The 72089-nt window shown below is 45.4% G+C and overlaps 1 protein-coding gene across 1 annotated transcript; it reads right to left on the minus strand.

The window, feature by feature from the left end:
• Window positions 1-25846: 25846 nt before the first annotated feature.
• On the minus strand, window positions 25847-33045 carry LOC115189699 (red-sensitive opsin-like). The gene is made up of 6 exons (XM_029748240.1): window positions 32853-33045; window positions 31591-31887; window positions 27152-27320; window positions 26879-27044; window positions 26535-26774; window positions 25847-26393 (listed from the first exon to the last, which is right to left on the minus strand). Exons 1-6 carry the CDS (start codon window positions 32941-32943, stop codon window positions 26295-26297), a joined length of 1062 nt encoding a protein of 353 aa, XP_029604100.1. The 5' UTR covers window positions 32944-33045; the 3' UTR covers window positions 25847-26294.
• Between the last annotated feature and the right edge of the window lie 39044 nt (window positions 33046-72089).

Raw genomic sequence — 72089 nt, forward strand, 5'->3', positions numbered from 1 at the left:
TTATATAGATCAACAAAGAATTAGAAAACAAACCCAATTTTGATAAACTCCCATATCTACTGGGTGAAATACCACAGTGTTCCGTCACAGCAGCAAGATGTGTGACCTGTTGCCACAAGAAAAGGTCAACCAGTGAAGAACAAACACCAACCAGTGAAGAACAAACACCATTGTAAATACAACCCATATTTATCCTTATTTATTTTCCCTTTTGTATTTTAACCATTTGCACATCGTTACAACACTGTATATATACATAATATGACATTTGTAATGTCTTTATTCTTTTGGAACATCTGTATGTGTAATGTTCACTGTTCATTTTTATTGTATATTACACTTTTGAATATGATCAACTTTACTTGATTTGGCAATGTTAACATATGTTTCCCATGCCAATAAAGCCCCTTGAATTTAATTGAATTGAGAGAGAGGGGAGAAGAGTGAGGAGAGAGAGGACAGAGAGGAGAGAGAGGACAGAGAGGGGAGAAGAGTGAAGAGAGAGAGGACAGAGAGGAGAGAGAGGACAGAGAGGGGAGAAGAGTGAAGAGAGAGAGGACAGAGAGGAGAGAGAGGACAGAGAGGGGAGAAGAGTGAAGAGAGAGAGGACAGAGAGGAGAGAGAGGACAGAGAGGGGAGAAGAGTGAAGAGAGAGAGGACAGAGAGGGGAGAAGAGTGAGGAGAGAGAGGACAGAGAGGAGAGAGAGAGATTTATCATCCTGCGTTAGGGTACTCACACACGCTCCCTCCTGCTCTCTGTGCTCTCTCTGCTCTGACATGCACTAGGAGCTCGGAGGGGACTGGAAACCTGACAGCATCTCTTGTTTCATTTGCCAGTAGATTAGTCCTGTCTTTACTCACGATGCCTAGCCGTGACCGGCCGCCGCCTAGCAAATTAATAATTAGCCCACGAGAGCGACCACATGCATATCTCCTCTCCTCTCTCTTCTTCTATCTCTCTCTCTCCCTCTCGTTCTCCCTGTCTGTCCCTCTCTCTCTCCCTCTCGTTCTCCCTGTCTGTCTCTCTCTCTCTCCCTCTCTTTCTCCCTGTCTGTCCCTCTCTCTCTCTCCCTGTCTGTCCCTCTCTCTCATCTCTCTCTTTCTCCTCTCTCTCTCTCTCTCCCTCTCTTTCTCCCTGTCTGTCCCTCTCTCTCATCTCTCTCTTTCTCTCTCCCTCTCTTTCTCTCTGTCTGTCCCTCTCTCTCATCTCTCTCTTTCTCCTCTCTCTCTCACTCACTCACTGTCTCTCTCTCATCTCTCTCTGTCGCTCACTCTCTTTCCTCTCTCTTCTCTCCTCTCTCTCTCCTCTCTCGTGCTCACTCTCTCTCTCCTCTCTCTATTTTTCTCCCTATCCTTCTCCTCCCCCCTCTCTCCCTCTCCCTTCTTTTCATTTTGGTATTCTGTAACTCAGAGGTCCTTTCTATTCCCCCCCAGTCAATTTAGCATTTCAGGAAGTTAATAAATTACCTCCATTCATCTCCATGCACAAAGACATTTCGAAAGATGTGTTACAACAGATCATTTTCATGTGACTACTCGCTGGTCTCTTCCTCACGTCCCACAGACCACTGAGTTAGTTTCTTGACGGTACTGTAATTAACCTGTCAGTCACACCTTTTGGGAACACATCTGAGATGACATCAAAGATAATTACATCATGAAGCACCTCTTCAAAGATAGACACCTGCATCACAATGTATGGTAGTCTTTAAAAGTACCTGTTGCAATGATACTTGTTGCTTAACACTTCAATCATCATTATAGAAACATGGTGCAGGATATTTCTTCTCTAGGGATCTTATATAAGTTGAGTCTTTTTCCAACCAACGTCATTTTCAGTTAAAATGGCAGTATTTCTCTATCACTAGAATTCTTTTTTAGTCCCCAATCATCATAACCATTTTATCTCCATACTAAATGACTGATGCATCTGTCTGTTAGAATCACAACAGAATCCTAATGAACAGAGATGGAATCTTTAATATGTGTAATTACTGAAAGCTCATCTCGAAGACACGCAACGAGGAGCACATTACAGTGTTAATACAACGCTTTGAGAAGTTAGATGATTTTATGTCGGTTGTGTGTCCTTGTGCAACACTCTGAGAGGAGGACAGAAGTGACGGAAGGACAGAATGCAAGTCATCAAACTCAGTAGGGTCGTTCCTCCAAATTAACACCTGTAGCGTAACTCTGTTGTCACGGCTGTTGAAAGGAGCGGACCAAAGTGCAGCGTGGTTGTAGTTCCACATTTTATTAAATCTATGAAACTTTGCAATACACAAATAACTGAAAATGACAAAACAACAAACCGTGACGCAGAAGAAAAAAACCTACTTAAATATGATCTCCAATTAGAGACAACGAGGACCAGCTGCCTCCAATTGGAGATCATCCCAAACAAGCCAACATAGAAATACAAAAACTAGAACCTAAGAACATAGAAATAAAAAATGACAATCGTAAGTGCCCATCATGTGCCAAATAAAGTAACAGGGTTGACTGTAACAGGGTTGACTGTAACAGGGTTGACCGTAACAGGGTTGACTGTAACAGGGTTGACCGTAACAGGGTTGACCTTAACAGGGTTAACCGTAACAGGGTTGACCGTAACAGGGTTGACCGTAACAGGGTTGACCTCAACAGGGTTGACCTCAACAGGGTTGACCGTAACAGGGTTGACCGTAACAGGGTTGACCTCAACAGGGTTGACCTTAACAGGGTTGACCTTAACAGGGTTGACCGTAACAGGGTTGACCGTAACAGAGTTGACCTTAACAAGGTTGACCTTAACAGGGTTGACCTTAACAGGGTTGACCGTAACAGGGTTGACCGTAACAGAGTTGACCTTAACAAGGTTGACCTTAACAAGGTTGACCGTAACAGGGTTGACCGTAACAGGGTTGACCTTAACAGGGTTAACCTTAACAAGGTTGACCTTAACAAGGTTGACCGTAACAGGGTTGACCGTAACAGGGTTGACCGTAACAGGGTTGACCTTAACAGGGTTGACCTTAACAGGGTTAACCTTAACAAGGTTGACCTTAACAAGGTTGACCGTAACAGGGTTGACCGTAACAGGGTTGACCGTAACAGGGTTGACCGTAACAGGGTTGACCGTAACAGGGTTGACCTTTACAGGGTTGACCGTAACAAGGTTGACCTTAACAAGGTTGACCTTAACAAGGTTGACCGTAACAGGGTTGACCGTAACAGGGTTGACCTCAACAGGGTTGACCGTAACAGGGTTGACCGTAACAGGGTTGACCATTTCCTCTTAAATCAGCCATGAATCCCCTTGTGATGGGGGTATTGAACGCTACAGGGAGGGGCAATTGAATACAAGCTTCACACAAAACATTAATTGTTGAAACATTTCTAGCCTTAGAAGGCTGTCTATCTACACCTCAGAGGGTTGATGTGTTATCCTTGACCCATTCAGTTTTTCACCACAAAACACCGGAAAATGGCCAAAGCACCGGAAAATGGCCAAAGCACCGGAAAATGGCCAAAGCACCGGAAAATGGCCAAAACACCGGAAAATGGCCAAAACACTGGAAAACACCGGAAAATGGCCAAAACACCGGAAAGCACCAGAAAATGTCCAAAACACCGGAAAGCACCAGAAAATGTCCAAAACACCGGAAAACACTGGACCTTAAAATGACCAGAGATCAGTTCACATAACAGAGTTGACCTTAAAATGAGAGAGAGAGACATTTCATGTGATTAGATTAATCACTAATCAGATTCATTTCATTTTCAATGTGGTCTACTTCATTTAATATAACAGGCTTTTCAATTTCAATGTTTATGCATTATTTCTATTTAAAATATCAAAGTACAAAGGCCCTCTTTTGGTGGAAGGATCGTTATTACAATGCTACGTTTCATGAATATACAGTATAATGTTCATTTCCAATGCTAAGACCAGTGAAACTGTACGATCCACAAGGCCGTAGGTGGATCACAGCCTTTTAAAAGACAGGGAACTGGGGGCGGCAGGTAGTCCAGTGGTTAGACCGTTGGGCCAGTAACCGAAAGGTTGCTAGATCAAATCCCTGAGCTGAGAATGTCATTCTGACCCTGAACAAGGCAGTTAACCCACTGTTCCCTGGTAAGCCGTCAATGTAAGTAAGACTTTGTTCTTAATTGACCTGTCTAGTTAAGTATTATTATAATTTTTTAAAAGTAAGACTCTTTAATTCTGAAGTTTAGAAAGGTTGGTTCACTCTGCGAAGGTTAACTCTAGCTGCTTCTGCTAATGTCTGGTAAATGACTCACGCAATATTGAGATTCCCCCAAAACGCTTATATATACACTTGTGAGAAGAGAGAAAAGCAGAGGGAGATAATTTAAACTAACAGTGAATAATTACCAACTGTAAATGAATGCAGAAACAGTGGGTGGTCAAAAAAATGGTTCCTTCTCTTCCGACGCCCACGGTTTGAGAGAGAGAGAGAGAGAGAGAGAGAGAGAGAGAGAGAGAGAGAGAGAGAGAGAGAGAGAGAGAGAGAGAGAGAGAGAGAGAGAGAGAGAGAGAGAGAGAGAGAGAGAGAGAGAGAGAGAGAGAGAGAGAGAGAGAGAGAGAGAGAGAGAGAGAGAGAGAGAGAGAGAGAGAGAGAGAGAGAGAGAGAGAGAGAGAGAGAGAGAGAGAGAGAGAGAGAGACTTTTATATTGCTAGCTGTATTAACTTTGTAGGTACTGCTGGTTATGTGAACAGTCAACCATAATTCATTGGGGAAACCAGTTCTGGGCTGTTCCCCGCTGCTCCTCTCCAATATGGCTTTAGGCTCTCTTTCTTTCCTCACAGAAGCAATACCATTAAAATACACTGATAAAAAAACATCCTCTCTCAGTTTGCTGAGAGGGTGGTCAGTCATTTGCCATGGCTACAGCAGAAACTGGCACTATTGACAAGCTGACATTGTAGTACTGCATAGAAATAGGAAGTCATTTATTCTTCCGGCAACCAATCAGATTTGTTCAGATGTGTTCCTTTTCCTTGTCATTCCTGTGTTGCTATGCCTTCACCTCCCTACCTGTCTAATCCTAGCTATGAAGCCGCAGTGCCTGTAACCTGCGATCGGATTGAATCCCGGCCTCAACGTCAAACTGTGTAAAAGATGTTTTCATCCTGCTACTCTGGCAGGCTGACTACCTGACACTCTGGCAGGCTGACTACCTGATACTCTGGCAGGCTGACTACCTGATACTCTGGCAGGCTGACTACCTGATACTCTGGCAGGCTGACTACCTGATACTCTGGCAGGCTGACTACCTGATACACTGACAGGCTGACTACCTGATACTCCAGGCTGACTACCTGATACACTGACAGGCTGACTACCTGATACTCTGGCAGGCTGACTACCTGATACTCTGGCAGGCTGACTACCTGATACTCTGGCAGGCTGACTACCTGATACTCTGGCAGGCTGACTACCTGATACTCTGGCAGGCTGACTACCTGATACACTGACAGGCTGACTACCTGATACTCCAGGCTGACTACCTGATACACTGACAGGCTGACTACCTGATACTCTGGCAGGCTGACTACCTGATACTCTGGCAGGCTGACTACCTGATACTCTGGCAGGCTGACTACCTGATACTCTGGCAGGCTGACTACCTGACTACCACAGCAGGTGTGTTGATGTGCTGCACAGCTTGTTGAGGGCATACTGGAGGCTGGCAAACTCATTAGAAGACGTCCTAGTGTGACGGCAGGTGTGTGTGTGTGTGGGACTGCAGGTGTGTGTGTTTGTGTGTTTGAGTGTGTGTGACTGCAGGTGTGTGCGGCATGTGAGGTGTGTGTGTGTAACTGCAGGTGTGTGAGGTGTGGGAGGTGTGTGAGGTGTGTGTGTGTAACTGCAGGTGTGTGTGTTTGTGTGTTTGAGTGTGTGTGTGTAACTGCAGGTGTGTGAGGTGTGTGTGTGTGTAACTGCAGGTGTGTGAGGTGTGTGTGGTGTGAGTGCCTCCCTGTGTCCCAGCCACCTTCAGACAGGAAGCTCCTCCACTCCGGGGATCAATTAAGGGCAGCCTGAGGAGAGAGAAACAGAGCACCTCCCCTCCTCTCTCTCTTCCTCCCTCTCTCCCCCACACTCCTCTTCCTCCCCCTCTCCTCCACACTCCTCCTCTGTTCCTCCCCCTCTCCTCCACACCACTCCTCCTCTTCCTCCCCCTCTCCTCCACACTCCTCCTCTCTTCCTCCCCCTCTCCTCCACACCCCTCCTCTCTTCCTCCCCCTCTCCTCCACACTCCTCCTCTCTTCCTCCCCCTCTCTTCCACATTCCTCCTCCTCTTCCTCCCCCTCTCCTCCACATTCCTCCTCCTCTTCCTCCCCCTCTCCTCCACATTCCTCCTCTCTTCCTCCCCCTCCCCCTCTCCTCCACACCCCTCCTCCTCTTCCTCCCCCTCTCCTCCACACTCCTCCTCTCTTCCTCCCCCTCTCCTCTACATTCCTCCTCCTCTTCCTCCCCCTCTCCTCCACATTCCTCCTCTCTTCCTCCCCCTCCCCCTCTCCTCCACACCCCTCCTCCTCTTCCTCCCTCTCTACCCCACATAAGGCACATAAGAACATACTGTAGGTTAATGGCAGTCGGTCCAACACAGAGCAGCACGTATCACACTATGAACACGGAGGGGAAGTGGCAGTAAAATACATGTCAGTCTCTACTGGTTCAAAGTTGAGGAGAGATTGACTGTATCTCTATTGGTCTTTGTGCAAGGTGTTGATGTGTTGAAGGTACCAAACTGTCTCTTCAAGCAGTTGACACATAGTTCAGACACTCATCAATACAACACAAGACACGCAACCAGAGGTCTCTTCACAGCCCCCAAGGTCAAAAACAGAGTCTGGGAAACAGACGGTATTAAATAGAGCCATGACAACATGGAACTCTATGGTAACCCAGGTAACTCTATCTAGCAATTAAACCAGATTCAAAAACAGATAAAAGAACATCTTCTGACACAACAGGGACAATGAAGAGACACAGACATTTTGATGTATTTTGTATTGTAATTTCCACTGTAATATATATTGTATAATGTGTTGGATGGCATTGCATGAATCCTTGGCTTTTGCGAGCCGGAACAGATCATGGTGCAGCAGCCATTTCCTGCCCCATGTGAGGCAGGCAGAGGCAGGAGATGATGTCGTATTATGTAGTTTCATATACATTATATATAGATGATGTAGTATTATGTAGTGTCATGTATATTATATATAGATTATGTAGTATTATGTAGTGTCATGTATATTATATATAGATAATGTAGTATTATGTAGTGTCATGTATATTATATATAGATGATGTAGTATTATGTAGTGGTATGTATATTATATATAGATTATGTAGTATTATGTAGTGGTATGTATATTATATATAGATTATGTAGTATTATGTAGTGTCATGTATATTATATATAGATAATGTAGTATTATGTAGTGGTATGTATATTATATATAGATTATGTAGTATTATGTAGTGGTATGTATATTATATATAGATTATGTAGTATTATGTAGTGGTATGTATATTATATATAGATTATGTAGTATTATGTAGTGTCATGTATATTATATATAGATAATGTAGTATTATGTAGTGTCATGTATAATATATATAGATAATGTAGTATTATGTAGTGGTATGTATATTATATATAGATTATGTAGTATTATGTAGTGGTATGTATATTATATATAGATTATGTAGTATTATGTAGTGTCATGTATATTATATATAGATTATGTAGTATTATGTAGTGTCATGTATATTATATATAGATAATGTAGTATTATGTAGTGTCATGCATATTATATATAGATTATGTAGTATTATGTAGTGTCATGTATATTATATATAGATTATGTAGTATTATGTAGTGTCATGTATATTATATATAGATTATGTAGTTGTCACGCTCTGACCTAGAGAGCTGTTTTTTCTCTGTTTAGTGAGGTCAGGGTGTGATAGAGGGTGGGCATTCTATGTTTGTATTTTTATGTTTTGGCCGGGTATGGTTTCCAATCGGAGGCAGCTGTCTATCGTTGTCTCTGATTGGAAGCCATACTTAGGCAGCCTTTTTTCCTTTAGTGTTCGTGGGCAGTTCTCCGTTTAGTTGTATGTTACCTGACGGTACTGTTTGCTGTCGTTTTGTTTCTTTTGGATAAGTGTTCGTATTTCAATAAAATATATTATGAGCACGCCACACGCTGCGCCTTGGTCTCCTCTATACGACGCCCGTGACAGTAGTATTATGTAGTCTCATGTATATTATATATAGATTAGGTAGTATTATGTAGTCTCATGTATATTATATATAGATTATGCAGTATTATGTAGTGTCATGTATATTATATATAGATTATGCAGTATTATGTAGTGTCATGTATATTATATATAGATTATGTAGTATGATGTAGTGTCATGTATATTATATATAGATTATGTAGTAATATGTAGTGTCATATATATTATATATAGATTATGTAGCATTATGTAGTGTCATGTATATTATATATAGATTAGGTAGTATTATGTAGTGTCATGTATATTATATATATATATTATGTAGTATTATGTAGTGTCATGTATATTATATATAGATTAGGTAGTATTATGTAGTGTCATGTATATTATATATAGATTATGCAGTATTATGTAGTGGTATGTATATTATATATAGATTATGTAGTATTATGTAGTGTCATGTATATTATATATAGATTATGCAGTATTATGTAGTGTCATGTATATTATATATAGATAATGTAGTATTATGTAGTGTCATGTATATTATATATAGATTATGTAGTGTCATGTATATTATATATAGATTATGTAGTGTCATGTAGTGTCATGTATATTATATATAGATTATGCAGTATTATGTAGTGTCATGTATATTATATATAGATTATGTAGTATTATGTAGTGTCATGTATATTATATATAGATTACGTAGTATTATGTAGTGTCATGTATATTATATATAGATAATGTAGTATTATGTAGTGTCATGTATATTATATATAGATAATGTAGTATTATGTAGTGTCATGTATATTATATCATCCTCCTCTCTTCCTCATCTCTTCCTCTACCCCCCTCCTCTCTCCTCCTCTCTTCCTCTACCCCCTCCTCTCTCCTCATCTCTTCCTCTACCCCCCTCCTCTCTCCTCCTCTCTTCCTCTACCCCCTCCTCTCTCCTCATCTCTTCCTCTACCCCCCTCCTCTCTCCTCATCTCTTCCTCTACCCCCTCCTCTCTCCTCCTCTCTCCTCCTCTCTTCCTCTACCCAGTCTTCCTCTACCCCCTTCATCTCTTCCTCTACCCCCCTCCTCTCTTCCTCTACCCCCCTCCTCTCTCCTCATCTCTTCCTCTACCCCCCTCCTCTCTCTTCCTCTACCCCCCTCCTCTCTCCTCCTCTCTTCCTCTACCCCCCTCCTCTCTCCTCATCTCTTCCTCTACCCCCCTCCTCTCTTCCTCTCTTCTCCCCTCCTTCCACCACTCCTCTTACAGAGTAGATTTTCCCTTTTTTCACACAAGCTTGTTTGCACTCCACAGGCCACAAACATTTCTCTCTAGATACTGTACAATACTTTATCTGTCTCTCTCTAGATGCTGTACAATACTTTATCTGTCTCTCTCTAGATACTGTACAATACTTTATCTGTCTCTCTCTAGATGCTGTACAATACTTTATCTGTCTCTCTCTAGATACTGTACAATACTTTATCTGTCTCTCTCTAGATACTGTACAATACTTTATCTGTCTCTCTCTAGATACTGTACAATACTTTATCTGTCTCTCTCTAGATACTGTACAATACTTTATCTGTCTCTCTCTAGATGCTGTACCATACTTATCTGTCTCTCTCTAGATGCTGTACAATACTTTATCTGTCTCTCTCTAGATACTGTACAATACTTTATCTGTCTCTCTCTAGATACTGTACAATACTTTATCTGTCTCTCTCTAGATACTGTACAATACTTTATCTGTCTCTCTCTCTAGATACTGTACAATACTTTATCTGTCTCTCTCTAGATACTGTACAATACTTTATCTGTCTCTCTCTAGATACTGTACAATACTTTATCTGTCTCTCTCTAGATACTGTACAATACTTTATCTGTCTCTCTCTAGATACTGTACAATACTTTATCTGTCTCTCTCTAGATACTGTACAATACTTTATCTGTCTCTCTCTAGATACTGTACAATACTTTATCTGTCTCTCTTAGATACTGTACAATACTTATCTGTCTCTCTCTAGATGCTGTACAATACTTTATCTGTCTCTCTCTCTAGATACTGTACAATACTTTATCTGTCTCTCTCTAGATACTGTACAATACTTTATCTGTCTCTCTCTAGATACTGTACCATACCTTATCTGTCTCTCTCTAGATGCTGTACCATGCCTTATCTGTCTCTCTCTCTAGATGCTGTACCATACCTTATCTGTCTCTCTCTCTAGATGCTGCACCATACCTTACCTGTCTCTCTCTCTAGATGCTGTACCATACCTTACCTGTCTCTCTCTCTAGATGCTGTACCATACCTTATCTGTCTCTCTCTCTAGATACTGTACCATACCTTATCTGTCTCTCTCTCTCTAGATACTGTACCATACCTTATCTGTCTCTCTCTCTCTAGATACTGTACCATACCTTACCTGTCTCTCTCTCTAGATGCTGTACCATACCTTATCTGTCTCTCTCTCTAGATGCTGTACCATACCTTATCTGTCTCTCTCTAGATACTGTACCATACCTTATCTGTCTCTCTCTAGATACTGTACCATACCTTATCTCTCTTTCTCTAGATACTGTACCATACCTTATCTGTAACCATTAACCAGGAACAGTAACAGTAACCAGGAACAACGACCCATAGCCTGTAACAGTAACCAGTAACAGTAACCAGGAACAACTACCCATTGCCTGTAATAGTAACCAGTAACAGTAACCAGTAACAGTAACCAGTAACAACGACCCATAGCCTGTAACAGTAACCAGTAACAACTACCCATTGCCTGTAACAGTAACCAGTAACAGTAACCAGTAACAGTAACAGTAAAAAGTAACAACTACCCATAGCCTGTAACAGAAACTAGTAACCAGTAACCAGTAACCAGTAACAACTACCCATAGCCTGTAACAGGAACTAGTAACCAGTAACAACTACCCATAGCCTGTAACAGAAACTAGTAACTAGTAACCAGTAACAACTACCCATAGCCTGTAACAGGAACAAGTAACCAGTAACAACTACCCATAGCCTGTAACAGAAACTATTAACCAGTAACAACTACCCATAGCCTGTAACAGGAACTAGTAACCAGTAACCAGGAACAACTACCCATAGCCTGTACCAGGAACTAGTAACCAGTAACCAGGAACAACTACCCATAGCCTGTAACAGTAACTAGTAACCAGGAACAACTACCCATAGCCTGTAACAGGAACTAGTAACCAGTAACCAGGAACAACTACCCATAGCCTGTAACAGGAACAAGTAACCAGTAACAACTACCCATAGCCTGTAACAGAAACTATTAACCAGTAACAACTACCCATAGCCTGTAACAGGAACTAGTAACCAGTAACCAGGAACAACTACCCATAGCCTGTACCAGGAACTAGTAACCAGTAACCAGTAACAATTACCCATAGCCTGTAACAGTAACTAGTAACCAGTAACAACTACCCATAGCCTGTAACAGTAACTAGTAACCAGTAACAACTACCCATAGCCTGTAACAGTAACTAGTAACCAGTAACAACTACCCATAGCCTGTAACAGGAACTAGTAACCATTAACAACTACCCATAGCCTGTAACAGGAACTAGTAACCAGTAACAACTACCCATAGCCTGTAACAGGAACTAGTAACCAGTAACAACTACCCATAGCCTGTAACAGGAACTAGTAACCAGTAACAACTACCCATAGCCTCTAACAGGAACTAGTAACCAGTAACAACTACCCATAACCTGTAACAGGAACTAGTAACCAGTAACAACTACCCATAGCCTGTAACAGGAACTAGTAACCAGTAACAACTACCCATAGCCTGTAACAGGAACTAGTAACCAGTAACAACTACCCATAGCCTGTAACAGGAACTAGTAACCAGTAACCAGGAACAACTACCCATAGCCTGTAACAGAAACTAGTAACTAGTAACCAGTAACAACTACCCATAGCCTGTAACAGGAACTAGTAACCAGGAACAACTACCCATAGCCTTTAACAGGAACTAGTAACCAGTAACAACTACCCATAGCCTGTAACAGAAACTAGTAACTAGTAACCAGTAACAACTACCCATAGCCTGTAACAGGAACTATTAACTAGTAACCAGGAACAACTACCCATAGCCTGTAACAGAAACTAGTAACCAGTAACCAGGAACAACTACCCATAGCCTGTAACAGAAACTAGTAACCAGTAACAGTAACCAGTAACAACTACCCATAGCCTGTAACAGAAACTAGTAACCAGTAACAGTAACCAGTAACAACTACCCATAGCCTGTAACAGGAACTAGTAACCAGTAACCAGGAACAACTACCCATAGCCTGTAACAGAAATTAGTAACCAGTAACCAGTAACAACTACCCATAGCCTGTAACAGGAACTAGTAACCAGTAACAACTACCCATAGCCTGTAACAGAAACTAGTAACCAGTAACAACTACCCATAGCCTGTAACAGGAACTAGTAACCAGGAACAACTACCCATAGCCTGTAACAGAAACTAGTAACCAGTAACCAGTAACAACTACCCATAGCCTGTAACAGGAACTAGTAACCAGTAACAACTACCCATAGCCTGTAACAGAAACTAGTAACCAGTAACCAGTAACAACTACCCATAGCCTGTAACAGAAACTAGTAACCAGTAACAACTACCCATAGCCTGTAACAGAAACTAGTAACCAGTAACCAGTAACAACTACCCATAGCCTGTAACAGGAACTAGTAACTAGTAACAACTACCCATAGCCTGTAACAGGAACTAGTAACTAGTAACCAGTAACAACTACCCATAGCCTGTAACAGAACTAGTAACTAGTAACAACTACCCATAGCCTTTAACAGAAACTAGTAACTAGTAACAACTACCCATAGCCTGTAACAGAAACTAGTAACTAGTAACAACTACCCAAAGCCTGTAACAGGAACTAGTAACCAGGAACAACTACCCATAGCCTGTAACAGGAGCTAGTAACTAGTAACAACTACCCATAGCCTGTATCAGGAACTAGTAACCAGTAACAACTACCCATAGCCTGTAACAGGAACTAGTAACCAGTAACCAGGAACAACTACCCATAGCCTGTACCAGGAACTAGTAACCAGTAACAACTACCCATAGCCTGTAACAGGAACTAGTAACTAGTAACCAGTAACAACTACCCATAGCCTGTAACAGGAACTAGTAACTAGTAAAAAGGAACAATAACCAGTGACAGTAACCAGGATCAGTAATGGTTAACCAGTAACAGTAACCAGTAACAGTAATGATTAACCAGTAACAGTAACTAGTAACAGGGCCCTTGGAGAGAGATGCTACAGGGGTTAGTGATGCACAGACCATATCCCCTCTGCTCCACACTGCACACTGGAAGGACACATGTACACACACACACACACACACACACACACACACACATACACCACATACCACATACCACACACACACACCACATACCACATACCACATAGCACATACCACATACCACATACCACACACATACCACATACCACATACCACACACACACACATTCCACACACACACACACACACATACCACACACACACTGGTGCTGCAGTGTCATGGTAACTGTATCGCTACAGAGTATGTGTGTTTTAATTAGTCCCAACAAGGGGTGCTACAATGTGTTGCTATGCAGTGGAGAACTGTTCTGCTGTCAAAGCAGACTGTATTTTAAGCCTTGTTTTGAGGAGACAATAGATGCATGTGAGACGCTGTTCATTTGAACAAGTGGACAAAGTCATGGAAAAGGCATCAAACTATTGTACACTACGGCCTTAGACGGTCTGCTAACTGCTTATTAAAGTAAACAATTATTACATGAGATGGAAACAATATTACAGGATACTTCAGCTGAACAACTAAACAAAGATATTCCTTTACCCTAAAGGGATATGAAGAAGATAAACAGCAGGAAGAGAGAGAATAATTATACATCTTAGCACAAAGCTTCCAACTGGTTCATTCATCCCCCTCCTCTCCCCTGTAACTGTTCCCCAGGTCGTTGCTGTAAATGAGAATGTGTTCTCAGTAAACTTACCTGGTAAAATAAGGGTTAAATAAAAAAAATAAAAAAAACATGAGGCAAATAGACATTTAGGATGTTTTTCGAACTAGTTTCAGAACAGGCTGTTCAGTACAAAACATCTTCTCACTCTGTGGGTCTTCCTGCCTCACTGTCCTCTCTCCCTGTCTCTCTCCTATTTCCCTCTTTCCCTCATTATCCTCTCTCCCTGTCTCTCTTTCTCTCTCTCTCTCTGTCACTCTTTCCCTCTCTCTCCTCTATCTCTCCTCTCTCTCGCTCTCTCTCTTTCCCTCTCTCTCTCTCTCCTCTCTCTCGCTTTCCCTCTCTCTCCTCTCTCTCGCTTTCCCTCTCTCTCCTCTCTCTCTCGCTCGCTCTTGCTCTCTCTATCTTTCCCTCTCTCTCCTCTCTCTTTCCCTCTCTCTCCCTCACTCTCTCTCTCGCTCTTGTTCTCTCTCTTTCTTTGTCCGTCTCAACGTGAGTTCTGGACAAGTGAAACGTGACCAGTGTGGTATCTAATCAAACCGTCCAATAGGATTGTGTGTACGGAAAATGGCACCCTATTCCCTATTTAGTACACTATGTATGGGTCCTCATAAAAAGATGTGCACTAAATAGGGAATAGGGTGCCATTTGGGACACAGGCCCTGTCTCTGTCTGCCCACCCAGGTAGTTCTGTAGCCTGGCCTAATGGTGGTACATGGAGCTCAGTGCACCTGAAGGCCTCATCAGACACCCAGAGCCCCACAGCCCCAGAGCCCCACAGCCCCAGAGCCCCAGAGCCCCACAGCCCCAGAGCCCCAGAGCCCCACAGCCAAGATATGTGGAACTAGGCACTCCACTGGATCTCACCTGGACCCTAGGGGAACAGAATGGATCTCACCTGGACCCTAGAGGAACAGAATGGATCTCACCTGGACCCTAGGGGAACAGAACGGACCTCACCTGGACCCTAGAGGAACAGAATGGATCTCACCTGGACCCTAGAGGAACAGAACGGATCTCACCTGGACCCTAGAGGAACAGAACGGATCTCACCTGGACCCTAGGGGAACAGAACGGATCTCACCTGGACCCTAGGGGAACAGAACGGACCTCACCTGGACCCTAGAGGAACAGAACAGATCTCACCTGGACCCTAGAGGAACAGAACAGATCTCACCTGGACCCTAGGGGAACAGAACGGATCTCACCTGGACCCTAGGGGAACAGAACGGACCTCACCTGGACCCTAGAGGAACAGAATGGATCTCACCTGGACCCTAGGGGAACAGAACGGACCTCACCTGGACCCTAGGGGAACAGAACGGACCTCACCTGGACCCTAGGGGAACAGAACGGATCTCACCTGGAGCCTAGAGGAACAGAACGGACCTCACCTGGACGTGGGAAGAAGAGAGAAGAGGAATGAAAAGAGGCATGGAGAGGGAGAAGAGGAGGAATAGAATGAGGTACAGATAGGGAGGAAAGGAGGAATAGAATGAGGTACAGATAGGGAGTAGGAGAGAGGGAGGAGAGGAGGAATAGAATGAGGTACAGATAGGGAGTAGGAGAGAGGGAGGAAAGGAGGAATAGAATGAGGTACAGATAGGGAGTAGGAGAGAGGGAGGAGAGGAGGAATAGAATGAGGTACAGATAGGGAGTAGGAGAGAGGGAGGAGAGGAGGAATAGAATGAGGTACAGATAGGGAGTAGGAGAGAGGGAGGAGAGGAGGAATAGAATGAGGTACAGATAGGGAGGAGGAGAGAGGGAGGAGAGGAGGAATTGAATGAGGCACAGATAGGGAGTAGGAGAGAGGGAGGAGAGGACGAATTGAATGAGGCACAGAGAGAGAGAATATGAGAATGAGACAAGTGGAATGGAGAGAGGTAGAGAGAGTGAGAGAGGAGGAGAATGGAGGTAGAGAGCTGAAAGAGAAAGAGAGTGGACAGGTGACTAACACCGCATCAATCCGGAGACATGTCTCATATCTCTGAGCCGAACCACAGCAGGCAGGCAATCATCCACACATAGAGGTAGGAAGACATTAGTGTGGACCACTGCTGAATGGAGAGATGAGGTGGATGAGTGTGGGCTGTTTCACTGAGAGATGTGTAGTCCTGACAGATGACGTTCACAAGATCAGGAGGAGATGAAAGTGCAGGCGGTATGTGTTGGCCCTCGGCCAGAGTCTGTCAGGTTGAGAGAGTATCTGGTGTTGCAATTTTGAACAGACACAACTCTCTCCTCTCTCTGTGTCTGTATGTATTCTGTTGAACATACAGTAGTCAACTCTCTCCTCTCTCTGTGTCTGTATTCTATTGAACAGACAGTAGTCAACTCTCTCCTCTCTCTGTGTCTGTATTCTATTGAACAGACACAACTCTCTCCTCTCTCTGTGTCTGTATTCTGTTGAACAGACAGAAGTCAACTCTCTCCTCTCTCTGTGTCTGTATTCTGTTGAACAGACACAACTCTCTCCTCTCTCTGTGTCTGTATTATATTGAACAGACAGAAGTCAACTCTCTCCTCTCTCTGTGTCTGTATTCTATTGAACAGACACAACTCTCTCCTCTCTCTGTGTCTGTATTCTATTGAACATACAGTAGTCAACTCTCTCCTCTCTCTGTGTCTGTATTATATTGAACAGACAGTAGTCAACTCTCTCCTCTGTGTCTGTATTATATTGAACAGACAGTAGTCAACTCTTTCCTCTCTCTGTGTCTGTATTCTGTTGAACAGACACAACTCTCTCCTCTCTCTGTGTCTGTATTCTATTGAACAGACAGTAGTCAACTCTCTCCTCTCTCTGTGTCTGTATTATATTGAACAGACAGTAGTCAACTCTCTCCTCTCTCTGTGTCTGTATTCTATTGAACAGACAGTAGTCAACTCTTTCCTCTCTCTGTGTCTGTATTCTATTGAACAGACAGTAGTCAACTCTCCTCGTCTGTCTTTGTGTAACACCAACATTAGCTTCTATGAGAGAGTGAGTGTGTGTGGTGTTGCTGTCTCCCTCACTGGACAACCTTGGTAAGCAGAACCCTTCCTCTCCTCTCTTCTCTGTATCCCTCTCTTTTCTCCATCCCTTTTCCCTCCACTCATTTCCTCTCCCTCATACATCCTCAATTCAGAGAATAGAGCCCATCCTAGCCAGGGGGACCTCCAGGAGTTCTGCTCTGTAGAGACACTAAAATGATATTTCCCCTCTTCGCTTCCTGGATGTGGGGTTCTGAGACCTCTGTTTCCAGGGTGCATTTACAGGAGCAGAGAGAGAGAGAGAGAGAGAGAGAGAGAGAGAGAGAGAATTAGTTTAAACATCAATATAAATCAAAAAGATTTGGTCATTTTTTTCCCACAAACAGTGAAGTTGTGTTGGTCGATTTAGGATTTCAATCAAGTTTGAACATGAAAGTCTTGACTGACTCCTGATGATTCCTGTCCAATCTGTCTGTTTTTGGAGCTTTCAGACATACAGTTTCTGTTGCTGCGGCTCGCAATCAAAGACTTCCTCTCTGCCCCTCTGTTTTTCCCCTCGTCTCTTTTCTAGCTGGTAGAACAACATTGTACTTCTCATTAATGTTGGACTGAGGAGGGAGGTAGAGAGAGAGGCTTTGACAGAAACACGTATCTGTCCTGTGTTTTCTTCTCAACTCCTACAGCAAACTGAGGGTGTCTTCCCTGTTGAGTCTGTTGTACATAGAACTGATCTAATGAGCTGTTATGTGTTAGATACACCTGTCTGCTATTGTTTCTCTCTGCCATTCAGGACAATAATAAACCCTCTACTGCTCCTTCTACATGAAGGTTTCAATTGTATCTGTACAAAGTCCAAGATATTCGGACAGGTCTTCAGTTCACGGTGAAACAAACTGCTGTGTTTCCTGTGTTGTCGTACTAGCTGTGTTCTGGCTGTGATGTGAACCTATTGCTGTCAGCCTCAGGAAGAAGCTATATTAAAGTACATTACTGTATATCCTCAGGAATCCTACTGGCTCCAGCGCTGCAGACAGATGAGAGATCCAGCCAAGCCAGGTTCTGCTCTCTCCAGCCTGCAGTCTGTAGATCACAGCCAGACATCTCCAAAAGCATTACATCTCCTCCCTCTCCTCCTGTCCACACCTCAACCCCTCCAGAACCTGTCTCACCTCCCCTCCACAAATCCAGCCTCAGGTACTGACCCAGGTGCTGCTCTCTCCAGCCCACATCACAGCCAGACTCCTCCAAAAGCAGTACCACTCCTCCAGCACTTCCAAAATAATTACACATCCATCTCTCCTCCCTCTCTCCTCTCCTCATCTCTCCTCCCTCTCAACTCACCTCACCTCTCCTCCCTCTCACCTCACTTCACCTCTCCTCCCTCTCACCTCACCTCACCTCTCCTCCCTCTCACCTCACCTCTCCTCCCTCTCACCTCTCCTCACCTCACCTCTCCTCCCTCTCACCTCACCTCACCTCTACTCCCTCTCACCTCACCTCACCTCACCTCACCTCACCTCTACTCCCTCTCTCCTCTCCTCATCTCTCCTCCCTCTCATCTCACCTCACCTCTCCTCACCTATCCTCACCTCTCCTCCCTCTCACCTCTCCTCACCTCTCCTCCCTCTCAACTCACCTCACCTCTCCTCCCTCTCACTTCACCTCACCTCTCCTCCCTCTCACCTCTCCTCACCTCACCTCTCCTCCCTCTCACCTCACCTCACCTCTACTCCCTCTCTCCTCTCCTCATCTCTCCTCCCTCTCACCTCTCCTCTCCTCATCTCTCCTCCCTCTCACCCTCTCCTCTCCCCCCTCTCACCTCACCTCACCTCTCCTCCCTCTCAACTCACCTCATCTCTCCTCCCTCTCACCTCTCCTCACCTCACCTCTCCTCCCTCTCAACTCACCTCACCTCTCCTCCCTCTCACCTCACCTCACCTCTCCTCTCCTCCCTCTCACCTCTCCTCACCTCACCTCTCCTCCCTCTCAACTCATCTCACCTCTCCTCCCTCTCACTTCACCTCTCCTCACCTCACCTCTCCTCCCTCTCACCTCACCTCACCTCTACTCCCTCTCTCCTCTCCTCATCTCTCCTCCCTCTCATCTCACCTCACCTCTCCTCACCTATCCTCACCTCTCCTCATCTCTCCTCCCTCTCACCTCACCTCACCTCTCCTCCCTCTCACTTCACCTCATCTCTCCTCCCTCTCACCTCTCCTCTCCTCCCTCTCACCTCACCTCACCTCTCCTCCCTCTCAACTCACCTCATCTCTCCTCCCTCTCACCTCACCTCTCCTCCCTCTCACCTCTCCTCACCTCACCTCTCCTCCCTCTCAACTCACCTCACCTCTCCTCCCTCTCACCTCACCTCACCTCTCCTCCCTCTCACCTCACCTCTCCTCCCTCTCAACTCACTTCACCTCTCCTCCCTCTCACCTCACCTCACCTCTCCTCCCTCTCACCTCTCCTCCCCCTCACCTCACCCCTCCTCCCTCTCAACTCACCTCATCTCTCCTCCCTCTCACCTCTCCTCACCTCACCTCTCCTCCCTCTCACCTCACCTCTCCTCCCTCTCACTTCACCTCATCTCTCCTCCCTCTCACCTCTCCTCTCCTCATCTCTCCTCCCTCTCAACTCACCTCACCTCTCCTCCCTCTCACCTCACCTCTCCTCTCCTCCCTCTCACCTCACCTCACCTCTCCTCCCTCTCACTTCACCTCATCTCTCCTCCCTCTCACCTCACCTCTCCTCCCTCTCACCTCTCCTCACCTCACCTCTCCTCCCTCTCAACTCACCTCACCTCTCCTCCCTCTCACTTCACCTCAACTCTACTCCCTCTCACCTCACCTCTCCTCCCTCTCACCTCACCTCTCCTCCCTCTCACCTCTCCTCACCTCACCTCTCCTCCCTCTCACCTCACCTCACCTCTCCTCCCTCTCACCTCACCTCACCTCAACTCTACTCCCTCTCTCCTCTCCTCATCTCTCCTCCCTCTCATCTCTCCTCACCTCTCCTCACCTATCCTCACCTCTCCTCCCTCTCACCTCTCCTCACCTCTCCTCCCTCTCACTTCACCTCACCTCACCTCAACTCTACTCCCTCTCTCCTTCCTCTCACCTCACCTCTCCTCACCTCACCTCTCCTCCCTCTCACCTCACCTCAACTCTACTCCCTCTCACCTCTCCTCCCTCTCTCCTCTCTCCTCTCCTCTCCTCTCCTCTCCTCTCCTCTCCTCTCCTCTCACCTCACCTCTACTCCCTCTCACCTCACCTCTCCTCACCTCTACTCCCTCTCACCTCTCCACACCTCTCTTCCTTCTCACCTCAACTCACCTCACCTCACCTCTCCTCCCTCCTCTCCTCTCCTCTCCTCTCCTCTCCTCTCCTCTCCTCTCCTCTCACCTCACCTCAACTCTCCTCCCTCTCACCTCACCTCAACTCAACTCTACTCCCTCTCCTCTCCTCTCCTCTCCTCTCCTCTCCTCTCCTCTCCTCTCCTCTCTCGCCTCGACTCCAGCACCTCACAAATAAATTACACCTGCCTCTCAATGTGTATTCAGACTGCAGTGTGTTGTGACTCCTCTCAGTGTGTATTCAGACTGCAGTGTGTTGTGACTCCTCTCAGTGTGTATTCAGACTGCAGTGTGTTGTGACTCCTCTCAGTGTGTATTCAGACTGCAGTGTGTTGTGACTCCTCTCAGTGTGTATTCAGACTGCAGTGTTTGTTGTTACTCCTCTCAGTGTGTATTCAGACTGCAGTGTTTATTGTGACTCCTGTCAGTGTGTATTCAGACTGCAGTGTGTTGTGACTCCTCTCAGTGTGTATTCAGACTGCAGTGTTTATTGTGACTCCTCTCAGTGTGTATTCAGACTGCAGTGTTTATTGTGACTCCTCTCAGTGTGTATTCAGACTGCAGTGTGTTTTGACTCCTCTCCGTGTGTATTCAGACTGCAGTGTGTTGTGACTCCTCTCAGTGTGTATTCAGACTGCAGTGTGTTGTGACTCCTCTCAGTGTGTATTCAGACTGCAGTGTGTTGTGACTCCTCTCAGTGTGTATTCAGACTGCAGTGTTTGTTGTGACTCCTCTGTGTGTATTCAGACTGCAGTGTTTATTGTGACTCCTCTGTGTGTATTCAGACTGCAGTGTTTATTGTGACTCCTCTCAGTGTGTATTGATACTGCAGTGTTTGTTGTGACTGGACAGACTGTTTACTGTTTACTGTGTTTGTTATCACCTTGAATGATTAAATCAATGTTTTGATTCCTTTCCGCTCTGCACCATGACATTGTATTGCTGTGTTTTGTTAGGATTATTGGCGTCATTGGTGTCATTCAGTGAGTTTGTTATTGGTGTGAGAGCTGTGTTCATGAAGCTCGTCTGTTCAGCTTTTGTTCTCCTTCCTAAATGAGAAGGCCCATGTCTCTCCTTGACTCTTTACAAGTCATTTTGCATTTCGTTTTAATTACCAAGCTTTAGTGTCTTGTAAGGACCATTAACATTTAAACTTCCCATAATTGAAATCTCAAATGGCCACTTAACCAAGATTGAACTAATTAAAGCTTCTGCCAAAAGAAGCTTTCAGTCTCCCTGTTGTGTCTTGAAATACATGTTCTCTTCCCAACCGAAAACCTTGTTTATGTTCTGGAATCATGGAAAACATGTCTTCGCTCCATCCTTTTCATAATAACATATGTTGTTGCTTCTCTGAAATGAACACATTAACATTAAAACCCCACGTCCAAGGTTATTGGTCCCGTGTGGCTAATTGGTAGAGCATGACGCTGGCGACGTCAGGGTTGTGGGTTCGATCCGAGAGGAAGAAGTGGAACGAGAGGGTTTTAGCATGTTGTGGCACGAATCCCATTCAAGCCATGGGACCGATGTTAGCATTTTTTCGCGCATCATGTCCAAATCATTCAGTAGTATCTCAAATGGATTGTGAAGCTCAACAAAGTCAATTATAGATGATCTGAACATGATGTGCGAAAAAAAAAAAAAATGCTGATTTCAGTCCCATCACTTGAATGGGATTCGTGCCACAAATGCTAAAACGTTAGCATGTGGAAACAGTGCCAGGGAAACTAAAGCAAAGTGTGGATTTCTGTCATACCTTGTCCATAGACTACTTACAGGGTAAGGAAACCAATATGTACTTTTGTAATTTGGGAAGAACTATGCCTTTAACGCAATGTTAGAAATCACTCTCTTGATAGAAAGAAAGAAATGAAGTGAAGAAATTAAGTTATGGTGAGAATCAAGTGCCGGCAAGAATGTAACACAAAACACTGAGTTAATGCATGACACATAGACAACCCCTGCACCAGAGTCTCTGGAGAGATGTTTGAGTCACACTGCCTTAATGACCAACACGCCATTACATCCTCTATGCCCTGTCCCTATTGGCTAAGGATGCTACATGCATTAACATAACAAGGCACTTAAACAGAGTCAATAGAAATTAGACTGAACTAGATGGTCATTTTTCCATGAAGAATAATTGTGTGATTTCCATCAGCTGTTTAATTGACTTCATTCTATGTTCAAGCTTTAACCTGCTGTAAATACAAACCAATAATGAGGAAAGTGGATCACTTTGGTTCTTTAGGCTGATTGGGTAGATCATCTCTATCACGTCTGCTTTAAAAGAGAGATAATATGGGATGTTTTATGTGTTTGGTCTGTAAACAATCATTGATAACAGGTAGCTGAGAATAAACTGAGAATAAACAATGAATAAATGGGATAAACAGGGAATAAACAGGGAATAAACAGTGGATAAACAGGGAATAAACAGGGAATAAACAGGGAATAAACAGGGAATAAACAGGGAATAAACAGGGAATAAACAGGGAATAAACAGGGAATAAACAGGGAATAAACAGGGAATAAACAGTGGATAAACAGGGAATAAACTAGAGGTCGACCGATTATGATTTTTTTTTCACCGCCGATACCAATACCGATTATTGGAGGACCAAAAAAAAAAATTATCAGCCAATTTTTAAATTTTTTTACATTTATTTGTAATAATGACAATTACAACACTACTGAATGAACACTTATTTTAACTTAATATAATACATCAATAAAATCAATTTAGCCTCAAATAAATAATGAAACATTTTCAATTTGGTTTAAATAATGCAAAAACAAAGTGTTGGAGAAGAAAGTAAAAGTGCAATATGTGCCATGTAAAAAAGCTAACGTTTAAGTTCCTTGCTCAGAACATGAGAACATATGAAAGCTGGTGGTTCCTTTTAACATGAGTCTTCAATATTCCCAGGTAAGATGTTTTAGGTTGTAGTTATTATAGGACTATTTCTCTCTATACGATTTCTATTTCATATACCTTTGACTATTGGATGTTCTTATAGGCACTTTAGTATTGCCAGTGTAACAGTATAGCTTCCGTCCCTCTCCTCGCTCCTACCTGGGCTTAAACCAGGAACATCGACAACAGCCACCCTCAAAGCAGCGTTACCCATGTAGAGGAAGGGAAAAAACTACTCCAAGTCTCAGAGCGAGTGACGTTTGAAACGCTATTAGCGCGCACCCGCTAACCAGCTAGCCATTTCACATCGGTTACACCAGCCTAATCTTGGGAGTTGACAGGCTTGAAGTCATAAACAGCGCAATGCATTGGGAAGGGCTGCTGGCAAAACACACAAAAGTGCTGTATGAATGAATGCTTACGAGCCTGCTGCTGCCTACCATCGCTCAGTCACACTGCTGTATCAAATCATAGACTTAATTACAACATAATAACACACAGAAACACGAGTCTTAGGTCATTAATATGGTCGAATCCGGAAACAACCTTCAATGTTATGTCATAATTATGTAAAATTCTGGCAAATTAGTTCGCAACGAGCCAGGCGGCCCACACTGTTGCATATACCCTAACTGCGTGCAATGAATGCAAAATGACACGATTTCACCTGGTTAATATTGCCTGCTAACCTGGATTTCTTTTAGCTAAATATGCAGGTTTAAAAATATATACTTCTGTGTACTGATATTAAGAAAGGCATTGATGTTTATGGTTAGGTACAGTCGTGCAATGATTGTGCTTTTTTCGCAAATGCGCTTTTGTTAAATCATCCCCGTTTGGCGAAGTCGGCTGTCTTTGTTAGGAAGAAATAGTCTTCACAGTTCGCAACGAGCCAGGCGGCCCAAACTGCTGCATATACCCTGACTCTGTTTGCAAGAGAAGTGAAACATTTTCCCTAGTTAAAATAAATTCATGTTAGCAGGCAATATTAACTAAATATGCAGGTTTAAAAATATATACTTGTGTATTGATTTTAAGAAAGGCATTGATGTTTATGGTTGGAGCAACGTGTACCTAAGCGATTATATGCAACACAGTAAAGGCTAAATAAACTAGTAATATCATCAACCATGTGTAGTTAACCAGTGATTATGATTGATTGATTGTTTTTTGTAAGATAAGTTTAATGCTAGCTAGCAACTTACCTTGGCTTCTTACTGCATTTGCGTAACCTCGTGGAGTGCAATGTAAAGCAGGCGGTTAGAGCGTTGGACTAGTTAACCGTAAGGTTGCAAGATTGAATCCCTGAGCTGACAAGGTAAAAATCTGTTTTTCTGCCCCTGAACAAGGCAGTTAACCCACCGTTCCTAGGCCGTTATTGAAAATAAGAATGTGTTCTTAACTGACTTGCCTAGTTAAATAAAGGAATAAAAAAAAAAAAATAATAATAATTCGGCCAAATCGGCATCCAAAAATACAGATTTCTGATTGTTATGAAAACGTGAAATCGGCCCTTATTAATCGGCCATTCCGATTAATCGGTCGACCTCTAGAATAAACAGGGAAGAAACAGGGAACAATCAGGGAACAAACGGGATAAACAGTGGGTAAACAGGGTGTAAACATGGGGTAAGCAGGGAATAAACATGGGGTAAACAGGGGATGAACAAGGGATAAACAGGGTGTAAACATGGGGTAAGCAGGGAATAAACATGGGGTAAACAGGGGATGAACAAGGGATAAACAGGGAATAAACAGGGAATAAACAGGGAATAAACAGGGAATAAACAGGGGATAAACAGGGAATAAACAGGGAACAATCAGGGAACAAACGGGATAAACAGGGGATGAACAGGGGATGAACAGGATAAACAGGGGATAAACAGGGGATAAACAGGGGATAAACAGGGGATAAACAGGGGATGAACAGAGGATGAACAGGGGATAAACAGGGGATGAACAGGGGATGAACAGGGGATGAACAGGGGATGAACAGGGGATGAACAGGGGATGAACAGGGGATGAACAGGATAAACATAGAAAGTGAGACCAGAGGGTTTTCTCATTTCATGCATGCATTTATTTTTTTTACATTTTTTATTTGCAAGGACTACAAAAACATTGTTAAATACATTTTATACACAATTATCTATTTAAAATATTTTTGGTTTTGCTTTTTTTTTTTGCAAGAGGGCTACAAAATGTTTAGCTCATAAGTTACCTATAAAGTAAGTTATTCACATAGTTTTGTGACGATCAGATTTCCATTGGCAGTTCATGTCAGTTCTCCTTAGCTGTGATTCTGTCTAGTTTATCAGATTTCCATTGGCAGTTCACGTCAGTTCTCCTTAGCTGGGATACTGTCTAGTTTAGCCACTACAGAGTGAAGGGAATGCAGTCCAAGATGGCTACTTTTTTGAGGTGGTCACTTGAACAGGCATTGATAGGACTATACCTATTCCCACAATGTGCCACTGCAACAGCTACAGTATGCACATCAATTGGTTATTTTGAAGACCGTGGATTATAAAAACTCCTCGTGGTGATTCATAGCAATTTCAGTTTGGTGGGTAATGTTTTTAAACACATTACAACTGTATGAATATCCTGAAAAGTTGTTGGAAATGATTTGTTTAAGAAACCAAAGAGTATTTACTGTACATTTGAAAAAGTCCCATGTGGAATATCTCAGAACGTTCAGAATTTGTTTCCAAGAGGTACAACGTTGTCTGGGGGTTTATGCAGGTGCCACGGTGGAAACCTCTGTTTTTGATGTAGACACTTCCGAGCCATCGTCTACTTCCTTGCCAAAGAGCTGCATGATGCACGTACGGAACTGGGGAGAGAGAAGAAGAAGAATGGAACATGAAGAGAGAAGCTTCCAAAATAAAAGTCTACATTTAATTAAGACACGAGGCCTTTAATAACTACTTTAGTAGTAAATGGATCAAAGTTCACAGCTATCAAACAAACACACCTGTTTATTCATGAAGACATAGATCACTGGATTCCAGATGGTGGCGCTTTTGGCAAAGTAGGCAGGCAGAGCAGCAGCCAGAGGGTGGAAAGCATACCCAGGGTTAGCCGCAGCAAAGCAGGCAAAAGCTGTGTAAGGTCCCCAGCATACACAGTAAGCAAAAATCATGACAACAACCATCCTGGATACTTCCTTCTCAGCCTTCTGTGTTGACTCAGAGTCTTTCTGCTGCGCGGCAACCTGTGGTCATTCAGAAGGAGTATCAGATGGTTAGATTTAACCCTCTAATATGCATTTTGAAACGGTACACTTCACCATTGACTGTACTGAACAACATCACTTACAGCACGGATGGCCAGCCACACGAACAGGTAACAGAAGACGATCACTCCCAGGGGCATGAAGCAACATGTAATCATCAGAACAATCATGTATGACAGGACTCCAGGATCCTCGTTACCTCCGAACACATCAGGTCCACAGGAAGTTTTCAATCCGTGAGGCCAGTACCTGATGGAGGGAGAGAGATACAGAGATGGGTTGAATAATGAAACCTTTTTTTGAACAATGTGACTTTTTTTCAATTGTCAGTGAAAGAAAAAGAGAAGATATCCCACCTGCTCCAGCCGAAGATAGGAGGGGCACACCAGAAAGCAGACCAGACCCAGGAGAAGACAATTCCTCCCATGGCCCATTTAGCATCAAACTTGACATTTCCAAAGGGCTTACACACCACTACCCATCTCTCCCAGGAGATAACAGCCAGAGACCACAGACCAGCAATACCTGCATTAGATATACACATTAGACAAAAAAGATTCATTCTGATTACTGTCACTATGCTATGGTGTTTTAGCAACAGCCAATTCGTCTTTATCAGCACTGTGTAGCAATGTAGAATTTCCTTCTTAACCCTTGTGTGGTGTTCGGGTCTGTGGGACCCATTTTCAATGTTAACTAAAGAAAAATTATAACTTTTCTTTTTTCAACCTGAGACTCATTGGCCTTGGCTCATTTTCTGTGAAGAACATGTAAAAGAACATGTTTTCATTGAGTGCACACTGTGAACCCCCTACACATTTATATGACATATGTGGTGTTCGGGTCCACTGGACCTGAGGGTAATAAAAGTGTGGAAAAGTGTGTATGTAGGTGAAAACAAGTAAAAATGAAACAAAAAGGTTTGCTGTGTGCCTTCACTCTGTCTTCGTCTTCCCTGTTTCAACATAGCATCAATAACCTGTCTATCTCCCTGCCTGTCTACCTGTCTCCCTGTCTCCCTGCCTGTCTAACTGTCTCCCTGCCTGTCTAACTGTCTCCCTGCCTGTCTACCTGTCTCCCTGCCTGTCTAACTGTCTCCCTGCCTGTCTACCTGTCTCCTGCTTTTCTCGCCCTCTTTACACAATGTCTTGTGGGAACCTGCACAATGTTATTATAATGCATAATTTCAATACATTATTTCAAGACATTGTTAAAAATGCAGTATTTTCCCACACTCTACCCCAGCCAGGTGCAAATTGTTGGAGGGACACAACAAATAAATAGCTTTGCATATGTAGCTCCTTACCACAATCAATCGGTATGCCAAAAATAACCTCTGCTCAGAGGGCCTTACAAATACTTTTTGCAGAGAGAGAAGGTAGTGTGGAAGGAGTGTCAGAATATGAGGATAATGTTTCTGTCAATTTGGAGTCTGACGGTGAGTTGGAAGATGAGGATGAGATTGACCCTCAGCCAGCCCCAGGACCAGCCTGTCAGCAGCCAGCCCCAGGACCAGCCTGTCAGCAACCAGCCCCAGGACCAGCCTGTCAGCAGCCAGCCCCAGGACCAGCCTGTCAGCAGCCAGCCCCAGGACCAGCCCGTCAGCAACCAGCCCCAGGACCAGCCCGTCAGCAGCCAGCCCCAGGACCAGCCTGTCAGCAGCCAGCCCCAGGACCAGCCTGTCAGCAGCCAGCCCCAGGACCAGCCTGTCAGCAGCCAGCCCCAGGACCAGCCTGTCAGCAGCCAGCCCCAGGACCAGCCTGTCAGCAACCAGCTCATCAGCAGCCTGCAGGAGGAGAAATATGGATGTACATTTTTTTTAAATTGAATGGTCTTTTGCCGAATGAATGAGCCACCCGCATGGCTGCCAATGTGATAAAGATGCAACCAGGGCCGACGCGGTTGGCGGTTACTCATGTGCAGGACATAAAGTCTTCTTTTGAACTGTTTATCCCAGACACCATCCAGAAAATCATTCTGGACTGCACTAATTTGGAGGGAAGGTGTGTTTTTGGGGAGAGATTGATGGAGATGGACCAAACTCATTTACATGCATCCTTTGGGGTTATTATCCTTGCTGGTGTTTTCAGATCCAATGGGGGAATCCACAGAATCCCTGTGGGATGCAGAAACTGTCAGAACTTTTCAGAGAAAAACAATTTCGCTGGAAAACTTCCAACATTTATTTCCAGGATTTTCCCCTTCGATAACTGAGACACCAGACCAGCTCGGTGGCAGAGAGACAAGCTAGCTGCAATCAGGTCAGTGTGGGGACAAGTGGGTGGACCTCCTTCCCCTGTTTTACATCCCTGGGCTCAACGTTACTGTTGATGAGTAGCTTAGGCCATTTAGGGGCCGCTGTCCCTTCAGGCAGCACATACCGTCTCAACCCGCAAAATATGGAATCAAGATCTGGGCTGCCTGCTGCTTCATCATATGTGTATACGGGGAAGCCAGATGGAGGAGCCCCTGAGAAGAACCAAGGGATGCGTTTTGTCCTGGACGTGACATAGAGACTCCGTGGCCAGAACATCACATGCAATATTTGTTTTCTTCACACAAGCTGGGACAGGAGCTCCTCAAGAGGAAGCTGATGATGGTCGGAACAGTAGGACAAAACTAGCCAGAGCTCCCAGCTCAGCTGTTGAATGCACGGAACAGGCCTATCAATTCCTCCACGTTTGTGTTCACAGCCGACACGTCCTTAGTGTCCTACGTGCCAAAGAAAGGCAAAAATGTGGTACTTATGAGTACGCTGCATAGGAATGGGACAATCTGTGGCCAGGAACATCAAAAAACAGAAATCACAATGGATTACAACGCCACAAAAGGAGGGGTGGACAATTTAGACAAGCTGGTGACTGTCTACAGCTGCAGAAGAAGGACCCTACGCTGGACACTTGTGATATTCTTCAACATCTTGGACATCTCGGCGTACAACGAGTTTGTCATCTGGATGGCGTTGAACCCAGATTGGAACAGAGGGAAGCTCCAGAGGAGACGGCTCTTTCTCGAGGAGCTGGGCAAGGCGTGGGTAAGACCTCACATCCAAAGGAGGCAACATATCCCAAGGACCCCAGCTTCTGCAGCCGTCGTGAGGAGGATTCATGAGGAGGATGCTCGTTCCCCATCCGCCCGACCCACAGAACCAACAACTCTGATACCGGAAGTAAGTGTGAGTGATGTTGTTGTATGTGTGTGTGTCTGACTCTCCTACCTTGGCCTGCTGTAACTATATATGTGAGTGATGTTGTTGTATGTGTGTGTGTCTGACTCTCCTACCTTGGCCTGCTGTAACTATATATGTGAGTGATGTTGTTGTGTGTGTGTGTGTCTGACTCTCCTACCTTGGCCTGCTGTAACTATATATGTGAGTGATGTTGTTGCATGTGTGTGTGTCTGACTCTCCTACCTTGGCCTGCTGTAACTATATATGTGAGTGATGTTGTTGTGTGTGTGTGTGTCTGACTCTCCTACCTTGGCCTGCTGTAACTATATATGTGAGTGATGTTGTTGTATGTGTGTGTGTCTGACTCTCCTACCTTGGCCTGCTGTAACTATATATGTGAGTGATGTTGTTGTATGTGTGTGTGTCTGACTCTCCTACCTTGACCTGCTGTAACTATATATGTGAGTGATGTTGTTGTATGTGTGTGTGTCTGACTCTCCTACCTTGACCTGCTGTAACTATATATGTGAGTGATGTTGTTAGTAAAATGCCTGAACTAAGTGTTGTCATCATTCTAGATTGTAGCCGGTAGCAACAAGAAGAAGCTCTGTGATGTGTGTGGACCCAAGGACAGGAAGACACAGTACACATGCAAGAAATGCAAGACATACATTTGCAACACACACACAGTAAAACTCTGTCCCTCATGTGGTGTGTAGACCGGCATTCATTTGTTCTTCAATGGGGCTCATTTATCATTTCCATAAAATACTGTATGTAAAATGTGTCCTTCCAATTTGTTCAGTTCAAAGCAATAAACATCACTGGTGATGAAAACCTTGTTTCATATATATTTGTTCAAGATAAACATGATTTATTCCACCCATGTCTTGATTATAATAGATTTTTGTTCGCAAAAATCACATTTTATTAAAAAAATCAAATAGTGCTTTTATTGATAAATGTGATGTAGCAGAGGTTAATGGAAAATATTAACCATGTATGCTGTCTATATTGCTTGTAATTGATATAAGTCAACATCTAAGTATTAAGTATTTTTAGGTAAATTGTTATGGCTGTATTGTTTTAAAAACCCAATAATGTTGTGGGTCCATCAGAATAACAAAAACATATATATTTTACCAGGTCAGTTGACTGAGAACGTTCTCATTTACAGCAACAATCTGGGTAATAGTTACAGGGGAGAGGAGGGGGGATGAATGAGCCAATTGGAAGCTGGAGATTATTAGGGGGTATGAAGGACAGATTGGGACACCAGGGTTAACACCACTACTCTTACAATGAGCACCATGGGATCTTTAGTGACCACAGAGAGTCAGGAAACCTGTTTAACGTCCCATCTGAAAGACAGCACCCTACACAGGGCAATGTCCCCAATCACTGCCCTGGGGTATTGGGATATTTTTTCTAGACCAGAGGAAAGGGTCTTTCCAACTGGCCCTCCAACACCACTTCCAGCAGCATCTGGTCTCCCATCCAGGACCAACCCTGGTGAGCTTCAGAAGCAAGCCAGCAGTGGGATGTAGGGTGGTATTCTGCTGGCTTGAACACCACACAAGGGTTAAATATGAAACAAAATCTAGTTCATATAAAAATGCATCTTACCACATGTGGCGACAGTGAATCCCTCAAAGACACACATTGGGTGTCCAAGAATAAAGTAGCCAAACATCTGGTTGCAAACGCTGATGGTGCTAGCCAAAAGAGTCTCCGCAATGTCAGCAAAAGCCAGGTTGACCAGGATCCAGTTGAGAGGATGTTGGAGCTTCTTGAATTTGGCAGTGGCCACCAGTACCAGGCCGTTAGTGAAGGTTGAGGCCACGACCACAAAGAGCATCCAAAGTGTTGAGATATTGTACACCCATCTTGGAGCAATGTGGTAGTTGGGGCCCTCAAAAGGATCTGCAAAAGAAAAAGAGAAAAAATATATATATATATGTACATATATTTGAATATAAATTGAAAATAAATTCCCTGACTTATTGATGTAGTCAAATGAGAACAGTAAGTAAATATGTTGAACAGAATGTGTGCATCAAAAGTTATGAACAAGGAAAACAATGTCATGATACTCTTGATAAAAATAATGAAATGTACTGTTTGTATTATTGTGTGTACTGCTATTGCCAGTTGTGAATGGTATGGCTGCTGTTAAATATCTTATTAAGGAAAAGACCTTTAGCAACATCCCTTGCCATTATACTCTGTAAATCTACAACAACTACAATATCTTGGAGAATCCACAGAATTAGGCTCTTTCACTCCTTCTACCAGATGATATCACGCCCAGCCACTACACTGACAGGATGTACTGTACCTTTGGTATGATATCACGCCCAGCCACTACACTGACAGGATGTACTGTACCTTTGGTATGATATCACGCCCAGCCACTACACTGACAGGATGTACTGTACCTTTGGTATGATATCACGCCCAGCCACTACACTGACAGGATGTACTGTACCTTTGGTATGATATCACGCCCAGCCACTACACTGACAGGATGTACTGTACCTTTGGTATGATATCACGCCCAGCCACTACACTGACAGGATGTACTGTACCTTTGGTGTGATATCACGCCCAGCCACTACACTGACAGGATGTACTGTACCTTTGGTGTGATATCACGCCCAGCCACTACACTGACAGGATGTACTGTACCTTTGGTATGATATCACGCCCAGCCACTACACTGACAGGATGTACTGTACCTTTGGTATGATATCACGCCCAGCCACTACACTGACAGGATGTACTGTACCTTTGGTATGATATCACGCCCAGCCACTACACTGACAGGATGTACTGTACCTTTGGTATGATATCACGCCCAGCCACTACACTGACAGGATGTACTGTACCTTTGGTATGATTGCTGTTGGTGTAGGAGAAGCTTGATTCTCTGGTTGTATCTTCTTGCCGCCTTGCAGCAAACACTCCTAGTTCTGCCATCCTGGACTGGTTAATAAGAGTTAGAGAAGTTGACTGCTGAAGTCCGTGCTGCTCCACTGTCCTAGTTTATATAGCATCCTTTGGGTGTTTTTAAAGGATTACGGCCTTGGAGGAATTAGGGCAGGGTGTGTGATGGTATGGACTGGACTGTCTTTTCTTAATTACCGTTAATTACCACAAACGACTAATTAAGGAGGATTTCAGAGGCCATAATCTTGTTTGAAAGGGCATTGGTGGCAGAGGTTAAAAGTAATATACAATGGAATGCTGCTGTATCTGAGGCCCAGACTTGTCAGTTGAATGGCATTGGGACAAGGTCAGTGAGTGTTAAATATCTAACCTTCAAAAAACACAATCACCATCACGCAATCACTCTTCAGATTGACAATACAAAATCAAATCAAATACCTCATATCCATACAATTACAACATTATGAATAACCGTATGGTCATTTTCCATGAAGAATTATTTGTTGGACTTGCTATAACTCTTTACAGGTATTTTTTGTATTGTTTTTGGGGGGGCAGTGATTGGTAGTACTTATTGCTGTTCTGATTTCAGATTTGAATATCAGAGAAGTAGACCAAGGTCACATACTCTTTAAGTCGTTGTCTACGACGCATCGTTGGGAAAAGTGGTCAAGGTAGCTGATTAGTCTCAAAAGTCCCAATGTTGAATGTGCTCCCCCCTATCGTTATCATTTGAAAGTTCTGAAAAGTTCCACGGCAGTTAATTCAGCAGTGAGTGGGAAGTTAGCGAAATGACTTGATGTGGTTACTAAAACAGCTGTATCGTTTAGATCTGTACAAGCTATTTCTGTTTCCGGTTCCAGATTTGAAAAGCCGAGACGCAGGTCAAGTCGTCACACCGTCTGTTTATGTCCAACTTGTTGGTCATGTGGTCAAACGTGTCAGCGGTTGTGATGTCACAATAGGGAGCTTTAGAACGTTAAGGAGATCCCATTAAAGTGGATGGAGAACGGAACCTGACGAAGACATCAACAAGTTCAATGTAAAAAACTCAACCCAGACCAGATGCCTTGTTTTAAAGTTTGAACGGCGTTTCTAGCTTTAACAGGAGCAGTGTGCAGAATAATAATAATAATAATAATAATAAGTATGACCAAGATTTAGTCTGGACTTTAGCTTCGCAAGTCCCATCAAATGACTAATGACAATGTCAGGCCGGTACTATGTACCATGTAGAATGGCATCCTTATACAATGTCAGAACGGTACTATGTACCATGTAGAATGGCATCCTTATACAATGTCAGAACGGTACTATGTACCATGTAGAATGGTATCCTTATACAATGTCAGAACGGTACTATGTACCATGTACAATGGTATCCTTATACAATGTCAGAACGGTACTATGTACCATGTAGAATGGTATCCTTATACAATGTCAGAACGGTACTATGTACCATGTAGAATGGTATCCTTATACAATGTCAGAACGGTACTATGTACCATGTAGAATGGTATCCTTATACAATGTCAGAACGGTACTATGTACCATGTAGAATGGTATCCTTATACAATGTCAGAACGGTACTATGTACCATGTAGAATGGTATCCTTATACAATGTCAGAACGGTACTATGTACCATGTAGAATGGTATCCTTATACAATGTCAGAACGGTACTATGTACCATGTAGAATGGTATCCTTATACAATGTCAGAACGGTACTATGTACCATGTAGAATGGTATCCTTATACAATGTCAGAACGGTACTATGTACCATGTAGAATGGTATCCTTATACAATGTCAGAACGGTACTATGTACCATGTAGAATGGTATCCTTATACAATGTCAGAACGGTACTATGTACCATGTAGAATGGTATACTTATACAATGTCAGAACGGTACTATGTACCATGTAGAATGGTATCCTTATACAATGTCAGAACGGTACTATGTACCATGTAGAATGGTATCCTTATACAATGTCAGAACGGTACTATGTACCATTCCAAGTGGTAAAGAAGCTTATTTGGACAAGTGGGGTTTCCGCAGGACTTAACCTTGGCACGTCTAATTGGCGTTGACAGAAGTGCAGTTAGAAAGCGGTTAATCTCTCCTAAATGAAGGGTCATTTTGGGGAAGCAGGATTCATCCAGAAACGTGAAGGGAGTCAGGTATAAAGCGTGCGCTAATAGAGCTGCTGAATGAGACGTTTAGCTTGCAGCCCTGAGAAGACCTACAGGAATAGGAGAGTTTAGCTCCAGCAGTCATGATGACGCACAGCAACAGTATGATAAGGTGGTACCTCTCTCTGACGTTGATTTCATTTCATTCTGTTTTCACCATTCTAGACTGGTGACAGATGCTCCTCCTTTTGTGCTAAATATTTTCAGCTATACCACAACTGGAACATTCAATTGAATGGTATAATTTGTGACATGGTACACTCTTAGAAAAAAGGAAGAAGGTAGAACCCTTTTGGTTCCAGGTAGAACCCTTTTGGTTCCAAATAGAACACTTTAAGGGCTTGTATAGGGCTGTGATGGAGTCAACCCCACCATGGGGCTGGTAGAGGACTGTGATGGAGTCAACCCCACCATGGGGCTGGTAGAGGGCTGTGATGGAGTCAACCCCACCATGGGGCTGGTATAGGACTGTGATGGAGTCAACCCCACCATGGGGCTGGTAGAGGGCTGTGATGGAGTCAACCCCACCATGGGGCTGGTAGAGGACTGTGATGGAGTCAACCCCACCATGGGGCTGGTAGAGCGCTGTGATGGAGTCAACCCCACCATGGGGCTGGTAGAGGGCTGTGATGGAGTCAACCCCACCATGGGGCTGGTAGAGGACTGTGATGGAGTCAACCCCACCATGGGGCTGGTATAGGACTGTGATGGAGTCAACCCCACCATGGGGCTGGTAGAGGGCTGTGATGGAGTCAACCCCACCATGGGGCTGGTATAGGACTGTGATGGAGTCAACCCCACCATGGGGCTGGTAGAGGGCTGTGATGGAGTCAACCCCACCATGGGGCTGGTATAGGACTGTGATGGAGTCAACCCCACCATGGGGCTGGTAGAGGGCTGTGATGGAGTCAACCCCACCATGGGGCTGGTAGAGGGCTGTGATGGAGTCAACCCCACCATGGGGCTGGTAGAGCGCTGTGATGGAGTCAACCCCACCATGGGGCTGGTAGAGGACTGTGATGGAGTCAACCCCACCATGGGGCTGGTGGAGGGCTGTGATGGAGTCAACCCCACCATGGGGCTGGTAGAGGGCTGTGATGGAGTCAACCCCACCATGGGGCTGGTAGAGGGCTGTGATGGAGTCAACCCCACCATGGGGCTGGTAGAGGGCTGTGATGGAGTCAACCCCACAATGGGGCTGGTAGAGGGCTGTGATGGAGTCAACCCCACCATGGGGCTGGTAGAGGACTGTGATGGAGTCAACCCCACCATGGGGCTGGTATAGGACTGTGATGGAGTCAACCCCACCATGGGGCTGGTAGAGGACTGTGATGGAGTCAACCCCACCATGGGGCTGGTAGAGGACTGTGATGGAGTCAACCCCACCATGGGGCTGGTAGACAACTGTGATGGAGTCAACCCCACCATGGGGCTGGTAGAGGGCTGTGATGGAGTCAACCCCACCATGGGGCTGGTAGAGGGCTGTGATGGAGTCAACTCCACCATGGGGCTGGTAGAGGACTGTGATGGAGTCAACCCCACCATGGGGCTGGTAGAGGACTGTGATGGAGTCAACCCCACCATGGGGCTGGTAGAGGACTGTGATGGAGTCAACCCCACCATGGGGCTGGTAGAGGGCTGTGATGGAGTCAACCCCACCATGGGGCTGGTATAGTACTGTGATGGAGTCAACCCCACCATGGGGCTGGTAGAGGGCTGTGATGGAGTCAACCCCACCATGGGGCTGGTATAGGACTGTGATGGAGTCAACCCCACCATGGGGCTGGTATAGGACTGTGATGGAGTCAACCCCACCATGGGGCTGGTAGAGGGCTGTGATGGAGTCAACCCCACCATGGGGCTGGTAGAGGGCTGTGATGGAGTCAACCCCACCATGGGGCTGGTAGAGGGCTGTGATGGAGTCAACCCCACCATGGGGCTGGTAGAGTGTTGTGATGGAGTCAACCCCACCATGGGGCTGGTAGAGGGCTGTGATGGAGTCAACCCCACCATGGGGCTGGTAGAGGACTGTGATGGAGTCAACCCCACCATGGGGCTGGTAGAGGGCTGTGATGGAGTCAACCCCACCATGGGGCTGGTAGAGGACTGTGATGGAGTCAACCCCACCATGGGGCTGGTAGAGGACTGTGATGGAGTCAACCCCACCATGGGGCTGGTAGAGGGCTGTGATGGAGTCAACCCCACCATGGGGCTGGTAGAGGACTGTGATGGAGTCAACCCCACCATGGGGCTGGTAGAGGGCTGTGATGGAGTCAACCCCACCATGGGGCTGGTAGAGGACTGTGAAGGAGTCAACCCCACCATGGGGCTGGTAGAGGACTGTGATGGAGTCAACCCCACCATGGGGCTGGTAGAGGGCTGTGATGGAGTCAACCCCACCATGGGGCTGGTAGAGGACTGTGATGGAGTCAACCCCACCATGGGGCTGGTAGAGGACTGTGATGGAGCTGGTATAAGGCTGTGATGGGGCTGGTATAAGGCTGTAATGGGGCTGGTATAGTGCTGTGATGGGGCTGGTATAAGGCTGTAATGGGGCTGGTATAGGGCTGTGATGGGGCTGGTATAAGGCTGTGATGGGGCTGGTATAGGACTGTGATTGGGCTGGTATAAGGCTGTGATGGGGCTGGTATAAGACTGTGATGGGGCTGGTATAAGGCTGTGATGGGGCTGGTATAAGGCTGTGATGGTGCTGGTATAAGGCTGTGATGGGGCTGGTATAAGGCTGTGATGGGGCTGGTATAAGGCTGTGATGGGGCTGGTATAAGGCTGTGATGGGGCTGGTATAGGGCTGTGATGGGGCTGGTATAGGGCTGTGATGGGGCTGGTATAGGACTGTGATGGGGCTGGTATAAGGCTGTGATGGGGCTGGTATAAGGCTGTGATGGGGCTGGTATAGGGCTGTGATTGGGCTGGTATAAGGCTGTGATGGGGCTGGTATAAGGCTGTGATGGGGCTGGTATAGGACTGTGATGGGGCTGGTATAAGGCTGTGATGGGGCTGGTATAAGGCTGTGATGGGGCTGGTATAGGACTGTGATGGGGCTGGTATAGGGCTGTGATGGGGCTGGTATAGGGCTGTGATGGGGCTGGTATAAGGCTGTGATGGGGCTGGTATAGGGCTGTGATGGGGCTGGTATAAGGCTGTGATGGGGCTGGTATAGGGCTGTGATGGGGCTGGTATAAGGCTGTGATGGGGCTGGTATAGGGCTGTGATGGGGCTGGTATAAGGCTGTGATGGGGCTGGTATAGGGCTGTGATGGGGCTGGTATAAGGCTGTGATGGGGCTGGTATAGGGCTGTGATGGGGCTGGTATAAGGCTGTGATAGGGCTGGTATAGGGCTGTGATGGGGCTGGTATAAGGCTGTGATGGGGCTGGTATAGGGCTGTGATGGGGCTGGTATAAGGATGTGATGGGGCTGGTATAGGGCTGTGATGGGGCTGGTATAAGGCTGTGATGGGGCTGGTATAGGACTGTGATGGGGCTGGTATAAGTCTGTGATGGGGCTGGTATAAGGCTGTGATGGGGCTGGTATAGGGCTATGATGGGGCTGATATAGGGCTGTGATGGGGCTGGTATAAGGCTGTGATGGGGCTGGTATAAGACTGTGATGGGGCTGGTATAAGGCTGTGATGGGGCTGGTATAAGGCTGTGATGGGGCTGGTATAGGGCTGTGATGGGGCTGGTATAAGGCTGTGATGGGGCTGGTATAAGGCTGTGATGGGGCTGGTATAGGGCTGTGATGGGGCTGGTATAGGGCTGTGATGGGGCTGGTATAAGGCTGTGATGGGGCTGGTATAAGGCTGTGATGGGGCTGGTATAAGGCTGTGATGGGGCTGGTATAAGGCTGTGATGGGGCTGGTATAAGGCTGTGATGGGGCTGGTATAGGGCTGTGATGGGGCTGGTATAGGGCTGTGATGGGGCTGGTATAAGGCTGTGATGGGGCTGGTATAAGGCTGTGATGGGGCTGGTATAGGGCTGTGATGGGGCTGGTATAAGGCTGTGATGGGGCTGGTATAGGACTGTGATGGGGCTGGTATAAGTCTGTGATGGGGCTGGTATAAGGCTGTGATGGGGCTGGTATAGGGCTATGATGGGGCTGATATAGGGCTGTGATGGGGCTGGTATAAGGCTGTGATGGGGCTGGTATAGGGCTGTGATGGGGCTGGTATAGGGCTGTGATGGGGCTGGTATAAGACTGTGATGGGGCTGGTATAAGGCTGTGATGGGGCTGGTATAAGGCTGTGATGGGGCTGGTATAGGGCTGTGATGGGGCTGGTATAAGGCTGTGATGGGGCTGGTATAAGGCTGTGATGGGGCTGGTATAGGGCTGTGATGGGGCTGGTATAGGGCTGTGATGGGGCTGGTATAAGGCTGTGATGGGGCTGGTATAAGGCTGTGATGGGGCTGGTATAAGGCTGTGATGGGGCTGGTATAAGGCTGTGATGGGGCTGGTATAAGGCTGTGATGGGGCTGGTATAGGGCTGTGATGGGGCTGGTATAAGGCTGTGATGGGGCTGGTATAAGGCTGTGATGGGGCTGGTATAGGGCTGTGATGGGGCTGGTATAGGGCTGTGATGGGGCTGGTATAGGGCTGTGATGGAGCTGGTATAAGGCTGTGATGGGGCTGGTATAGGGCTGTGATGGAGCTGGTATAAGACTGTGATGGGGCTGGTATAAGGCTGTGATGGGGCTGGTATAGGGCTGTGATGGGGCTGGTATAGGGCTGTGATGGGGCTGGTATAAGGCTGTGATGTGGCTGGTATAAGGCTGTGATGGGGCTGGTATAAGGCTGTGATGTGGCTGGTATAGGGCTGTGATGGGGCTGGTATAGGGCTGTGATGGGGCTGGTATAAGGCTGTGATGGGGCTGGTATAGGGCTGTGATGGGGCTGGTATAAGGCTGTGATTTGGCTGGTATAAGGCTGTGATGGGGCTGGTATAGGGCTGTGATGGGGCTGGTATAGGGCTGTGATGGGGCTGGTATAGGGCTGTGATGGGGCTGGTATAAGGCTGTGATGGGGCTGGTTGTCACAAATAGTCAGAGTGTTTGATGGCTCATAACTCCATGTTGGATTGAGATACGAGAATAAAAAGGGTTCCTGTTTCAACCCAAGGCCTTGGTGTTTGTCCTGATGTTGAACAGATCTATAAGATACACTGGTGCTGGGAAACACATGATAGTAAACAGTGACAACCAGCCCCGGGCTCCTCTACAGTCTCCTCATTGAGATCCTCCGTAAGATGCTGCAGCCGCTAGTCAGGAACTATTCATGGTTGGTAATAGAACTGGGATTTGACCTGGGCTTTCTTCAACAAATCAGAGCTGTTAATAATACTCCTGTGGAAAGTGGGATGTTGGTTTTGAGGATGATGTTTATGAAGGATAATGTACAGGGAGATACTGTGAATGAATGGACTTTTGTACACACACGCACGCACGCACGCACACACACACACACACACACACACACAATTAGACGTTGAGCCAGAACCAGAAGGGTGCCAGTTGGTGACACATGACTTCTGAAACTATGGATCCTTTTCTCTAGACTCTACACACAAAACACACAAAACACACAACATGCAAAACCAAAACACATCTCTTGCAAAACCAAAACACACAACATGCAAAACCAAAACACATCTCTTGCAAAACCAAAACACACAACATGCAAAACCAAAACACACAACATGCAAAACCAAAACACACAACATGCAAAACCAAAACACACAACATGCAAAACCAAAACACACAACATGCAAAACCAAAACACACAACATGCAAAACCAAAACACATCTCTTGCAAAACCAAAACACTTCATTCAAAAGTATTTTAACTGTTCTCAAAACTCTACACACAAACCATCAAATGATTATCTCTTATACACGCCAAACTACACACGGATGTGACAAATGGAAAACACTACTATCTCGTGTCTTGTATGTTCAGTGTTCAGTGGAGTCCACGGCAGTTTGTCATAGCACTCACACCTACATGTATGTGCACAAATATATACAGTATGTATACATATTCAGTATATATTTACACTTTAAACAGAAATGCAAGGGTGACCTGACCTGTTCACCGGACGTGCTTGTTGCACCCTCGACAATTACTATGATTATTATTATTTGACCATGCTGGTCATTTACGAACATTTTAACATCTTGACCATGTTCTGTTATAATATCCACCCGGCACAGCCAGAAGAGGACTGGCCACCCCTCATAGCCTGGTTCCTCTCTAGGTTTCTTCCTAGGTTTTTGGCCTTTCTCAGGAGTTTTTCCTAGGGAGTTTTTCCCAGCCACCGTGCTTCTTTCACATGCATTGCTTGCTGTTTGGGGTTTTAGGCTGGGTTTCTGTACAGCACTTTGAGATTTCAGCTGATGTACGAAGGGCTATATAAATAAATTTGATTTGATTTGATTTGATTTGAAGGGTATTTTTTCTCAAAATATTGTATTCTCATCCAGATTTCAGGATGAACAGTAACAGACAAAACAAAAACTCTCCAAAATCGGCCTCCATTGTTGTCCAAACCAAGAAAGACAACATGAAGCCTGTTTATAGACTCAAGCTCTGATTTCTAACTGAAGAAATGATCTAGAAGTGTTTTTCCACGTGAGCACTGGGTGTACAGCAGGTAATCGGTAAATGAGTGTGGCGTTTTGAACGGCAGTGTTTTCCAAAACGAAACACAAGACCTGTCACTTTTGAATGATGTGTCTAATGTAGAGAAGTGTGTTTAAGTGTTTTGCAAAAAGTGTGTTTTACAATTTGCAAACTGAGTGTAAAGCAGATCATGTGCTTGCAGTTTTGCAGACTTGGTCTGAAGATTAGGTACATGAGTTAATTAATGGTTTCACTGGACGTGCTTGAAGTCCCACTTTTTAATGTGTGTAAAGAGATTGTAAAAATAACTAACGCTTCTAATGATAAGGCTGTATTGTATGACTGATAGTCAAGTATGCGACTGTTGAGGCACAGACCTCATTGAGCATTTTGAAGGATTCCTTCATGACCTGGACTTTCTCCTCTCCTTTCACCTGGAGCTCCTCAACCAGCAACTTTAAGTGCTGTAGAGAGAGAGAGAGAGAAGGAGAGACAGAGACCGGAACCGTAATGCGGTGAACTTTGACATTAGATAATGCACATTGACACCTGGACCCTTTTACCTTCTGCTTTGTGTAATAAAACATGGAACATTAGACTTACACCATCACTGAACCTTTGGACTACGCAACGCAGAGATAATATCCGCAAATGTCCGCAGGAAAGATATCTGAGGACAGGTTGCGTCATTAGACTAAACACTGTGAATGATGTTAACAAGGTGTAAATGAGGTAATTAGGTGATTGTTATAAAGGATAAGGAAGGATCATGGAGTTAAGGAGTCAGTCCAGGGTAAATAGCTGAGATACAGAAATCCAGCTGACTACTAGGAAGTCCTGGCAACACCCAACAAAGGTGCCAGATCCCCACAATACCAGGAAGACACAGCATAAGATAAAGGAAGCATTAGAATCAAATCAAAACTTTATTTGCCACATGCGCCGAATACAACAAGTGTAGACTTTACAGTGAAATGCTTACTTACAAGCCCTTAACCAACAGTGCAGTTCAAGAAGAAGAAAATATTTACCAAATAGACTAAAATAAAAAGTTATAATAAAAAGTAACACAATATGAATAACAATAACGAGGCTTTATACAGGGGGTACCGGTACCGAGTCAGTGTGGAGGCTATATACAGGGGGCACCGGTACCGAGTCAGTGTGGAGGCTATATACAGGGGGCACCGGTACCGAGTCAGTGTGGAGGCTATATACAGGGGGCACCGGTACCGAGTCAGTGTGGAGGCTATATACAGGGGGCACCGGTACCGAGTCAGTGTGGAGGCTATATACAGGGGGTACCGGTACAGAGTCAGTGTGGAGGCTATATACAGGGGGCACCGGTACCGAGTCAGTGTGGAGGCTATATACAGGGGGCACCGGTACCGAGTCAGTGTGGAGGCTATATACAGGGGGGCACCGGTACCGAGTCAGTGTGGAGGCTATATACAGGGGGCACCGGTACCGAGTCAGTGTGGAGGCTATATACAGGGGGTACCGGTACAGAGTCAGTGTGGAGGCTTTATACAGGGGGCACCGGTACTGAGTCAGTGTGGAGGTTATATACAGGGGGTACCGGTACAGAGTCAGTGTGGAGGCTATATACAGGGGGCACCGGTACCGAGTCAGTGTGGAGGTTATATACAGGGAGCACCGGTACCGAGTCAGTGTGGAGGCTATATACAGGGGGCACCGGTACTGAGTCAGTGTGGAGGTTATATACAGGGGTCACCGGTACTGAGTCAGTGTGGAGGTTATATACAGGGGGCACCGGTACCGAGTCAGTGTGGAGGCTATATACAGGGGGCACCGGTACCGAGTCAGTGTGGAGGCTATATACAGGGGGCACCGGTACAGAGTCAGTGTGGAGGCTATATACAGGGGGGCACCGGTACCGAGTCAGTGTGGAGGCTATATACAGGGGGGTACCGGTACCGAGTCAGTGTGGAGGTTATATACAGGGGTCACCGGTACTGAGTCAGTGTGGAGGTTATATACAGGGGGCACCGGTACCGAGTCAGTGTGGAGGCTATATACAGGGGGCACCGGTACAGAGTCAGTGTGGAGGCTATATACAGGGGGCACCGGTACCGAGTCAGTGTGGAGGCTATATACAGGGGGGCACCGGTACCGAGTCAGTGTGGAGGCTATATACAGGGGGTACCGGTACCGAGTCAGTGTGGAGGTTATATACAGGGGGCACCGGTACCGAGTCAGTGTGGAGGTTATATACAGGGGGCACCGGTACCGAGTCAGTGTGGAGGCTATATACAGGGGGTACCGGTACCGAGTCAGTGTGGAGGCTATATACAGGGGGTACCGGTACCGAGTCAGTGTGGAGGTTATATACAGGGGGCACCGGTACCGAGTCAGTGTGGAGGTTATATACAGGGGGCACCGGTACCGAGTCAGTGTGGAGGCTATATACAGGGGGGTACCGGTACCGAGTCAGTGTGGAGGCTATATACAGGGGGTACCGGTACCGAGTCAGTGTGGAGGTTATATACAGGGGGTACCGGTACCGAGTCAATGTGGAGGCTATATACAGGGGGTACCGGTACCGAGTCAGTGTGGAGGTTATATACAGGGGTCACCGGTACTGAGTCAGTGTGGAGGTTATATACAGGGGGCACCGGTACCGAGTCAGTGTGGAGGCTATATACAGGGGGCACCGGTACAGAGTCAGTGTGGAGGCTATATACAGGGGGGCACCGGTACCGAGTCAGTGTGGAGGCTATATACAGGGGGGCACCGGTACCGAGTCAGTGTGGAGGCTATATACAGGGGGTACCGGTACCGAGTCAGTGTGGAGGTTATATACAGGGGGCACCGGTACCGAGTCAGTGTGGAGGTTATATACAGGGGGGCACCGGTACCGAGTCAGTGTGGAGGCTATATACAGGGGGTACCGGTACCGAGTCAGTGTGGAGGCTATATACAGGGGGTACCGGTACCGAGTCAGTGTGGAGGTTATATACAGGGGGCACCGGTACCGAGTCAGTGTGGAGGTTATATACAGGGGGCACCGGTACCGAGTCAGTGTGGAGGCTATATACAGGGGGTACCGGTACCGAGTCAGTGTGGAGGCTATATACAGGGGGTACCGGTACCGAGTCAGTGTGGAGGTTATATACAGGGGGTACCGGTACCGAGTCAATGTGGAGGCTATATACAGGGGGGTACCGGTACCGAGTCAATGTGGAGGCTATATACAGGGGGCACCGGTACCGAGTCAGTGTGGAGGCTATATACAGGGGGTACCGGTACCGAGTCAGTGTGGAGGCTATATACAGGGGGTACCGGTACCGAGTCAGTGTGGAGGCTATATACAGGGGGGTACCGGTACCGAGTCAGTGTGGAGGTTATATACAGGGGGCACCGGTACCGAGTCAGTGTGGAGGCTATATACAGGGGGTACCGGTACCGAGTCAGTGTGGAGGCTATATACAGGGGGTACCGGTACAGAGTCAGTGTGGAGGTTATATACAGGGGGCACCGGTACCGAGTCAGTGTGGAGGCTATATACAGGGGGCACCGGTACAGAGTCAGTGTGGGAGGCTATATACAGGGGGCACCGGTACCGAGTCAGTGTGGAGGCTATATACAGGGGGTACCGGTACCGAGTCAGTGTGGAGGCTATATACAGGGGGGTACCGGTACCGAGTCAGTGTGGAGGTTATATACAGGGGGCACCGGTACCGAGTCAGTGTGGAGGCTATATACAGGGGGCACCGGTACAGAGTCAGTGTGGAGGCTATATACAGGGGGCACCGGTACCGAGTCAGTGTGGAGGCTATATACAGGGGGTACCGGTACAGAGTCAGTGTGGAGGCTATATACAGGGGGTACCGGTACCGAGTCAGTGTGGAGGCTATATACAGGGGGTACTGGTACAGAGTCAGTGTGGAGGCTATATACAGGGGGTACCGGTACCGAGTCAGTGTGGAGGCTATATACAGGGGGTACTGGTACAGAGTCAGTGTGGAGGCTATATACAGGGGGTACCAGTACAGAGTCAGTGTGGAGGCTATATACAGGGGGTACCGGTACCGAGTCAGTGTGGAGGCTATATACAGGGGGCACCGGTACAGAGTCAGTGTGGAGGCTATATACAGGGGGCACCGGTACCGAGTCAGCGTGCAGGGGTACAGGCTAGTTGAGGTAATCTGTACATGTAGGTGGGGGTGAAGTGACTATGCATAGATAATAAACAACGAGGAGCAGCAGTGTTATTCTTATGAAATGTATGCATTCACTACTGTAAGTCACTCTGGATAAGAGCGTCTGCTAAATGACTGAAATTAAATGTAAATTGTCCGGTGGTGATTTTTATGAATTGTTCAGCAGTCTTATGGCCTGGGGGGTAAAAGCTGTTGAGCCTTTTGGTCCTAGACTTGGCGCTCCGGTACCGCTTGCTGTGAGGTAGCAGAGGAAACAGTCTATGACTTGGGTGACTGGAGTCTCTGACAATTTTATGGGCTTTCCTCTGACACCGCCTATTATATAGGTCCTGGATGGCAGGAAGCTTGGCCCCAATGTGGTACTGGGCCATTCGCACTACCCTCTGTAGCGCCTTACGGTCAGATGCCGAGCAGTTGCCATACCAGGCGGTGATGCAACCGGTCAGGATGCTCTTGATGGTGTAGCTGTAGAACCTTTTGAGGATCTGGGGGCCCATACTAAATCTTTCCAGTCTCCTGTAGGGGAAAAGGTTTTGTCGTGCCCTCTTCACAACTGTATTGGTGTGTTTGGACCATGATAGTTCGTTGGTGATGTGGACACCAAGGAACTTGAAACTCTCAGCCCGCTCCACTACAGCCCCGTCGATGTTAATGGGGGCCTGTTCGGCCCGCCTTTTCCTGTAGTCCACGATCAGCTCCTTTGTCTTGCTCACATTGAGGGAGAGGTTGTTGTCCTGGCACCACACTGCCAGGTCTCTAACCTCCTCCCTATAGGCCGTCTCGTCATTGTCGGTGATCAGGCCTAACACTGTTGTGTCGTCAGCAAATTTAATGATGCTGTTGGAGTCGTGTTTGGCCACGCAGTTGTGGGTGAACAGGGAATACAGAAGGGGACTAAGTACACACCCCTGAAGGGCCCCAGTGTTAAGGATCAGCTTGGCAGACATATTGTTGCCTGCTCTTACCACCTGGGGGCGGCCCATTAGGAAGTCCAGGATCCAGTTGCAGAGGGAGGTGTTTAGTCCAAGAGTCCTTAGCTTAGTGATGAGCTTTGTAGGCACTATGGTGTTGAATGCTGAGCTGTAGTCAATGAACAGCATTCTCACATAGGTGTTCCTTTTGTCTAGGTGGGATAGGGCAGTGTGGAGTGCGATTGCGTCATCTGTGAATCTGTTGGGGCGGTATGCGAATTGGAGTGGGTCTAGGGTGGATGCTGTTGATGTGAGCCATGACCAGCCTTTCAAAGCACTTCATGGCTGCTGACGTGAGTCCTACGGGGCGGTAAATCCTTTAGGCAGATTACCTTTGCTTCCTTGGGCAAAGGGACTATGGTGGTCTGCTTGAAACATGTAGGTATTACAGACTAGGTCAGGGAGAGGTTGAAAATGTCAGTGAAGACACTTGACAGTTGGTCCTGCGCATGCTTTGAGTTCACGTCCTGGTAATCCATCTGGCCCAGCGGCTTTGTGAATGTTGACCTGTTTAAAGATTTTGTTCACATCACATTAGATGAAGGAAGCATTGGAAGACACAGCATTAGAAAAAGGAAGCATTAGAAAACACAGCATTAGATAAAGGAAGCATTAGAAGACAGCATTAGATAAAGGAAGCATTAGAAGACACAGCATTAGATAAAGGAAGCATTAGAAAACACAGCATTAGATAAAGGAAGCATTAGAAAACACAGCATTAGATAAAGGAGGCATTAGATGACACAGCATTAGATAAAGGAAGCATTAGAAGACACAGCATTAGATAAAGGAAGCATTAGAAGACAGCATTAGATAAAGGAAGCATTAGAAGACACAGCATTAGATAAAGGAAGCATTAGAAGACACAGAATTAGATAAAGGAAGCATTAGAAGACACAGAATTAGATAAAGGAAGCATTAAAAGACACAGCATTAGATAAAGGAAGCATTAGAAGACACAGAATTAGATAAAGGAAGCATTAGAAGACACAGAATTAGATAAAGGAAGCATTAGAAGACAGCATTAGATAAAGGAAGCATTAGAAGACAGCATTAGATAAAGGAAGCATTAGAAGACAGCATTAGATAAAGGAAGCATTAGAAGACAGCATTAGATAAAGAGAGCATTAAAAGACACAGCATTAGATAAAGGAAGCATTAGATGACACAGCATTAGATAAAGGAAGCATTAGAAGACACAGAATTAGATAAAGGAAGCATTAGAAGACACAGCATTAGATAAAGGAAGCATTAGAAGAAAGCATTAGATAAAGGAAGCATTAGAAGACACAGCATTAGATAAAGGAAGCATTAGAAGACAGCATTAGATAAAGGAAGCATTAGAAGACACAGCATTAGATAAAGGAAGCATTAGAAGACAGCATTAGATAAAGGAAGCATTAGAAGACAGCATTAGATAAAGAGAGCATTAAAATACACAGCATTAGATAAAGGAAGCATTAGATGACACAGCATTAGATAAAGGAAGCATTAGAAGACACAGCATTAGATAAAGGAAGCATTAGAAGACAGCATTAGATAAAGGAAGCATTAGAAGACACAGCATTAGATAAAGGAAGCATTAGAAGACACAGCATTAGATAAAGGAGGCATTAGAAAACACAGCATTAGATAAAGGAAGCATTAGAAGACACAGCATTAGATAAAGGAAGCATTGGAAGACACAGCATTAGATAAAGGAAGCATTAGAAAACACAGCATTAGATAAAGGAAGCATTAGAAGACAGCATTAGATAAAGGAAGCATTAGAAGACAGCATTAGATAAAGAGAGCATTAAAAGACACAGCATTAGATAAAGGAAGCATTAGATGACACAGCATTAGATAAAGGAAGCATTAGAAGACATAGAATTAGATAAAGGAAGCATTAGAAAACAGCATTAGATAAAGGAAGCATTAGAAGACAGCATTAGATAAAGGAAGCATTAGAAGACAGCATTAGATAAAGGAAGCATTAGAAGACAGCATTAGATAAAGAGAGCATTAAAAGACACAGCATTAGATAAAGGAAGCATTAGATGACACAGCATTAGATAAAGGAAGCATTAGAAGACACAGCATTAGATAAAGGAAGCATTAGAAGACAGCATTAGATAAAGGAAGCATTAGAAGACACAGCATTAGATAAAGGAAGCATTAGAAGACAGCATTAGATAAAGGAAGCATTAGAAGACACAGCATTAGATAAAGGAAGCATTAGAAGACACAGCATTAGATAAAGGAAGCATTAGAAGACAGCATTAGATAAAGGAAGCATTAGAAGACAGCATTAGATAAAGAGAGCATTAAAAGACACAGCATTAGATAAAGGAAGCATTAGATGACACAGCATTAGATAAAGGAAGCATTAGAAGACACAGAATTAGATAAAGGAAGCATTAGAAGACACAGAATTAGATAAAGGAAGCATTAGAAGACAGCATTAGATAAAGGAAGCATTAGAAGACACAGCATTAGATAAAGGAAGCATTAGAAGACACAGCATTAGATAAAGGAAGCATTAGAAGACAGCATTAGATAAAGGAAGCATTAGAAGACACAGCATTAGATAAAGGAAGCATTAGAAGACACAGCATTAGATAAAGGAAGCATTAGAAGACACAGCATTAGATAAAGGAAGCATTAGAAAACACAGCATTAGATAAAGGAAGCATTAGAAGACACAGCATTAGATAAAGGAAGCATTAGAAGACAGCATTAGATAAAGGAAGCATTAGAAAACACAGCATTAGATAAAGGAAGCATTAGAAAACACAGCATTAGATAAAGGAGGCATTAGATGACACAGCATTAGATAAAGGAAGCATTAGAAGACACAGCATTAGATAAAGGAAGCATTAGAAGACAGCATTAGATAAAGGAAGCATTAGAAGACACAGCATTAGATAAAGGAAGCATTAGAAGACACAGAATTAGATAAAGGAAGCATTAGAAGACACAGAATTAGATAAAGGAAGCATTAAAAGACACAGCATTAGATAAAGGAAGCATTAGAAGACACAGAATTAGATAAAGGAAGCATTAGAAGACACAGAATTAGATAAAGGAAGCATTAGAAGACAGCATTAGATAAAGGAAGCATTAGAAGACAGCATTAGATAAAGGAAGCATTAGAAGACAGCATTAGATAAAGGAAGCATTAGAAGACAGCATTAGATAAAGAGAGCATTAAAAGACACAGCATTAGATAAAGGAAGCATTAGATGACACAGCATTAGATAAAGGAAGCATTAGAAGACACAGAATTAGATAAAGGAAGCATTAGAAGACACAGCATTAGATAAAGGAAGCATTAGAAGAAAGCATTAGATAAAGGAAGCATTAGAAGACACAGCATTAGATAAAGGAAGCATTAGAAGACAGCATTAGATAAAGGAAGCATTAGAAGACACAGCATTAGATAAAGGAAGCATTAGAAGACAGCATTAGATAAAGGAAGCATTAGAAGACAGCATTAGATAAAGAGAGCATTAAAATACACAGCATTAGATAAAGGAAGCATTAGATGACACAGCATTAGATAAAGGAAGCATTAGAAGACACAGCATTAGATAAAGGAAGCATTAGAAGACAGCATTAGATAAAGGAAGCATTAGAAGACACAGCATTAGATAAAGGAAGCATTAGAAGACACAGCATTAGATAAAGGAGGCATTAGAAAACACAGCATTAGATAAAGGAAGCATTAGAAGACACAGCATTAGATAAAGGAAGCATTGGAAGACACAGCATTAGATAAAGGAAGCATTAGAAAACACAGCATTAGATAAAGGAAGCATTAGAAGACAGCATTAGATAAAGGAAGCATTAGAAGACAGCATTAGATAAAGAGAGCATTAAAAGACACAGCATTAGATAAAGGAAGCATTAGATGACACAGCATTAGATAAAGGAAGCATTAGAAGACATAGAATTAGATAAAGGAAGCATTAGAAAACAGCATTAGATAAAGGAAGCATTAGAAGACAGCATTAGATAAAGAGAGCATTAAAAGACACAGCATTAGATAAAGGAAGCATTAGAAGACAGCATTAGATAAAGAGAGCATTAAAAGACACAGCATTAGATAAAGGAAGCATTAGATGACACAGCATTAGATAAAGGAAGCATTAGAAGACACAGCATTAGATAAAGGAAGCATTAGAAGACAGCATTAGATAAAGGAAGCATTAGAAGACACAGCATTAGATAAAGGAAGCATTAGAAGACAGCATTAGATAAAGGAAGCATTAGAAGACACAGCATTAGATAAAGGAAGCATTAGAAGACACAGCATTAGATAAAGGAAGCATTAGAAGACAGCATTAGATAAAGGAAGCATTAGAAGACAGCATTAGATAAAGAGAGCATTAAAAGACACAGCATTAGATAAAGGAAGCATTAGATGACACAGCATTAGATAAAGGAAGCATTAGAAGACACAGAATTAGATAAAGGAAGCATTAGAAGACACAGAATTAGATAAAGGAAGCATTAGAAGACAGCATTAGATAAAGGAAGCATTAGAAGACAGCATTAGATAAAGGAAGCATTAGAAGACACAGCATTAGATAAAGGAAGCATTAGAAGACAGCATTAGATAAAGGAAGCATTAGAAGACACAGCATTAGATAAAGGAAGCATTAGAAGACACAGCATTAGATAAAGGAAGCATTAGAAGACACAGCATTAGATAAAGGAAGCATTAGAAAACACAGCATTAGATAAAGGAAGCATTAGAAGACACAGCATTAGATAAAGGAAGCATTAGAAGACAGCATTAGATAAAGGAAGCATTAGAAAACACAGCATTAGATAAAGGAAGCATTAGAAGACACAGCATTAGATAAAGGAAGCATTGGAAGACACAGCATTAGATAAAGGAAGCATTAGAAAACACAGCATTAGATAAAGGAAGCATTAGAAGACAGCATTAGATAAAGGAAGCATTAGAAGACAGCATTAGATAAAGGAAGCATTAGAAGACACAGCATTAGATAAAGGAAGCATTAGAAGACAGCATTAGATAAAGGAAGCATTAGAAGACAGCATTAGATAAAGGAAGCATTGAAGACAACATTATAATTCTAATATGGGAGGAAGGAAGGAAAAGTTGGCTCTGTCTCATTGCTATGAAAGCTAAGAATCAGTAATTCCTTAAAGCCATAATCAAATCTCTGTACGATGAACCTCACTCCTCTTTGTCTTGTGAAATATGCTTACTGTAAATATCAGGGTATTTTCCTTTGCAAGTCCTAAATATGACTGACGCTTTGGTTACATAGAGTTTCAGAGTGACCTGGTCAAGGAAATTTTGAGGTGAAAGTTTAAAATGGATTCATTGTGTTCATGGTATTCAGTTTTGTTTGATTGAAGTCGCCCCAGCGTTTAGGATGGAGGAAAGGAGAAGAATCTCAGCAGTAGTGTTTAGGATGGAGGAGAGGAGAGGACTCTCAGCAGTAGCTCCAGTGTGTAGGATGGAGGAGAGGAGAGGACTCTCAGCAGTAGTGTTTAGGATGGAGGAGAGGACTCTCAGCAGTAGCTCCAGTGTTTAGGATGGAGGAGAGGAGAGGACTCTCAGCAGTAGTGTTTAGGATGGAGGAGAGGAGAGGACTCTCAGCAGTAGCTCCAGTGTTTAGGATGGAGGAGAGGAGAGGACTCTCAGCAGTAGTGTTTAGGATGGAGGAGAGGAGAGGACTCTCAGCAGTAGTGTTTAGGATGGAGGAGAGGAGAGGACTCTCAGCAGTAGGTCCAGTGTTTAGGATGGAGGAGAGGAGAGGTCTCTCAGCAGTAGCTCCAATGTTTAGGATGGAGGAAAGGAGAGGACTCTCAGCAGTAGCTCCAGTGTTTAGGATGGTGGAGAGGAGAGGACTCTCAGCAGTAGACGAGGAGAAGACGAGAAGACTCTCAACATGTCACTATGTAATGTAGCCAACGTAGTGTAAATGTCAGGTCAACAGTTCAATAAAAATGGACGCTTAAGTAGAAGTATATAGTGGTTTAGCTGACTGTGAGTATCCATTCTTAAAAATAAAAATGTTTTAACCTTTATTTAACTAGACATTAGATAGCCTTTTAGAATGCCAAGTGATTCAGCTACTTGACGTTCTGACCTTGATGGTTCGTTAAAGTTGACCCTCTTTAAGGGCAAAAGTCCATGTAGAAAAATGTCAGATTGACCTCACAAGCACTGAGGTCCTCTGATCTCTGCTGTTGAGTTCAATGCGCCAGTTGACTTACCGGAGGGAAAAAGTCTATTATGAAGAACTCCCACAAACCACCCCACCTCTCCCCCCACCCAGCCCTCCACCCACCACCCCAACCACCACCCCACCCCTCCCCTCCACCCAGCCCTCCACCCACCACCCCAACCACCACCCCACCCCTCCCCTCCACCCAGCCCTCCACCCACCACCCCACCACACCGCCCCACAACACCACCCCACCCCTCCCCTCCACCCAGCCCTCCACTCACCACCCCAACCACCACCCCACCACCCCACCCCTCCCCTCCACCCAGCCCTCCACCCCACCACACCGCCCCACAACACCACCCCACCCCTCCCCTCCACCCAGCCCTCCACTCACCACCCCAACCACCACCCCACCACACCACCCCACCTCTCCCCCCCACCCAGCCCTCCACCCACCACCCCTCCACACCGCCCCACAACACCACCCCACCTCTCCCCCCCACCCAGCCCTCCACCCACCACCCCTCCACACCGCCCCACAACACCACCCCACCCCTCCCCTCCACCCAGCCCTCCACCCACCACACCACCCCACAACACCACCCCTCCCCTCCACCCAGCCCTCCACCCACCCACCACATCGCCCACTCCACCCACCACCACACCCCACCACCCCACCACACCGCCCCCTCCACCCACTTTACCATGGAAGACTATAGCTGGGCTTGGAGACAGTTTCAGACCAGTTCTTTACCGTGGAAGGTTATAGCACTCCAGCCCTCCACCCACCACCCCACCCCAGCCCTCCACCCTCCCCCTCACCCCCTCCACCCCTAAACCCCCTCCGTCTCTTACACCCTGCACCTCTCCCCTCCACCCAGCCCTCCACCCACCACCCCACCCCAGCCCTCCACCCACCCCCTCACCCCCTCCACCCCTAAACCCCCTCCGTCTCTTACACCCTGCACCCCTCCCCTCCACCCAGCCCTCCACCCACCACCCCACCCCAGCCCTCCACCCTCCCCCTCACCCCCTCCACCCCTAAACCCCCTCCGTCTCTTACACCCTGCACCCCTCCACCCCACCACCCCACCCCAGCCCTCCACCCACCCCCTCACCCCCTCCACCCCTAAACCCCCTCCGTCTCTTACACCCTGCACCCCTCCACCCCACCCCAGCCCTCCACCCTCCCCCTCACCCCCTCCACCCCTAAACCCCCTCCGTCTCTTACACCCTGCACCCCTCCACCCACCACCCCAGCCCACCCCCTCACCCCCTCCACCCCTAAACCCCCTCCGTCTCTTACACCCTGCACCCCACCACCCCACCCCTCCACCCCACCACCCCACCCCAGCCCTCCACCCACCCCCTCACCCCCTCCACCCCTAAACCCCCTCCGTCTCTTACACCCTGCACCCCTCCACCCCATTCCACTGTCCTGTAGGTCCAGACACGTCATGTTACTTCTCTCCCTCTATTTCCAGGGGTTCACTCCGTCTCTTACACCCTGCAGCTTTACCCACAAACCCCTTTACTACTCTGCTGACTCCATCTCTTCCGTCTCCGCCATATTAAAACGACATCATCAATAATGGACGTTATCAATCACCGGCCGTTGACCGGCCAACCTTACTCCCCCAAATGGATGAGTCCCGGGCTTTGTGTTGTGTAGCGCTACGCTGATGCAGTGATGCAGTGGTGCAGGGTCAGGCTTGGACAGGTTACCAGATAACGCATGGGAAGGAATCAGGGCTACGTCCCAAATGGCTCCCTATTCCCCATGTAGTGCACTACTTTTGACCATAGGGCCCATAGAGAATAGGGTACCTTGTTGGGACTCAGTTCCTTCCTCTTATCATCACTATGCCTCTGAGCTGTGGTTATATTTCATATTTTTATATTTCACATAATAACCAAATCCTCCTCCCACTGCCCTTCATGCTTCCTAGCCCTACCTGGCAGAACTGAACAAGGGCAATATCACTTCCCCTCTGCTAAAGTATAGACTGGTGGCGCTGCCATGCACTTAATGAGCTGTATTTACCACACCAAACAATTACACACATGCAGACATTTAGCCTGTTTTTTACACTACAGTATCTCTCTTTTAAAATGTGTATGTAACAACCAGTTTAGAAAGGTGAATAGAGTTGGAAAGAACATTCAGATTCCATAGGTTATATTAGGGCATTTTGTATTGTGCAGAACAGAACAGAACAGAGGAATCCCTCGTCATCACTGTAACTCAGACAATATGAAGTAGAAGCCAGACACAGAGACTTCCTCTAACTAGTAAATGGTTCAGCAAGTTGAAATAGAGCCACACTTCCTTCTGATTGAAACTAATACACAGAGCCATGGGGACTAAAACGCGGTGTGACAAATGTGACGGATCAATATCTGGACACACATTCATTTATTGAGAGAGAGAGTTATTTAGCCACAGAGCGTACAGGAGAAAGAATATGTCTGTATTAATCTAACTCAGAAAGGTGAGGGAGAATACAGATGAAATAACTCATATTGACGCTACAGTTAACATCAGGGGGATGGAGTTAGCAAGCTCCTTCAACCGTCATCCCAACTCACCCTACCTACCTACCCCACCCGGGCCCAGCCACCCGGGCCCAGCCACCCGGGCCCAGCCACCCGGGCCCAGCCACCCGGGCACAGCCACCCGGGCCCAGCCACCCGGGACCAGCCACCCGGGCCCAGCCACCCGGGACCAGCCACCCGGGACCAGCCACCCGGGCCCAGCCACCTCACTGGCATGGAGAAGATTGCTTTCTGAACACATGTCACCCCTTTCCTCAGCCTCACACTCCCTCCCTCCCTCCATCCCTCCCTCCCTCCCTCCCTCCATCCCTCCCTCCCTCCCTCCCTCCCTCCCTCCATCCCTCCCTCCCTCCCTCCCTCCATCCCTCCATCCCTCCCTCCCTCCCTCCCTCCCTCCATCCCTCCATCCCTCCCTCCTTCCCCCAACTGAAAAGAAACAACAAGAAAGAAAATAAAATAATCAAGATTAAAGTTCACTCTTTTCCCCTCCTGTTGTATTGATCTCTCCATCCATCACACACATCCCTCCATCTTTCTGTGGTGTTGGGTATTGATTACTACTAATGTGTTGGGCCTGTCGGTCAGCCTACAGGGAGAGATGGAAGGTTATAGCAGGGGTTGGTAACAGGTTCAGACTAGTTCTTTACCATGGAAGGTTATAGCTGGGCTTGGTAACAGTTTCAGACCAGTTCTTTACCATGGAAGGTTCTAGCTGGGCTTGGTAACAGGTTCAGACCAGTTCTTTACCATGGAAGGTTATATCTGGGCTTGGTAACAGGTTCAGATCAGTTCTTTACCATGGAAGGTTCTAGCTGGGCTTGGTAACAGGTTCAGACCAGTTCTTTACCATGGAAGGTTATATCTGGGCTTGGTAACAGGTTCAGATCAGTTCTTTACCATGGAAGGTTATAGCTGGGCTTGGTAACAGGTTCAGACCAGTTCTTTACCATGGAAGGTTATAGCTGGGGTTGGTAACAGGTTCAGATCAGTTCTTTACCATGGAAGGATATAGCAGGGCTTGGTAACAGGTTCAGACCAGTTCTTTACCATGGAAGGTTAAATCTGGGCTTGGAAACAGGTTCAGACCAGTTCTTTACCATGGAAGGTTATATCTGGACTTGGTAACAGGTTCAGACCAGTTCTTTAACATGGAAGGTTATAGCTGGGGTTGGTAACAGGTTCAGATCAGTTCTTTACCATGGAAGGTTATATCTGGGCTTGGTAACAGTTTCAGACCAGCTCTTTACCATGGAAGAGTCTAGCTGGGCTTGGTAACAGGTTCAGACCAGTTCTTTAACATGGAAGGTTATAGCTGGGGTTGGTAACAGTTTCAGACCAATTCTTTACCATGGAAGCTTATATCTGGGCTTGGTAACAGGTTCAGACCAGTTCTTTACCATGGAAGGTTATATCTGGGCTTGGTAACAGTTTCAGACCAATTCTTTACCATGGAAGCTTATATCTGGGCTTGGTAACAGGTTCAGACCAGTTCTTTACCATGGAAGCTTATATCTGGACTTGGTAACAGGTTCAGACCAGTTCTTTAACATGGAAGGTTATAGCTGGGGTTGGTAACAGGTTCAGATCAGTTCTTTACCATGGAAGGTTATATCTGGGCTTGGTAACAGTTTCAGACCAGCTCTTTACCATGGAAGAGTCTAGCTGGGCTTGGTAACAGGTTCAGACCAGTTCTTTAACATGGAAGGTTATAGCTGGGGTTGGTAACAGGTTCAGATCAGTTCTTTACCATGAAAGGTTATATCTGGGCTTGGTAACAGTTTCAGACCAGTTCTTTACCATGGAAGGTTCTAGCTGGGCTTGGTAACAGGTTCAGACCAGTTCTTTACCATGGAAGGTTATATCTGGGCTTGGTAACAGTTTCAGACCAATTCTTTACCATGGAAGCTTATATCTGGGCTTGGTAACAGGTTCAGACCAGTTCTTTACCATGGAAGGTTATATCTGGGCTTGGTAACAGTTTCAGACCAATTCTTTACCATGGAAGCTTATATCTGGGCTTGGTAACAGGTTCAGACCAGTTCTTTACCATGGAAGCTTATATCTGGGCTTGGTAACAGTTTCAGACCAATTCTTTACCATGGAAGCTTATATCTGGGCTTGGTAACAGGTTCAGACCAGTTCTTTACCATGGAAGCTTATATCTGGGCTTGGTAACAGGTTCAGATCAATTCTTTACCATGGAAGCTTATATCTGGGCTTGGTAACAGGTTCAGACCAGTTCTTTACCATGGAAGATTATAGATGGGGTTGGTAACAGGTTCAGACCAGTTCTTTACCATGGAAGGTTATAGATGGGGTTGGTGACCTGTTCAGTCCAGTTCTTTACCATGGAAGGTTATAGATGGGGTTGGTGACCTGTTCAGTCCAGTTCTTTACCATGGAAGGTTATAGATGGGGTTGGTGACCTGTTCAGTCCAGTTCTTTACCATGGAAGGTTATAGATGGGGTTGGTGACCTGTTCAGTCCAGTTCTTTACCATGGAAGGTTATAGATGGGGTTGGTGACCTGTTCAGTCCAGTTCTTTACCATGGAAGGTTATAGATGGGGTTGGTGACCTGTTCAGTCCAGTTCTTTACCATGGAAGGTTATAGATGGGGTTGGTGACCTGTTCAGTCCAGTTCTTTACCATGGAAGGTTATAGATGGGGTTGGTGACCTGTTCAGTCCAGTTCTTTACCATGGAAGGTTATAGATGGGGTTGGTGATCTTTTCAGACCAGTTCTTTACCATGGAAGGTTATAGATGGGGTTGGTGACCTGTTCAGTCCAGTTCTTTACCATGGAAGGTTATAGATGGGGTTGGTGACCTGTTCAGTCCAGTTCTTTACCATGGAAGGTTATAGATGGGGTTGGTGACCTGTTCAGTCCAGTTCTTTACCATGGAAGGTTATAGATGGGGTTGGTGACCTGTTCAGTCCAGTTCTTTACCATGGAAGGTTATAGATGGGGTTGGTGACCTGTTCAGTCCAGTTCTTTACCATGGAAGGTTATAGATGGGGTTGGTGACCTGTTCAGTCCAGTTCTTTACCATGGAAGGTTATAGATGGGGTTGGTGACCTGTTCAGTCCAGTTCTTTACCATGGAAGGTTATAGATGGGGTTGGTGACCTGTTCAGTCCAGTTCTTTACCATGGAAGGTTATAGATGGGGTTGGTGACCTGTTCAGTCCAGTTCTTTACCATGGAAGGTTATAGATGGGGTTGGTGATCTTTTCAGACCCGTTTTTCACCAAAGACAGATTGGATGTAATTGTGGAAGTTTACTTTGCAGGATCATTGTTGCGTTATCATGTTAATAACTCTCCCACTTTCACAGCATAGTGTTCCAGCTGAGTGAACATCAGTCTATAGTTAGGACCATTATTATCATGTTAATAACTCTCCCACTTTCACAGCATAGTGTTCCAGCTGAGTGAACATCAGTCTATAGTTAGGACCATTATTATCATGTTAATAACTCTCCCACTTTCACAGCATAGTGTTCCAGCTGAGTGAACATCAGTCTATAGTTAGGACCATTATTATCATGTTAATAACTCTCCCACTTTCACAGCATAGTGTTCCAGCTGAGTGAACATCAGTCTATAGTTAGGACCATTATTATCATGTTAATAACTCTCCCACTTTCACAGCATAGTGTTCCAGCTGAGTGAACATCAGTCTATAGTTAGGACCATTATTATCATGTTAACAACTCTCCCACTTTCACAGCATAGTGTTCCAGCTGAGTGAACATCAGTCTATAGTTAGGACCATTATTATCATGTTAACAACTCTCCCACTTTCACAGCATAGTGTTCCAGCTGAGTGAACATCAGTCTATAGTTAGGACCATTATTATCATGTTAATAACTCTCCCACTTTCACAGCATAGTGTTCCAGCTGAGTGAACATCAGTCTATAGTTAGGACCATTATTATCATGTTAATAACTCTCCCACTTTCACAGCATAGTGTTCCAGCTGAGTGAACATCAGTCTATAGTTAGGACCATTATTATCATGTTAATAACTCTCCCACTTTCACAGCATAGTGTTCCAGCTGAGTGAACATCAGTCTATAGTTAGGACCATTATTATCATGTTAATAACTCTCCCACTTTCACAGCATAGTGTTCCAGCTGAGTGAACATCAGTCTATAGTTAGGACCATTATTACCATGTTAATAACTCTCCCACTTTCACAGCATAGTGTTCCAGCTGAGTGAACATCAGTCTATAGTTAGGACCATTATTATCATGTTAATAACTCTCCCACTTTCACAGCATAGTGTTCCAGCTGAGTGAACATCAGTCTATAGTTAGGACCATTATTATCATGTTAATAACTCTCCCACTTTCACAGCATAGTGTTCCAGCTGAGTGAACATCAGTCTATAGTTAGGACCATCATTATCATGTTAATAACTCTCCCACTTTCACAGCATAGTGTTCCAGCTGAGTGAACATCAGTCTATAGTTAGGACCATTATTATCATGTTAATAACTCTCCCACTTTCACAGCATAGTGTTCCAGCTGAGTGAACATCAGTCTATAGTTAGGACCATTATTACCATGTTAATAACTCTCTCACTTTCACAGCATAGTGTTCCAGCTGAGTGAACATCAGTCTATAGTTAGGACCATTATTACCATGTTAATAACTCTCCCACTTTCACAGCATAGTGTTCCAGCTGAGTGAACATCAGTCTATAGTTAGGACCCTCACTATCACGTGTCAGGTAAAACCCAGATGCAGACAATGTCAGAGTAACAACAGTTTATTAATCCAACAGGGCAGGCAGAGGTCAGTAACCCAGATAGCTGGGGCAAAGGTACAAGACAGTAGGCAGGCAGGCTCAGGGTAGGCAGGGGTCAGTAATCCAGATAGCTGGGGCAAAGGTACAAAACAGCAGGCAGGCTCAGGGTAGGCAGGGGTCAGTAATCCAGATAGCTGGGGCAAAGGTACAGGACGACAGACAGGCTCAGGGTAGGCAGAGGTCAGTAATCCAGATAGCTGGGGCAAAGGTACAGGGTGGCAGGCAGGCTCAGGGTAGGCAGAGGTCAGTAATCCAGATAGGTGGGGCAAAGGTACAGGGTGGCAGGCAGGCTCAGGGTAGGCAGAGGTCAGTAATCCAGATAGGTGGGGCAAAGGTACAGGGTGGCAGGCAGGCTCAGGGTAGGCAGAGGTCAGTAACCCAGATAGGTGGGGCAAAGGTACAGGGTGGCAGGCAGGTTCCGGGTAGGCAGAGGTCAGTAATCCAGATAGCTGGGGCAAAGGTACAGGGTGGCAGGCAGAATGGTCAACACCGGGAAACCAAGAACAATCGCGAGACAGGAGCAGAGGGAAAACCGCTGGTAGGCTTGACAAAACAAAACGAACTGGCAACATACAAAGAGAGAACACAGGTATAAATACACAGGGGATAATGGGGAAGATGGCCGACACCTGGAGGGGGTTGGAGATATTCACAAAGACAGGTGAAACAGATCAGGGTGGGACAATTACTGGTAATTCTGTCCCGCTAGCTGGACTTTTGTTTCACTGATAGAGCAGGTATCCGTCAAGAGCTGAATGCCTACAGCTGAGTCTCAGGACTGTAGATTGTAGTGCAGGGAAATAGAGTATAGATCTGTTTTAATGTAGGGACTATTACCATAACAACTATTACCATAACAACTATTACCATAACAACTCATCAAAGTGGGTGCTAGGTTTCCTCACATGTTGTCATCTGAAGTCACACAGACCCTTAGGAGAGGTACAAGTCACATTAGGCTGGATTTACAGGGTGGTTTTTCTACTAGATGATTGCAATAGTTGTCATAGTTAAATTCATGGAGACATTAGATTTTGTGTCTTACTTTACTCCGTCTCAGATCTCAGATGTGTCGTCAGGCCTAACTAGACGTCATAAAGGGAACATCTGTGACATGTTTCAATTAAAAACAAATTACTTATCGGAAGCTGACTGTCTGAGATAAAACTCAAGTCACCATCTGGAGAGAAAGTGGAGAGAAATATTAAAGTATTGTACCTCTCACTAAATTACATTTTTATTAGTCACATACATATGTTATTTAACTAGGCATGTCAGTTAAGAGCTAATTCTTATTTACAATGATGGCCTAATCCGGCCTTCCCTACGGGACTCCCGATCACGGCCAGTTGTGATACAGCCCGGGATCAAACCAGGGTTGGCAGTGATGCCTCTAACACTGAGATGCAGTGACTTAGACTGCTGCGCCACTCGGGAGCAGATGTTACAGGTGTAGCGAAATGCTTCAATCATACAACAACTATACTTCAATCCAAACAGATCACAATCAGATCACAATCTATCTGCAATATTAAAGCTGATCTGTCCTATAAAAAACCACAGGTGTGACGCTGGAGAAGAAGTGCTATATGTCGGCTTGAGGCCGTCACTTAGAGGAACCATTTCTTTCATTTCTTATCTAACCAGAGCTGGGGGGGGGTTTTGCACTGACATAGAAAACAGAAGAAAACTACTCTGTTGAAAGGGCACTTGCATCTCAAATGAAAAGTTAGTACAGTCCACAGCTGCTCAGTACCTACTGAACCTAGAATAAGAACATAGCTTCTCCACTGTGGAACAGATGGCTGCTAAGACAATGTACTGAATACATTAACAGCATGTGGGCGTTTAAAGACGACTAGGAGAGGAGCGTATACATAAAATTGATTGGTTTCTATGTGAAGATGAAAGCAGTACGTCTGGTATATTTAACTCTATCTGCAAGGTTGCTCTGGCAGTACAGTTGTACAGTCTGTAATTCTCTAGTTTGACTCATTAGTAATATTGATATATTTCATAAACCGCTCCCAGGCAGGAAAAGTTATATTATTTAACTAACTGGGACACTAAACCCACCTCCAGTCAGGAGAATTCATCTTATTTAACACACTGGGCCACTAAACCCACCTCCAGTCAGGAGAATTCATCTAATTTAACACACTGGGCCACTAAACCCACCTCCAGTCAGGAGAATTCATCTTATTTAACACACTGGGCCACTAAACCCACCTCCAGTCAGGAGAATTCATCTTATTTAACACACTGGGCCACTAAACCCACCTCCAGTCAGGAGAATTCATCTTATTTAACACACTGGGCCACTAAACCCACCTCCAGTCAGGAGAATTCATCTTATTTAACACACTGGGCCACTAAACCCACCTCCAGTCAGGAGAATTCATCTTATTTAACACACTGGGCCACTAAACCCACCTCCAGTCAGGAGAATTCATCTTATTTAACACACTGGGCCACTAAACCCACCTCCAGTCAGGAGAATTCATCTTATTTAACACACTGGGCCACTCGTAGCACTTTGATGAGAAGTAACTTGGTCATCTTGAAAAGAGAACTTTGAATTGAGCCAATACAAATCCATTCCTGCTGTGGAACTGTATAACGAGGTGTGAAGACAAGAGGTACAACTCTTCTACTGTCTGTAATTACAGAACACAACTGAATGATACGTATTTTTCAATTATTGCCCATTTCCTACTCAAACCGCAAGTCACTCACTTTCAAAATGTTTTTAGGCCCTTGAACTGTAAGACTGGAGGATCCCTCCAGGTCAGGAATAATGAGTCTTTATATTATCAGTAGAGTAATGGAGGATCCCTCCAGATCAGGAATAATGAGTCTTTATATTATCAGTAGAGTAATGGAGGATCCCTCCAGATCAGGAATAATGAGTCTTTATATTATCAGTAGAGTAATGGAGGATCCCTCCAGATCAGGAATAATGAGTCTTTATATTATCAGTAGAGTAATGGAGGATCCCTCCAGATCAGGAATAATGAGTCTTTATATTATCAGTAGAGTAATGGAGGATCCCTCCAGATCAGGAATAATGAGTCTTTATATTATCAGTAGAGTAATGGAGGATCCCTCCAGATCAGGAATAATGAGTCTTTATATTATCAGTAGAGTAATGGAGGATCCCTCCAGATCAGGAATAATGAGTCTTTATATTATCAGTAGAGTAATGGAGGATCCCTCCAGATCAGGAATAATGAGTCTTTATATTATCAGTAGAGTAATGGAGGATCCCTCCAGATCAGGAATAATGAGTCTTTATATTATCAGTAGAGTAATGGAGGATCCCTCCAGATCAGGAATAATGAGTCTTTCTATTATCTCAGTGGAGTAAAAAATTATATTTTGGTTCAATTCAGACCGATATGATTAGTGAAATAAAATGTATTAAAGGAAACGGAACAATCAGTTTCGCTAATGGCGTTGCTCGCCTGGTTTGACACTGTTGACGGCAAGTACAGAAAATGGTATATTCTCTATTGAGACTCACAGTTGGTGATGACTGAGAAAGAGCAGAGAATAAAGGGCATGAAAAGGGAAGTAGGAATAAATCGTTCCTCATGGTGAATATGAAACAGTTGTCATGGCCAGTAGAATGTGTCTGTCTTGGGGGGTCGGATTGAAGTAGACATGGCACTGCTCTGTCCCACAGGAGATAATGTCAGTCTCTCCTCTCTCTTTCCTCTCCCTTTCCTCCTCCTCCTCTCCCTTTCCTCCTCCTCCTCTCCCCTCCTCCTCTTCTTTTCCCTTTTCTTCTCCTCCTCTCCTCTCCTCTCCTCTCCTCTCCTCTCCTCTCTCCTTCCTCTCCCTCTCCTCCTCTCCCCTCCTCCTCTTCTTTTCCCTTTTCTTCTCTTCCTCTCCTCCCCCCTCCTCTCCTCTCCTTCTATCCCTCTCCTCTCCCTCTCCCTCTCCCTCTTTCTCTCCTCTTCCTCCTCCTCCTCCTCCTCCTCCTGCTCTTCTCCTCCCTCTCATCTCCTCCTCCTCTTCCTCTTCTCCTCTCCTCTCCTCTTCTCCCTCTCCTCCTCTTACTCAGAGTCCATGTAGAGAACATTTGAAAGTGAGCGTTTAATTACTTTAGCACAGATGTTGTCTAACAAACGTTCACAAGTGTTTTGTGAAGCCAGTGAGGACAGGAGACATGGAGTGAAGGTGATATCTTTCTGAGTGTGTCAAATAGTCACCTAGAATACCATGCCTTAGCCAAAACACACCCTGAACAGCAGATTCAAAACAAGTACCTCTCACATGATTTATATTTCACTGCAGAAAAAGATCAGGGCCAATAGGTTTAATTACTGTATTTCTCGTGTCTAGCGGTGACAGAATACGTCAGGATGTGTGTCTGATAATTGATCAAGTCAGTCTCATCCTCCTTTGTTATTGTCTCTGTAGAGGCTCTTTATCACCATTTCTCAGTTCACTTTTTTCCCCCACATTTCTGGCCCATTGTTTGTTTGTTTGTTTAATTTATCACTAAACCAAACTAAAGGACATTTTATGAAGCGTAGCGGCAAGACTATTGTTTTGTTTCTCCAGAATCCAGATCGACGACGCCCATTAAACAGTCATTAGTTATTATAAAATAACATAAGATTCTTAGTGGATCCATGGAAAGGAGTTTAAACTGGGTTTCTGTGAACTTTTATCTGGTGGACTCCTACTACATCCATCTTAATCACTTCACTAATTAGCTTTTAATTGGAAGAGAAAGTCAAAGGCCTGCAGATCAGAGGAGTACAGCTGGATGTCTCAGAAAACAAAAGGCCCAGCTTCTCTGGTGTGCTAATGGTACTTTTCTCACCAGTTCTGTAGTAATGGAGATAATATGTACCATTTTGTCAGGATTTACTGCCACGTGACCAACAGCACGACCCACATCAGAAGTAGTAGCTTACAGAAGAGAGGTAGAAGAGAGGTAGAGGTATTCTAACTTGGGTAATTGGACAAATAAAAACAGACAAATTAAAATGGCCGTCAAACCGTACATTTTTTTCAGACTTTTCTCTCCTCTTAGAATCAGTGTTTGCTGTCAGCTAATATAGTATTTCCTTGGATTGAACACAGCCATAATGAGAATCTGACTTTTACACTTCTCAACGGCTGCTCTTGTACACTCACTGAGGAGGAGGAGGAGGAGGTGGAGGAAGGCTTGAGGAGGAGGATGGAGGGATGGAGTGATGGAGGTAGAGGGATGGAGGTGGACGGATGGAGTCTTAGTCACATGCATACCTAGGAATCTGTGAGTCTCTGGAGGAATACATTACGCTCTGAACCGACGTCTGAGAAGACTCTGCTTGGCTTCTCACAGGAGGACAGGAGGGAGGGAGGCGTAAACAGCTGAGGGCTGTAGATCGTAGGTGGCAGAGAGAGAGTTATGCACAGTGGGAAATAGAAAACATGGCTGGCGGCTGAGCAGCAGAAAAGAAGGCTAGGAGGCTGGGAGGCCGGGAGACTGGGAGATTGGGAGACTGGCAGTCTGGGAAGCTAGGAGGCTAGGAGGCTGGCAGTCTGGGAAGCTAGGAGGCTAGGAGGCTGGGGGGCTGGCAGTCTGGGAAGCTAGGAGGCTAGGAGGCTAGGAGGCTGGCAGTCTGGGAAGCTAGGAGGCTAGGAGGCTAGGAAGCTGGCAGTCTGGGAAGCTAGGAGGCTGGGAGGCTGGCAGTCTGGGAAGCTAGGAGGCTAGGAGGCTAGGAGGCTGGCAGTCTGGGAAGCTAGGAGGCTGGGAGGCTGGCAGTCTGGGAAGTTGGGAAGCTGGCAGTCTGGGAAGTTGGGAAGCTGGCAGTCTGGGAAGTTGGGAAGCTGGCAGTCTGGGAAGCTAGGTGGCTAGGAGGCTGGGAGGCTAGAAGGCTGGGAAGCTGGCAGTCTGGGAAGCTAGGTGGCTGGGAGGCTAGAAGGCTGGGAAGCTGGCAGTCTGGGAAGCTAGGAGGCAAGGAGGCTGGGAGACAAGGAGGCTGGGAGAGTAGGAGGCTGGGAGACTAGGAGGCTGGGAGACTGGGCTCCACATGGTCCACATGGCCTGAGGCTGGATGTGGAGGATGAGTGGAGAGAAGGGGGTGAGCCGGCAGGGTGAGACTTGAGAGGCCTCTTACAGTCCGACACTTGGAGTTATGAAACGTACTGTCAGCGTATAATGAATAAGGGCCTCAAAGTGGCTTTGTAATGAACAACAAAGGACAACAACATCAACAACAACATAACAAACAATTATTATTATATTTTTTTATGTCTCAGACCAGCGAGACACAGTCATAGGAGTTCGTCCCAAATGGCCCCCTATTTCCTACATAGTGCACTAGTTTTATCCAGAGCCCTATGTGGAATAGGTTGCTATTTGGGATGCAAACACAGTCATACTGTTGGAGAAAATTGGCCACTAATGCAGAACAGAACCAAGCAGCCGTTTGACGGAACAACTGAAGGAATTCACGGACCGTTTTGGTGGAGTAAAACCTCAAACAGAAATGGGGTGTGTCCCAAATGGCACCCTTTCCCCCAATATAGAGCACTACCAGCCTGGTGAAATGTAGTGTCCTATAAAGGAAACAGGCTGCCACTTGGGACACAGATATGGAAATACCCTAACCCCCAGGTCACCTAGCTAGAGGGAGCCACCAGGCCCAGTCTGGACTCCCCGCTGGGCTACTTAGCGCCTGAATAAAACACAGGCCACCCTGCCTGATTGAACACATGGACACATAATGAAACAAGTTGTAAGAACTGTAAATTAGTAGCACCCCGTTCTGCTCCTTCTATCAGAACACTGCAGTACTGTAAGTGAATGAGTTCTTCTGGGTTAAAGTCTAGTTGTGTTCATGTGGACTCATCGGATGGTCATATCATTACAGGGTGATACAGAGGATGGTTGAGGAGTGTGGATCCACACAGGATCAAGGCACTTGTCTTGCAATCCCTCAATGCTTCCAGGTGTGTATGTCTGTGTGGATGGACTTTCTATACGCAGATGGAGATCTGTGGAACTCACTCAACCGGATGTGTCCCCACTTGAGTTAGCTTTTCAGTGCAGGGGCTGGTAAGATGCTTCGGGAGGGTGGTCGTGTGTGTTTTGAGGGGCAGAGGTCCTGGGTTCGAGTCAAGAGGAAGTGATACTTGCTAAGCAGGTAGCGTGACGTCCTTTCCACATGTGCAGGTCAGTATTTGTGTCAACTTGGGGCTTGGAAAGTGATTGTATGAACACATTCAGGCAGTGTGCACCTCAGCACACTATCATTTTTTAATTGAACCTTTATTTAACTAGGCAAGTCAGTAAAAAACTCATTCTTATTTACAATGACTACCTAACCCCGGCCAAACCCTAACCCCGACGACGCTGTGCCAACTGCACGCTGCGCTATGGGAATCCCAATCACGGCTGGTTGTGATACAGTCTGGAATCGAACCAGGGTCTGTAGTGACACCCCTAGCACTGAGATGCAGTGGCCATGGACCGCTGCGCCACTCCGGGAACATTTACACTGTAGTTAAAGGAATCAAACTGACTTGAATAAAGGTAACTATGCTAAATCATTTAAAACAATTGATTGACTCCAGCATAAGCAGGGGTTACGATGCTCTCCGTTGATTTTCCATCTAAATTGCCTTTTTCAGAGCAAAAAAACAAATAGCTCCATGTCACGTAAATAGTCAATGTAATAACAGGTCTCACACACACAGAGGGAAAATTACATCGTAGTTTTGTTTCCATTTATTTGTCACTAGATAATGGCAGAAAATCAAACAGAGACATTTCCATATTCATCTCATTCTATTTTCTGTTCTCCGATGCGTTTGTATCTCCGTGTCACTTCCTCTTTGTGTTGTCTCCTGTACCCTTTGAAACAGGTTTTTGGGGATGATTGCATCTTGTCAAGTTTTCTGCTTGACAAATAACAAATGCTCTCATAGCTGGGATATCTTTTTGTTCGTAAATTAAAGACCTGTCACAGGATGTATGTGTCCCAGACGGCACCCTATTCCCTATATAGTGCACTACTTTAGACCAGAGCCCTATTCCCTATATAGTGCACTACTTTAGACCAGAGCCCTATTCCCTATATAGTGCACTACTTTAGACCAGGGCCCTATTCCCTATATAGTGCACTACTTTAGACTAGAGCCCTATTCCCTATATAGTGCACTACTTTAGACCAGGGCCCTATTCCCTATATAGTGCACTACTTTAGACCAGAGCCCTATTCCCTATATAGTGCACTACTTTAGACCAGAGCCCTATTCCCTATATAGTGCACTACTGTTGACCAGAGCCCTATTCCCTATATAGTGTACTACTTTAGACCAGCGCCCTATTCCCTATATAGTGCACTACTTTAGACCAGAGCCCTATTCCCTATATAGTGCACTACTGTTGACCAGAGCCCTATTCCCTATATAGTGCACTACTGTTGACCAGAGCCCTATTCCCTATATAGTGTACTACTTTAGACCAGCGCCCTATTCCCTATATAGTGCACTACTGTTGACCAGAGCCCTATTCCCTATATAGTGCACTACTGTTGACTAGAGCCCTATTCCCTATATAGTGCACTACTGTTGACCAGAGCCCTATTCCCTATATAGTGCACTACTGTTGACCAGAGCCCTATTCCCTATATAGTAGGGAATAGGACGCTTCCCATCCAACCTGACAGAGCTTGAGAGGATCTGCAGAGTAGAATGGGAGAAACTCCCGGTGGTCGAGTGTTTTAGCAGAGTGAGTTCTACAGGATCTGCAGAGTAGAATGGGAGAAACTCCCGGTGGTTGAGTGTTTTAGCAGAGTGAGTTCTACAGGATCTGCAGAGTAGAATGGGAGGAACTCCCGGTGGTTGAGTGTTTTAGCAGAGTGAGTTCTACAGGATCTGCAGAGTAGAATGGGAGAAACTCCCGGTGGTCCAGTGTTTTAGCAGAGTGAGTTCTACAGGATCTGCAGAGTAGAATGGGAGGAACTCCCGGTGGTCCAGTGTTTTAGCAGAGTGAGTTCTACAGGATCTGCAGAGTAGAATGGGAGAAACTCCCGGTGGTCCAGTGTTTTAGCAGAGTGAGTTCTACAGGATCTGCAGAGTAGAATGGGAGAAACTCCCGGTGGTCCAGTGTTTTAGCAGAGTGAGTTCTACAGGATCTGCAGAGTAGAATGGGAGGAACTCCCGGTGGTCCAGTGTTTTAGCAGAGTGAGTTCTACAGGATCTGCAGAGTAGAATGGGAGGAACTCCCGGTGGTTGAGTGTTTTAGCAGAGTGAGTTCTACAGGATCTGCAGAGTAGAATGGGAGAAACTCCCGGTGGTCCAGTGTTTTAGCAGAGTGAGTTCTACAGGATCTGCAGAGTAGAATGGGAGGAACTCCCGGTGGTCCAGTGTTTTAGCAGAGTGAGTTCTACAGGATCTGCAGAGTAGAATGGGAGGAACTCCCGGTGGTCCAGTGTTTTAGCAGAGTGAGTTCTACAGGATCTGCAGAGTAGAATGGGAGGAACTCCCGGTGGTCTAGTGTTTTAGCAGAGCGAGTTCTACAGGATCTGCAGAGTAGAATGGGAGGAACTCCCGGTGGTCCAGTGTTTTAGCAGAGTGAGTTCTACAGGATCTGCAGAGTAGAATGGGAGGAACTCCCGGTGGTCCAGTGTTTTAGCAGAGTGAGTTCTACAGTCAATGTGTTGGTAGAACTTCAGTAGAGTTTTCCTCAAATTTGCTTAGTTAAAATCCTCAGCTACAATAAATGCGGCCTCAGGATATGTGTAGTTCTTTGAGGGCCATCGTGGTATCGCCTTGAGGGGGAATATACACGGTTGTGACTTTAACTGAATTCTCTTGGGAGGTAATACGGTCGGCACTTGACTGTAAGGTCCTCTATCTCTGCTCTGCAGACACTTCCTTCATTCACGAGCTTCAATGCCACACAACTCTCCTTCCGTGGCCTCCAACTGCTCTTAAACACAAGTAAAACTAAATGCATGCTCTTCAACCGATCGCTGCCCGCACCTGCCCGCCCGTCCAGCATCACTACTCTGGACGGTTCTGACTTAGAATATGTGGACAACTACAAATACCTAGGTGTCTGGTTAGACTGTAAGCTCTCCTTCCAGACTCACATCAAACATCTCCAATCCAAAGTTAAATCTAGAATTGGCTTCCTATTTCGCAACAAAGCATCCTTCACTCATGCTGCCAAACATACCCTCGTAAAACTACCGATCCTCGACTTCCACGATGTCATTTACAAAATAGCCTCCAATACCCTACTCAATAAACTGGATGCAGTCTATCACAGTGCCACCCGTTTTGTCACCAAAGCCCCATATACTACCCACCACTGCGACCTGTACGCTCTCGTTGGTTGGCCATCGCTTCATACTCGTCGCCAAACCCACTGGCTCCAGGTCATCTACAAGACCCTGCTAGGTAAAGTCCCCCCTTATCTCAGCTCACTGGTCACCATAGCAGCACCCACCTGTAGCACGCACTCCAGCAGGTATATCTCTCTGGTCACCCCCAAAGCCAATTCCTCCTTTGGCCGTCTCTCCTTCCAGTTCTCTGCTGCCAATGACTGGAACGAACTGCAAACATCTCTGAAACTGGAAACACTTATCTCCCTCACTAGTTTTAAGCACCACTTGTCTTAGCAGCTCACAGATCTCTGCACCTGTACATAGCCCATCTATAATTTAGGCCAAACAACTACCTCTTCCCCTACTGTATTTATTTATTTATTTTGCTTCTTTGCACCCCATTATTTATATTTCTACTTTGCACTTTCTTCTACTACAAATCTACCATTCCAGTGTTTTACTTGCTATATTGTATTTACTTTGCCACCATGGACTTTTTTTTGCCTTTACCTCCCTTATCTCACCTCATTTGCTCACATTGTATATAGACTTATTTTTCTACTGTATTATTGACTGTATGTTTGTTTTACTCCATGTGTAACTCTGTGTTGTTGTATGTTGTCGAACTGCTTTGCTTTATCTTGGCCAGGTTGCAATTGTAAATGAGAACTTGTTCTCAACTTGCCTACCTGGTTAAATAAAGTTAAAATAAAAAATATAAAATAAAAAAATAAAATTCATTTGCATTTTATATGTTTTTTGGAATGAAAACCGTCCATTTTAATGACCATGACTTCACGCATCCCATTGGAACGTCGTAGTATCAGCGATTATCAGGGGGATTAAATCCAACAATCATAAAACAACACCAGAAGAACGCACAAAAGTTGGGCTGACACTTGGTTAACGTAGTGAGCACTGTCTTTTCCTACAGAACTTCTGAATGTGGGTCAATTCATTCCCTGTCTAATGTAGCGCGGCCAGGGACACATTACCACGTTAGCACACGGAGGCTAAACGGATCCCCTCTGTGGCTCATTAAGCCGGTTGGTGTGTGTCCACGGGCCAGCGCTAGGCTCAAACCTCGCCCGCGACCCACCCGCCCTATCATGGTCCCGTCACGGCCAAGCAGCAGCAAGCGAGAGACCATGCTCATTTTCTGCCTCACTACGTTGCATTTAGCCCAAATCGAGCTCTGACGGTCGGTCAACGCTTTGCTGCACAGCGCTCGTTCACAAGTCCATTACCTCAGAAATGGAGGAATGTTTTAAAGGTGACACACATGTGC

The sequence above is a fragment of the Salmo trutta genome, unplaced genomic scaffold (assembly GCF_901001165.1).
Source record: "Salmo trutta unplaced genomic scaffold, fSalTru1.1, whole genome shotgun sequence".
NCBI lineage: Eukaryota > Metazoa > Chordata > Actinopteri > Salmoniformes > Salmonidae > Salmo > Salmo trutta.

Excerpts from the sequence above, each read along its gene's own strand:
- LOC115189699 (XM_029748240.1), bottom strand. The coding sequence starts at position 32,943 with ATGGCAGAACTAGGAGTGTTTGCTGCAAGGCGGCAAGAAGATACAACC. Across the intron at positions 31,888-32,852 it reads CAACAGCAATCATACCAAAG|ATCCTTTTGAGGGCCCCAAC; the intron begins GTACAGTACATC and ends TTTCTTTTGCAG. Across the intron at positions 27,321-31,590 it reads ATTCACTGTCGCCACATGTG|GTATTGCTGGTCTGTGGTCT; the intron begins GTAAGATGCATT and ends TATCTAATGCAG.